The sequence below is a fragment of the Tachyglossus aculeatus genome, chromosome 22 (genome assembly GCF_015852505.1).
Source record: "Tachyglossus aculeatus isolate mTacAcu1 chromosome 22, mTacAcu1.pri, whole genome shotgun sequence".
In the NCBI taxonomy this organism is placed as follows: Eukaryota; Metazoa; Chordata; class Mammalia; order Monotremata; family Tachyglossidae; genus Tachyglossus; species Tachyglossus aculeatus.
Genome location: NC_052087.1, coordinates 32,553,975 through 32,625,118, shown reverse-complemented (window position 1 = coordinate 32,625,118; position 71,144 = coordinate 32,553,975). Strand labels below are relative to the sequence as shown.

The 71,144-nt window shown below is 52.4% G+C and overlaps 1 protein-coding gene and 1 long non-coding RNA gene across 2 annotated transcripts; one reads left to right on the top strand and one right to left on the bottom strand.

Annotated features, from left to right (window-relative positions):
* The first annotated feature begins 12,333 nt into the window (after positions 1-12,333).
* TNKS1BP1 (tankyrase 1 binding protein 1) lies at positions 12,334-26,952 on the top strand. The gene is given in 13 exon segments (XM_038765289.1): positions 12,334-12,441; positions 12,755-12,881; positions 13,131-13,252; positions 13,254-13,825; positions 15,278-15,347; positions 16,110-17,564; positions 19,167-21,811; positions 23,798-24,194; positions 24,727-24,871; positions 25,065-25,201; positions 25,396-25,553; positions 25,681-25,759; positions 26,511-26,952. Coding segments are annotated over 11 exon segments (5,877 nt in total). The 5' UTR covers positions 12,334-12,441; positions 12,755-12,769; the 3' UTR covers positions 25,745-25,759; positions 26,511-26,952.
* A 5,963-nt stretch (positions 26,953-32,915) lies between these two features.
* Positions 32,916-34,980, bottom strand: LOC119943268. The gene is made up of 2 exons (XR_005455657.1): positions 34,884-34,980; positions 32,916-33,078 (listed from the first exon to the last, which is right to left on the bottom strand). It is a non-coding gene; the product is annotated as an uncharacterized LOC119943268 (long non-coding RNA).
* Positions 34,981-71,144: the final 36,164 nt, after the last annotated feature.

Genomic DNA, 71,144 nt, shown 5'->3' with positions numbered 1-71,144 from the left:
GACTGAATAAGGGGTTAACTGCGCTTGGTACAGTGCTAAGCGCTTAGTCCAGCCCTCTGCATATAGTAAGTGCTCAATAAATACGACTGGCTGACTGAATAAGGGGGTTACTGCTCTTGGTACAGTGTGAAGCGCTTAGTCCAGCACTCTGCACACAGTAAGCGCTCAATAAATACGACTGACTGAATGAATAAGGGGGTAACTGCGCTTAGTCCAGTGCTCTGCACACAGTAAGCGCTCAATAAATACGACTGACAGACTGAATAAGGGGGGAACTGCACTTAGTCCAGCGCTCTGCACACAGTAAGCGCTCAATAAATACGACTGACTGAATAAGGGGGTAACTGCGCTTGGTACAGTGCTAAGCGCTTAGTCCAGTGCTCTGCACACAGTAAGCGCTCAATAAATGCGACTGACTGAATGACTAAGGGGTTAACTGCTCATGGTACAGTGCTAAGCGCTTAGTCCAGCGCTCTGCACACAGTAAGCGCTCAATAAATACGACTGACTGACTGAATAAGGGGGGGAACTGCGCTTGCTACAGTGCTAAGCGCTTAGTCCAGCGCTCTGCATACAGTAAGTACTCAATAAATACAACTGACTGAATGAATAAGGGGGTAATTGCGCTTAGTCCAGTGCTCTGCACACAGTAAGCACTCAATAAATACGACTGACTGAATGAATAAGGGGGTAACTGTGCCTGGCACGGTGCTAAGCGCTTAGTCCAGCGCTCTGCACACAGTAAGCGCTCAATAAATACGACTGACTGAATAAGGGGGTAACTGCGCTTGGTGCAGTGCTAAGCGCTTAGTCCAGCGCTCTGCACACAGTAAGCGCTCAATAAATACGACTGACTGAATAAGGGGGGAACTGTGCTTGGTACAGTGCTAAGCGCTTAGTACAGCGCTCTGCACACAGTAAGTGCTCAATAAATATGACAGACTGAATAAGAGCGTTAACTGCGCTTAGTCCAGTGCTCTGCACACAGTAGGCGCTCAATAAATAAGACTGACTGACCAAGGGGGTAACTGCGCTTGGCACAGTGCTAAGCGCTTAGTACGGCGCTCTGCACACAGTAAGCGTTCAATAAATACGACTGACTGAATGAATAAGGGAGAGCTGTGCTTTCTATCTGTTGCCGAATTGTAGTTTTCAAGCGCTTTTTCCAGCGCTCTGCACACAGTAAGCGCTCAATAAATACGACTGACTGACTGAATAAGGGGGTAACTGCGCTTGGTACAGTGCTAGGCGCTTAGTACAGCGCTCTGCACACAGTAAGCGCTCAATAAATACGACTGAATGAACTTGTACTTCCCAAGCGCTTAGTGCAGTGCTCTGCACGCAGTAAGCGCTCAATAAATACGATTGAATGAATGCATGAATGAACTTGTCCTTCCCAAGCGCTTAGTCCAGCGCTCTGCATACAGTAAGCGCTCAATAAATACGGCTGTATATATGTATATATGTTTGCACATATTTATTACTCTATTTTTTAATTTTACTGGTACATATTTATTCTATTTATTTTATTTTGTTAGTATGTTTGGTTTTGTTCACCGTCTCCCCCTTCCAGACTGTGAGCCCGCCGTTGGGTAGGGACTGTCTCTAGATGTTGCCGACTTGTACTTCCCAAGCGCTCAGTACAGTGCTCTGCACACAGTAAGCGCTCAATAAATACGAATGAATGAATGAACATGTACTTCCCAAGCGCTTAGTCCAGTGCTCCGCACACAGTAAGCGCTCAATAAACACGGCTGAATGAATGAATGAACTTGTACTTCCCAAGCACTTAGTCCAGTGCTCCGCACCCAGTAAGCGCTCAATAAGTACGCTTGAATGAATGAATGAATGAACTTGGACTTCCCAAGCGCTTAGTCCAGTGCTCTGCACACAATAAGCGCTCAATAAATACGACTGACAATGAATAAGGGGGTAACTGCGCTTAGTCCAGCGCTCTGCACACAGTAATCAATCAAGCAATCAATCGTATTTATTGAGCGCTTACTGTGTGCAGAGCACTGTACTAAGCGCTTGGGAAGTACAAGTTGGCAACATGTAGAGACGGTCCCTAGCGCTCAATAAATACAACTGACTGAATGAATAAGGGAGAGCTGTGCTTTCTATCTGGTGCCGAATTGTAGTTTCCAAGCGCTTAGTCCAGTGCTCCGCACACAGTAAGCGCTCAATAAATACGACTGACAGATTGAATAAGGGGGTAACTGCGCTTAGTCTAGTGCTCTGCACACAGTGAGCACTCAATAAATATGACTAAGGGGGTAACTGCAGTTGGTACAGTGCTAAGCGCTTAGTACAGCGCTCTGCACACAGTAAGCGCTCAATAAATACGCTTGAATGACTGAATGAACTTGGACTTCCCAAGCGCTTAGTCCAGTGCTCTGCACGCAGTAGGCGCTCAATAAATACGATAGAATGAATGAACTTGTGCTTCCCAAGCGCTTAGTCCAGTGCTCTGCACGCAGTAGGTGCTCAATAAATACGATTGACTGAATGAATGAATGAACTTGGACTTCCCAAGCGCCTGTCCAGCGCTCTGCACGCAGTAAGCGCTCAATACGACTGTATATGTTTGTACATATTTATTACTCCATTTTTTATTTTACTTGTACATATTTATCCTATTTATTTTATTTTGTTAGTATGCTTTGTTTTGTTCTCTGCCTCCTTAGTCCAGCGCTCTGCACACAATAAGCGCTCAATAAATACGATTGAATGAATGAACTTGTACTTCCCAAGCGCTCAGTACAGTGCTCTGCACGCACGCATGAATGAATGAATGTCTCCCCCTTCTAGACTATGAGCTGAGAAGGTCACTCCGGAAGTGCGGCCTGTCCCCTCTAGCCGCGGTCTCTATGGTTCGGGGGGGGCGCCCCCTCCCCTCTAGCCGTCGGGTCCGCCGGCCGTCTCGTCGGTCGGTCCTCCCGGGCTCATGAATAATGCAGCGCCGATTTGCCTGCCGCGCCGGTGATTGGCGGAGGCGAGCCGCCCCCCCTCATTTGCATGGGCTCATGCGTATGCAGATTGAGGGGGCACGGCGGCGGGCGCGGGCACGGCGGCGGGCGCGGGCGCGGGCACCGGAGCGGAGCCGCAGCCCCCGGGAGCGAGCGAGAGGGAGAGAGAGAGAGAGAGAGTGAGTGGGCGAGCGAGCGGACCGCGGGGGCGCGCGCCCCAACTTTGCAGAGGGCGGGGGGGGGGGGGTCCTGCCACCCCCCGGCCAGCCCTTCTGGGGGGCCCAGCCTGGCCTGATTAGCCGAGAGGTGGGCACCCAGAGGGCACAAATCATCATGGAGTTTGGGCTGGGGGAGAAAGGACCAGTTTGGAGGGGCATTCCCCAAGGAGGGCGCTCACCAGGTGGGCACCCAGGGGGCTGGGGGAGAAAGCACCAGTTTGGAGGGGCGTCCCCAAACCCCCAGGGCGCCTGCCAACCCCAAGGAGGGCGGTCACAAAGTGGGCAGTCAGAGGGCACGAATCATCATGGAGGTGGGCCTGGGGAGAAAGGACCAGTTTGGAGGGGCATCCCCAAACCCCCAGGGCCCTTGCCAACCCCAAGGAGGGCCGTCAGAAAGTGGGCACCCAGAGGGCACAAATCATCATGGAGTTCTGCTGGGGGAGAAAGGACCAGTTTGGAGGGGCATCCCCAAGGAGGGCAGTCATGAGATGGGCACCCAGAGGGCACGAATCATCATGTAGGTGGGCCTGGGGAGAAAGGACCAGTTTGGAGGGGCATCCCCAAACCCCCAGGGCCCTTGCCAACCCCAAGGAGGGCGGTCACAAAGTGGGCACCCAGAGGGCACGAATCATCATGGAATTGGGCTGGGGGAGAAAGGACCAGTTTGGAGGGTCATCCCCAAACCCCCAGGGCGCTTGCCAACCCCAAGGAGGGCAGGCACGAGGTGGGCACCCAGAGGGCACAAATCATCGTGGAGTTTGGGCTGGGGGAGAAAGGACCAGTTTGGAGGGGCATTCCCCAAGGAGGGCGCTCACCAGGTGGGCACCCAGGGGGCTGGGGGAGAAAGGACCAGTTTGGAGGGGCATCCCCAAACCCCCAGGGCGCTTGCCAACCCCAAGGAGGGCAGGCACGAGGTGGGCACCCAGAGGGCACGAGTCATCATGGAGTGGGGCTGGGGGAGAAAGGACTAGTTTGGAGGGGCATCCCCAAACCCCCAGGGCGCTTGCCAACCCCAAGGAGGGCAGTCAGAAAGTGGGCACCCAGAGGGCACGAGTCATCATGGAGTGGGGCTGGGGGAGAAAGGACTAGTTTGGAGGGGCATCCCCAAACCCCCAGGGCGCTTGCCAACCCCAAGGAGGGCAGTCAGAAAGTGGGCACCCAGAGGGCACGAATCATCATGGAGGTGGGCCTGGGGAGAAAGGACCAGTTTGGAGGGGCATCCCCAAACCCCCAGGGCCCTTGCCAACCCCAAGGAGGGCGGTCACAAAGTGGGCACCCAGAGGGCACGAATCATCATGGTATTGGACCAGGGGAGAAAGGACAAGTTTGGAGGGGCATCCCCAAAACCCCAGGGCGCTTGCCAATCCCAAGAAGGGCAGTCACAAGGTGGGCACCCAGAGGGCACGAATCATCATGGAGGTGGGCCTGGGGAGAAAGGACCAGTTTGGAGGGGCATCCCCAGGGAGGGCAGTCACGGGATGGGCAGTCAGAGGGCACGAATCTTCATGGAGTTGGACTGGGGGAGAAAGGACCAGTTTGGAGGGGCATCCCCAAACCCCCAGGGCGCTTGCCAAACCCAAGGAGGGCAGTCACAAAGTGGGCACCCAGGGGGCACGAATCATTATGGAGTTCTGCCGGGGGAGAAAGGACCAGTTTGGAGGGGCATCCCCAAGGAGGGCAGTCATGAGGTGCGCACCCAGAGGGCTGGGGGAGAAAGGACCAGTTTGGAGGGGCATCCCCAAACCCCCAGGGCGCTTGCCAACCCCAAGGAGGGCAGTCACAAAGTGGGCATCCAGAGGGCACAAATCATCATGGAGTGGGGCTGGGGGAGAAAGGACCACTTTGGAGGGGCATCCCCAAGGAGGGCAGTCACGAGGTGGGCACTCAGAGGGCACGAATCATCATGGAGTTGGGCTGGGGGAGAAAGGGCCAGTTTGGAGGGGCATCCCCAAGGAGGGCAGTCACCAGGTGGGCACTCGGAGGGCACGAATCATCATGGAGTTTGGGCCGGGGGAGAAAGGACCAGTTTGGAGGGGCATCCCCAAGGAGGGCAGTCACGAGATGGGCACCCAGAGGGCACGAATCATCATGGAGTTGGGCTGGGGGAGAAAGGGCCAGTTTGGAGGGGCATCCCCAAGCCACAGGGCACTTGCCAACCCCAAGGAGGGCAGTCACGAAGTGGGCACCCAGAGGCCATAAATCATCATGGAATTGGGCCGGGGGAGAAAGGACCAGTTTGGAGGGGCATCCCCAAACCCCCAGGGCGCTTGCCAACCCCAAGGAGGGCAGTCACAAAGTGGGCAGTCAGAGGGCACGAATCATCATGGAGTGGGGCTGGGGGAGAAAGGAGCAGTTTGGAGGGGCATCCCCCAAACCCCAGGGTGCTTGCCAACCCCAAGGAACCCGGGCAACAAAGGGGCGCGGGGCCCGGGCACACCCAGCTGCCCGCGCGGGCCCCCTCATTCATTCATTCCATTGTATTTATTGAGCGCTTACTGTGTGCAGAGCACTGGACTATATGTTGCCAGTTTGTACTTCCCAAGCGCTTAGTACAGTGCTCTGCACACAGTAAGTGCTCAATAAATATGAATGAATGAATGAATGGACTAAGCGCTTGGGAAGGACAGGTCGGCAACATAGATGGGCCCTGCCCAACAACGGGCTCACAGTCTAGAATTATAGAATTGACACAATGTAGAATTGCGTCAGAATAAATAATAACGATGGCATTTATTAAGCGCTTACTATGTGCAAAGCACTGTACTAAGCGCTGAATAGAATTATAGCTCTATGCACCCTCTGCCACCCCTTGGCAGTCTGGAATTGACACAATGTAGAATTGGGGTCTAAACCATCAGAATAAGCTGTTGGGCAGGGACCGTCTCTATATGTTGACGACTTGTACTTCCCAAGCGCTTAGTCCAGTGCTCTGCACACAGTAAGCACTCAATAAATACGATTGAATGAATGAATGAATGAATGAATGAATAAGCTGTTGGGTAGGGACCGTCTCTATGTGTTGCCAACTTGTACTTCCCAAGCGCTTAGTCCAGTGCTCTGCACACAGTAAGCGCTCAATAAATACGATTGAATGAATGAGCTGTTGGGTAGGGACCGTCTCTGTGTTGCCGACTTGTACTTCCCAAGCGCTTAGTCCAGTGCTCTGCACGCAGTAAGCGCTCAATAAATACGATTGAATGAATGAATTGTAGCTCTATGCCCCCTCTGCCACCCCTTGGCAGTCTAGAAGAATTGTAGAATTGACACAATGTAGAATTGGGTCTAAACCATCAGAATAAATCGAATTATAGCTCTGTGCCCCCTCTGCCACCCCTTGGCAGTCTTAGAAGAATTGTAGAATTGACACAGTGTAGAGTTGGGTCAAAACCATCAGAATAAATGGAATTATAGCTCCGTGCACCCTCTGCCAGCCCTTGGCTGTGCGCTGCCCTCTTGGGTGGATGGGTTCCCTCCCCCAGGCCCGACGCGCAGCTGTGCCAGGCTCCTCCGCCCCCACTCCCCTTCTCCCTCTCCACCCTGCTGCTCCGCCTCCAGCAGGGCACACGTTCTTCTCCGCCTCTGCCATCTCCTCCTCCTCCTCCTCCTCCTCCTACCAGGCTCCCCGGCTGTGCCCCTCACCGGGGACCAACAACCTCTCGCCCAGGCCCGTTGGGCCCCAGGTCCTTGCTCCCTGGGCCCTCTCATCCCACCCTCTCCCTCTTTTCCCAGCCGGATTACGTGACCCGTTGGGCCCCGGGTCCTCGCTCCCTGGGCCCTCTCATCCCACCCTCTCCCTCTTTTCCCAGCTGGATTACGTGACCCGTTGGGCCCCGGGTCCTCGCTCCCTGGGCCCTCTCATCCCACCCTCTCCCTCATTTCCCAGCCGGATTACCTGACCCGTTGGGCCCCGGGTCCTCGCTCCCTGGGCCCTCTCATCCCACCCTCTCCCTTTTTTCCCAGCCGGATTACCTGACCCGTTGGGCCCCGGGTCCTCCCTCCCTGGGCCCTCTCATCCCACCGTCTCCCTCTTTTCCCAGCCGGGTTACCTGACCCGTTGGGCCCCGGGTCCTCACTCCCTGGGCTCTCTCATCCCACCCTCTCCCTCTTTTCCCAGCCGGATTACGTGACCCGTTGAGCCCCGGGTCCTCCCTCCCTGGGCCCTCTCATCCTACCCTCTCCCTCTTTTCCCAGCCGGATTACGTGACCCGTTGGGCCCCGGGTCCTCGCTCCCTGGGCCCTCTCATCCCACCCTCTCCCTCTTTTCCCAGATGGATTACGTGACCCGTTGGGCCCCGGGTCCTCTCTCCCTGGGCCCTCTCATCCCACCCTCTCCCTCTTTTCCCAGCCGGATTACGTGACCCGTTGGGTCCCGGGTCCCCTTCCCTGGGCCCTCTAATCCCACCCTCTCCCTCTTTTCCCAGATGGATTACATGACCCGTTGGGCCCTGGGTCGTCCCTCCCTGGGCCCTCTCATCCCACCCTCTCCCTCTTTTCCCAGCCGGATTACGTGAATTCTGGTTGGACCGAGCCGTGACCCCGTCTGCCCTCTGCCACCCCTCTCCCCGAATTGAGCAAGGGAAGGGGGCCCGATCCCCCACCCCGCCTAGAGAAGCAGCGTGGCTCAGTGGAAAGAGCACAGGCTTGGGAGTCAGAGGTCATGAGTTCAAATCCTAGCTCCCCCGATTGTCAGCTGTGTGACTTTGGGAAAGTCAACTTCTCTGTGCCTCAGTTACCTCATCTGTAAAATGGGGATTAAGACTGTGAGCCCCACCGTGGGACAACCTGATCACCTTGTAACCTTCCCAGTGCTTAGAACATTGCTTTGCACATAGTAAGCGCTTAATAAATGCCATTATTATTATTATTATTATTATTATTGGCAGCCCTGGGCCCTTTCCAATCTGGTGAGGACTGGCAGCTGTTTTCCCTTAGATGGCCAGAGTCCTGTGGCCTTTCCTTCCCTCACTCTTAGGCCCCACGGAGGCCCTTCCTTTTCTTGGGGTTCAGTTCCCCTGTGAGCCCCCCCCAGGGCTTCTTTGCAGTCTTTTTCTTCTTTTCCCTCACTCTCGTTCTCTCTCTATCATCTCACTCTCTCCTCTTCCTCCCTTCAAAGCCCTACTGAGAGCTCACCTCCCCCAGGAGGCCTTCCCAGACTGAGCCCCATTTTTCCTCTCCTTCTCCCCATCCCCCCCACCCTACCTCCTTCCCCTCCCCACAGCAACTGTATATATGTTTGTACAGATTGATTACTCTATTTATTTTACTTGTACATATTGACTATTCTGTTTATTTTATTTTGTTAATAAGTGCTGTTTTGTTGTCCGTCTCCCCTGTCTAGACTGTGAGCCCGCTATTGGGTAGGGGCCATCTCTATATGTTACCAACTTGTACTTCCCAAGCGCTTAGTACAGTGCTCTGCACACAGTAAGCGCTCAATAAATACGGCTGAGTGAATGAATGAATCTCACCCATGATCCTTTGCCCCGGTGCTCCCCGGCCGCCCCTTTGGACACGTCCCGGGTTCCTCCCGTCGGCCACCAACCCCAACCCACTTAATAATAATGATGATGATGATGGCATTTATTAAGCGCTTACTATGTGCAAAGCACTGTTCTAAGCGCTGGGGGGATACAAGGCGATCAGGTTGTCCCACGGGGGGCTCACAGTCTTCATCCCCATTTTACAGGTGAGGTCACTGAGGCCCAGAGAAGTGTAGTGACTTGCCCAAAGTCACACAGCTAACAATTGGTGGAGCCCAGATTTGAACCCATGATCTCTGACTCCAAAGCCCGGGCTCTTTCCACTGTGCCACGCTGCTGCTGCTGCTTGGAGATCCCCCGGTCCTTGTCAGCCCCTCATTCGCTCCTCCCTGCCAATCCTTCCATCATCATCATCAATCATATTTATTGAGCGCTTACTGTGTGCAGAGCACTGTACTAAGCGCTTGGGAAGTACAAATTGGCAACATATAGAGACAGTCCCTACCCAACAGTGGGCTCACAGTCTAAAAGGGGGAGACAAAACCAAACATACTAACCATCCTTTTGGACCTGATTTCCTCCGCTTCCCCATCTGCCCCGTCATCCCTGTAGCCGTTTCTCCCAAGTGTCCTAGTGTGGCCACTTATGATGATACTTACGGTATTTATTGAGAGCTTACTAGGTGCCAAGCACTGCTCTAAGCCCTGGGTAGATACGAATCAATCAGGTCGGATTCAGTCCCTGTCTCACTTAGGGCTCACTAAGTAGGGTACTGAATCCCCATTTTGCAGATGAGAAAACATAATAATAACGATGTGACTGTGACTCCTAGACTGTGAGCCCGCTGTTGGGTAGGGACCGTCTCTATATGTTGCCAACTTGGACTTCCCAAGCGCTTAGTACAGGGCTCTGCACACAGTAAGCGCTCAATAAATACAGCATGGCTCAGTGGAAAGAGCCTGGGCTTTGGAGTCAGAGGTCATGGGTTCGAATCCCGGCTCCGCCAATCGTCAGCTGTGTGACTTTGGGCAAGTCACTTCACTTCTCTGGGCCTCCGTTACCTCATCTGTCAAATGGGGATGAAGACTGTGAGCCCCTGTGGGGCAACCTGATCACCTTGTAGCTTCCCCAGCGCTTAGAACAGTGCTTTGCACATAGCAAGCACTTAATAAATGCCATTATTATTATTATTATTATAATAAATACGATTGAATGAATGAATGAATGGTGGTATTTAAGCGCTTATGTTTTGCAAAGCACCGTTCTAAACCCTGAGCACTTTTCTAAGATAAAGCGACTTGCCCAAGGTCACACGGCAGGCCGACGGCAGGGCCAGGATGAGAACTGGGGTCCTCCACACTCTTTTTACGTGTGCCTGTGCTGTTTCAGGTCGTTCCCCTTCTCGTTTTTGACTTCTTCCCCCGTTCCCGCTGTGACTGGGTCTCCTGCCGGCCTTTTCTCCCACCCCACCCATCTGCTCCCTCTGCCAGGCTACAGTCAGGGAAGGCTGCCACGGGGGAAGGCGGGAGTGGTGCGGCGTCAAACTGACCGTATCCCCCCAATTGGAGTCTGAAGTGGATATCCAGGAGGGGTAGACTGTAATCTCATTGTGGGCCGGGAATATGTGTGCCGATTCTGTTGCGTTGTACTCTTTCAAGCGCTTAGTACAGCGCTCTGTACATAGTAAGCTCTCAGAAATGCCACTGATCGATCGGATAATCTCCTTGAGCCCCGGCATTGTACTCTCAAATACGGTGCGCCGCTCACAGTGCTCAATAAATACAGCTGGCCGACTGACCGGGTGGGAGCCGGGGGGCTTTGGAGAGGGATGCGGGGGCCGTCAGGGTGGGTGGGAGAGGGAGGTGGGGTGGACTGGCGAGGCGGGTGTTGTGTTAGAGAGTAATGGATGTAATAATAATAATAATAATGTTGGTATTTGTTAAGTGCTTACTATGTTGGGTAGGGACCGTCTCTCTATGTTGCCAACTTGTACTTCCCAAGCGCTTAGTACAGTGCTCTGCACACAGTAAGCGCTCAATAAATACGATTGAATATGTGCAAAGCACCGTTCCAAGCGCTGGGGTAGATAGAAGGTGATCAGGTTGTCCCACGAGGGGCTCACGGTCTTCATCCCCATTTTACAGATGAGGGAACTGAGGCCCAGAGAAGTGAAGTGACTCGCCCAAAGTCACACAGCTGACAGGTGGCGGGGCCGGGATTTGAACCCGCGGCCTCTGGCTCCAAAGCCCGGGCTCTTTCCACTGAGCCACGCTGCTTCCTCTGGATGGCTCCAGAGGCAGGGGGTTTTAAGGATGGGGCGATGGGTTAGAGATCTGTGGGGGCCATCAGGCGGGAAGCGTGGGCAGCAGAGCAGCCGAGGTCGGACCTGTGGTTCTGTGGGAGTGAGGTGGGTAGCTGAGCTGCGGCGGTTGAAAGTGGGTATGTGGGTGGATAATGATGTTGATTAATGATATTAATAGTACTGGTTAAGCGTTTCCTATGTGCCAAACGCTGTACTAAGAGCTGGGGCTGCTACAAGGTAGTCAGGTCAGACACAGTCCCCGTCCCACAGGGGACTCACGGTCTTAAAAGAGGCGGGAGAATAGGTATTGAGCCCCCGTTTTACCGATGAGGAAACTGAAGCCCGGGGAAGTCAGATGACTTACCAGACTGTGAGCCCACTGTTGGGTAGGGACCGTCTCTATATGTTGCCAACTTGTAATTCCCGAGCGCTCTGCACACAGTAAGCACTCAATCAATACGACTGATTGATTCCCCGGGGTCAGACGGCCGGAAAGTGGCAGAGCTGGGAACAGAACCCACGGCCCCCAACTCTCTTTGCACTAGGCCCCAATACCGGTCGATGGGGTGAAGGGGGGTGGAGAGAGATAGGACGCTTGCAATCTTTGGCAGGAAAGGAGAATAGGAAGAGTTAGGGGGACCGTGGGCCAGGAAGGGAGAGGCAGGGAGGGGCTGGGCCCTTGAGGTGCCTCCTCCTCGACCGACGTGCGGCTCACCCCGCCTCTCGCCGACTCTCCGCCCTGGGTTCCCATCCCATCGGGCATCTCCAGGGCCTGTCGATCAATCAATCAATCAATCAATCGTATTTATTGAGCGCTTACTGTGTGCAGAGCACTGTACTGAGCGCTTGGGAAGTACAAGTTGGCAACATATAGAGACAGTCCCTACCCAGCAGTGGGCTGTCCCCTCTCTGGGAGGTGGGACTCCGTGGCCCCGTCGTCCTTTCTCCTTCCTCGTCAGCTGACCTGGGCCGAGGGCTCTAGCCGCCCCTGGAGACTCCCGTCAGCCGGCCCCAGCCCGTTCTCTCGGCCTCGGATCCGGGCCTTCCCCTTCTTCCTCTTGGCGAGGATCCGGAAATCCAGTGGGAGGCCATTTCCATGGCAACGGGACCAGGCCCTGGCTTTACCTCATCAAATTCCAGTGCTACGCCAAAGCGATTGAGAAATTAAAAAAAAAAAAATGTATTCCAGATGTTTACTTTTCATTCCCTGTTTTTCCGTGTTTGGATGGGCCAGCTGGGATGGGGGCTCCGGGGAGGGGCGGCCAGTTCCAGCCACTCCCAGCCCGAGCGGGGAGGGAGGGCGGGCGGGGCGGACGGAGGGTGGAGCGGCGGGCTGGTGTGGAGCGGGTTTTTCCCGTCCCCACGAGGTGATTCACGACAGCTCCCCCAGACGCCGAGTCCCTCCCTGTCCTGCCCCGGACCGGGCGCTCTTGGCCTGGAAGTCGGGATATAAGGGGGTGGCCGTGGGAAAGGTAAGCAGAAACCCACCCTCGCCTCCCGGGATGGCGACAGGTGGGAAGGCCCCGTCCCGTGGCGGTTGAGTTGGTGCCGGCCCTGTGGGCAGGCACTCTGCCCGACGGGCCAGTGGGAGGTGATACCGCCCGTCCCCCCGACTCCGAAAGTCATCCCTCCCTCCCACCCCCCGATTTCCGAGCCCCCTCCCCTGCCCGGCCGCCGTCTGGGCTTCGGCCGCCCTCTCCCCGGCCCGTCGTCGTCGGCTGGGCTTTCTCCCGGGACGCCTCCCCCTTGACCTCTCCCTCCCGTCCCCCTCCCCCTCCGTTCCAGGATCCGCCGCATGTGATGAATTTGTCAACGCTCAGGGAAGGCTCAGCCATGGCTTCCCTGTCCCCGAGTTCTTCGCCCTCCCGGGAGAGCGAGGACGGGCCGCCGCTGCCAGGTGGAGCCGAGCCAGGTAAGCAGGGGAGGCGGGGCGGAGAGGTGGACGAGGGGGAAGACTTTCTTCCTGAGAGTGGGGCTTGGAGACCCCAGGGGCCTCAGACCGTGGGGAAAATCCGTCGGCGGGTTCCCGGCCCCTTTCCTCCCGTGAGAGAGAGCCTGGGAACAGGGCGGGCTGAGGCCTCGGGCCAAGCTCTTCAGGCCCAGAGGCCGTCTCTCCCCCCGGCTCTCTCCGCTCACTTCCCCTTCTTCTTCTCCTCCGCAGGTGACCCCCGTGCCAAGCCCCCAGTCAAGCCCAAACCCAGCCCTCGGGCCTGGGCCGCCAAACCAGCTCTGCCCGCCAAGCCCAGCCTGCTGGTGCCCCTCGGGCCTCGGCCTCCCCGCGGCCCCCCTGGCCGAGCTGCCCTCGGCCCGGAAGATGAACATGCTGGCGGGACCCCAGCCGTACGGAGGCAGCAGGCGCCCGTTACCCTTCGCCCCCCGCCCGGCCTCCGAGCCCCCGGCCGGGGGAGACCCCGCCAGGGCCCCCGGGACGCAGGCGGGAGGGCCGGGGAGGGAGGACGGGGTCCCGGCGGCCCCCGCCCCCAGGGGCCCAGCCTCGGGGGGCGTCCGGAAGGCCCCGGCCCCGTTCCGCCCGGCGTCGGAGCGCTTGGCCGCCGCCGCTGCCGTGGAAGACATCCTGGCCAAGATGGAGCGGGAGTCCCAGAGGGAGGGGCCTGCCAGCCCCGAGCGGCTCTGGGGCTCCCGCCTGACCTTCAACCACGACGGCAGCTCCCGCTACGGCCCCAGGGGCTACGGCGCCGTGCGGGGCCCGGCCGACGAGGAGCGGAGCGGCCCCCGGGCCGCGGGGCCGCCCCGGGGGGAGGCCCCGGGGGAGGAGAGCCGGCAGGAAGGAGGCTCCGGCCTGGGCTCAAGGTCGCCAGAGCCAGGCGGCGAGCCTGGCCAGCGGGCCCCGGAGAGGTGAGAGACCCCGGAGCGCTTCCTCCGGGAACGGGGCGAGGTACCTGGCGGGTCCGGGCCTAGCGGGACGAGGCCGGACACCGGGCCGGGGGGGAACCCGGGACGGCTGCAGTGCATCACGCGGGGTACTCTGGGGCACCTTCTATTCAGGGGGCGTCAGAAAGGCTGGCGGAGCCTTTTGGGTCGCTCCCCAGGCCGGATTGTGGAGCCGCGGCGCCTTGTGGGGGAGCATGGTGCCCCTAAGGGGTCAGAAGGATGGGGATCGGGACTCATTTCCCCCCTCCCCTCCAGCCTGAGGCCCAGAGCTCCAGCCTGGAGCGGAGCCTTCGTTGTCGTCGTCCCCCGGGGTTTTGGCTCCCGTCTAGGGACGTGCCCCGTGCGGCAGGACCCTCCCTCCCTCCCTCCACCCGCAGCTGAAGGGGAGGCGACGCTACCTGGGCAGCTAGCCCAGAACTGCCCTCACCTGCTTGGGGGAGGAGGGCGGGGAGGTTAACCATTCCGGGCCCTGAGACGCGGACGTCCTCAGGACCCGGTTTCATTCTCCGTGTCCTGCGCTTGGAAAAGAGGACGGTTCCGACCAGCCTCCGGCGAATGGACTCACGGCCCCCTCTCCTCCCTCCCGTGCTTCCCACCCTCCCGAATCGTAGCGTGGCAGCACGGTATAGCGGACAGAGCATAGGACTGGGAATCTGAAGGTCATGGGTTCTCTAATCTCCGCTCTACCGCTAGGCTTCTGGGTGACCTTGGGCAAGTCACTTCACTTCTCTGTGCCTCAGTTACCTTATCGGTAAAACGGGGATGTAGGTCGTGAGCCCCACGTGGGACAGGGACGGTGTCCAACCTGATTTGCTTGTATCCACCCCAGTGCTTAGTATAGTGCCTGGCACATAGTAAGTTCTTAGCAAATACCCTACTTGTTATTATCATTATTATTATTATACTTGGGCATTAGCGGAAGTGGATGTAGTTAATCCCTTGTGGGGTGGGGGGGACTGGGAGGTGAGGGAGAGTATGGAAGCTGAGAGATTGTGGGCGTTTGTACCTCAGGGCCACTCAGGGTTGCTCAGATCCCTTTGGTAGATTCAATCAGTGGTATTTATTGAGTGCTTACTGTGTGCGGAGCCCTCTAGACTGTGAGCCCGTTGTTGGGTCGGGACCGTCTCTATATGTTGCCAACTTGTACTTCCCAAGCACGTAGTACGGTGCTGTGCACACAGTAAGCGCTCAATAAATACGATTGAATGAATGAATGTAAGTAATCAGGAGAGCACAGTACGATAGGCACGATCCCTGCCCACCAGGAGCTATCAGTGGGTAATGTCTGACTCTTTAGCGTTCATGGGACGGAGAACCCTTCTCCCCACCCTGACCCTGTCAGCCTGCCCAAACCAGAGATGGGGTTTGTGTGGGCAAATCCAGTGGCTGTGACTTCCCTTCTTCTCTTTCCTTCAGTGAACTGGGGCTCCAGCCAGATCCCAGGGAGGACCCAGCCGGGCCGAAAAGTCCAGAAGCGCCCCTTGACGTGAGTTCTCCTTGCATCTTTTCCTCCGGGCCACTTTCTGGGTTCCACCGCCCGTTTCTTCTCCTCCCCGCAGGTTTCCCCCTTCTCTCACCGTCCTCCCCACCGTGAATCGGGGGCGGTGGAGGGTGGGCGGAGGTGACGGGCCTAGAATCGTCCAAACCTTGAGAATTTTCTCTCGCCCGTTCTATCTGTGCACCCTGTTCTCCTTCAGGCTCTGTGGCAATTGGCCGGGAAGGCTTGTGGAGCCCCTGACTCCCTGCTGGTTTCGGGCGATGAGTCCCAGCCAGGGTCGGCTGGGCCAGAGGGGCTGCCTCCTCCCTTGAGGGACCAGCCTTGCTCTCTTCAGGACAGAGAGAGAGAGCCCAGAACGGTCTGGGGAGAAGCTGCTCCTTTCTGGAAGGGACTTCCTCTTAGACTCCACCGTGCCCCCGGCTGGGGAGAGAATGCAGGCACCCAGATCCCGTCTGCCCCCGCAAGCCCCTGGCTTGGGCGCTGGGGTTTCTGCTGATTATTTAAGACTCAGATGCCACTCCTGACAGATGGGTTTCCGCCTCCATCCCTGCAGATGCCTCCTGGGGAGCTGCCGGGTGTCTAGCCACGGGGGTGTTCTGTCCTCCCGATTTGGGGGAGACTGTGGGAGAGGGAGAAGACTCCATTTTGCTCATCCCGGGGTGGAGAGCCTCTGCTTGTAGTAAGATCGGTGGTGATCTTCTTTCCTTCCCCTTCGCTCACCGTTCTCTCTCTCTTTCCTCTCTCTCACAGGCTTCTAAGTCCTGGACCCCCTCCCCTCCCAGCCCTTCTGACAAAGAATCTCCCCGCCTTTTGGAAAGCCCAGACTCTTCCAGTCCCCCCACGGAGGTCTCTCTCCGTCTCTCTGGCGTCTCGGACGGGCCAGAGCTCTTCTCCTCACACCCCGGTGATCAGCTCGTGGGGTCCAAGAGTCCGGATTCCCCGGGGGGCTCCGCCAGCCTCCCTCAGGTCCCGGGACCCCGTGGTCCGACCGTCTCTTCGGGAGACACCCCTCGTCCGGCCGAGACGCCGGCCGGGGCCGCTCCGAGCCCGCTCCCCGAGGCCGCGCCTCAACTCCCCGAGGCTCCTCCGTCCGGGAGTCTGGTTCGTCCTTCCCCGGGGTCCCCCAGCCTCTCCAGGCCTCCCCTATCCCTCGGCCCGGCTCGACCCCCCGAGGAGTCCCCGAGAGCCTGCGGTCCGGCCCTTCCCTCAGAGAGGCCCCCCAGCCTCTCCCAGCCCCCAGAACCTCCGAGTCCAGAGCGGCCCCGCGTCACCTCCCCCCGGTCTCCGCTCCTGGGGACCCCCTTTGGGGAGCACGTGCGGACGTTCCCGGCTGAAGAGGTGGGAGAGGAGGCGAGCCAGCGGCCTCCAAACCTGGAGCAGCGCCGCTTCTCCGAGGGTGGGCTGCGGCCCCCGGAGCGGGCCCGGGCAGAGCTCGGGGGGTCTCTGGCCGCCCTGTCCCAGCCCCCGGAGGGAGGCGGCTCCGCCCTGGACCGCCCCTTTGGGGACGGGACGGAGTCCAACTGGAGCCTGTCACAGTCGTTCGAGTGGACCTTCCCCACGCGGCCCTCCGGCCTGGGGGTCTGGCGCCTGGACTCGCCGCCGCCGTCACCCATCACGGAAGCGGACGACTCCGGCCTCTCCGAAGGGGAGGGAGGGGACTCGGACCTGGAGCCCGGGCCCGCCGCTTCACGGGCCGGCGGGGGACGCGATGGCGGCCGAGCCCCCGGAGGGGACAGAGGGTCTCCCGGCTCCGAGCCCCCAAAGCCTCCCGTGCATCCCCTGGAGCCTCGAGGTCAGAGGTCACCGGGGCCGGCTCTGCTGCAGGCTGAGGAGGCGGACGAGCCCGGGGAGCCCCCCGTCGGGCCGCAGGCCTCCACGCCCGCCACCGTGGCCCAGCCGCTGATGGAACCCGTGCGGGGACTGGAGCCCGCGGCCCTCCCTGCCCAGCCCTGCGTCTTGTTCGCCGATGCCGACCTCCCCGAGCGAGCCACGGCCACGTGGGAGGACGATACCGCCCGGGCCCAGACCACCGGCGCCCCTCGGGCCGAGGAAGGGGGCACTCAGGGAGTGTCCCCAGAACCCCCAGAAGGAGATGCTCGCTGGCTGGACGAGCTCCTGGCCTCCCCCCCGCCCGACGCCGCCGGCCCCGCGAAGGAGGTGGAACCAGAGCCGCGGGAGACCCCGGCGTCCGACGCCAGGCCCGAGGTGAGGGCAGGCCGGGGACAGGGATGCTGATGGTCGGATGTGGGGTACAGGGGGGTCGGTCCGGGATATTGGATGAGTTTGGACTAGGGAGCTGTGGAACCTTGCGGGGCTGGTTGGGGCCGGGGAGGGGGCAGATCTGGATTGAAATTGGGATTTCTTCCCTAACTGACGGTGGAGCGACGGAAGGGTGGCCCGTTTGGTGGGAGAGGGAAAGAGGGAGGTGGGGGTTAAGGGGCTGGGGCTCTGGGTGTGGCCAGGCGTTTTAGGGAGACGGCCCTGACCCAGGCCCAGGTTCATTCATCGTATTTATTGAGTGCTTACTGTCCCCAGAATGCTTGGGAATTACAAGTTGGCAACATAGAGAGACGGTTCCTACCCAACAACGGGCTCACAGTCTAGAGGGGAGAGACAGACAACAAAACAAAACACGTGGACAGGTGTCAAGTCATCGGAAGAAATAGAAATAAAGCTAGAAGCACATCATGAACAAAATTAATAGAATAGTAAATATGGACAAGTCAAATAAATAGAGTAATCAATCTGTACGGACATATATACTGGTGCTGTGGGGAGGGGAAGGAGGTAGGGCCGGGGGGATGGGGAGGAAGAGAGGAAAAAGGGGGCTCAGTCTGGGAAGGCCTTCTGGAGGAGGTGAGCTCTCAGTAGGGCTTTGTAACCTCTTCAGCGCTTTGAACAGTGATTTGCATATAGTAAGCACTTAATAAATAAATGCCATCATTATTATTATTAAGGGAGGAAGAGAGCTAGCTTGGCGGGTGTTTAGGGGGAGGGCATTCCGGGCCAGGGGGAGGACGTGGGCCGGGGGTCAACGGCGGGATAGGTGAGAATGAGGTGTGGGCGGAGAGCCTAGGCCCTGGGCTGGAAAGGGTTAAGGCCTGCCCCGTCGTTGTTATTGGCAGTGGCCACAGTAGGTGGGTCACAGGGAGTGTGTATGTGTGTGTGTGTGTGTGTCTGTGTGTGACTCAACTTGTTTCTGGGCGGGGCCGGCGCTGGTGGGGTTGGGCAGTCGGTCGGTCGGTAGGGCTGCAGTCGGAGCCGAGCCCGGCCCGTGTCCGTGTCTGACGGGTCGGGCGGAGGGCAAGAACTCGCCCCAGTCCCTCCGGCCGTCCCTCCCAGCCGGGGCCGGGGGACCATGGCCCGGGCCGGGGAAGCCGCGGGCAGCATGTCCGTCCTGGAGCGGCTGCTAGCCAACGCGGCCCTGAGGGACGAAGCCGGGCGGGCCCGCGGCCCAGAGGAGGGCCCAAGGGGCCCCAGCCCGCTCAGGCCGGTGAGTACCGGCCTCGCCGGAGAGTTGGGTGAGCTGCTGGGCACCTCCCCAACTTCCTGGGAGCGGAGGGGGCGGCGGGGCCTAGAGGGGGACCCCCACGCCCGGCGTCGTGACCCGAAGCCCGGCGCCCGCAGCCCAAAGAGGCCTCCCCCGCTCAGCCCGCAGAGGCTTTGGAGGCACCCGAGGGCCCAAGGGCGAGCCGGGGCCCATCCCCGATGCCGTAGCCTGTATTTCCCAACCCCCGTCCCGCGTTCTCATCCCCAGCCCCTAAGTGAATGACTCTCCTTCTCTTTCTCTCCTCTCTGTCTCTCCAGGGACTCCTTGGCTGGGCCCAGAAGGACCTGCGGACTGAATTTGGGATTGGAGGGGACTCCAGGGACTTCAGCCCCTCACCCTGGGCCAGAGAGTCCTCTGGGGGATACGGCCTCGGGGGCTCGGGGCCCGAGCGAGCCCCAGCCTCCGGGGAGAGGGACTGGGCCCGAGAGTACGGCAGCGGGGGCAGCCGGCGAGGACAGAAGGAGTGGGCCGGCACGTTCGGCCTCGGCCAGCCCGAAGCCGGCGGTGAGTTTGACCTCAGCTGCGGCGGTGGCGGAGACCGAGGGGAGAGGTTCATCCCAGGGGGTCCGGATCAGGCCCACGCCCGGGACGGGGAGTTCGGGAAGAGCCTGCAAGCGGGCACCTACGGCTCCGACGCGGCCGCCAGGCGGGACGGGGAGTTGGGGAAGACGGAGCCGAGCGGGGAGCACGGCTCCGGCGTTGCCGACCGCCGGGATGGAGAGTTCGGCAAGAGGGACTGGACGAAGGAGTTGAGCAGCAGCGATGCCCACCCGCAGGGCGGGGGCTTTGGCGAGAAAGACTCGAGCCTTGGGTTTGGCCGGGGGACTTCAGAACTGCAGGAAGAGCAGTTTGGGAAGACAAAGCCGAGCAGTGAATCCAGCACCAGAGATTCCGACAAGGAGGAAAAGGAGGACCCAGAGGGGTCCTATCATCCTGGCAGCCCCAGCCTGCAGGGGAAGGAGCTGGAGATGAGAGATTGGAGCAGCAGATTTGGCATCGGTGACACTGACCGCCAGAATGGAGAGTTTGAGACGAGGGACCAGGCCGGAGCGTTCCGCGCCAGGGATGCCAATTGGCAGGATAGAGAGTTTGAGAAGAGGGACCTGGCCAGGGTATACAGCGCCAATGATACCGACCTCCAGGATAGAGAGTTTGGGAAGAGGGACGAGACTGGGATATACAGCACTGGTGATGCCGACCTCCAGGTTAGAGAGTTTGGGAAGAGGGACCAGATGGGGACATTCAGCACTAGTGATGCCGACCTCCAGGATAGAGAGTTTGGGAAGAGGGACCAGGCTGGAATATACAGCACTAGTGATGCCGACCGCCAAGATAGAGAGTTCAGGAAGAGGGACCGGGCTGGGATATACAGCACCGGTGATGCCGACCTCCAGGATAGAGAGTTTGGGAAGAGTGACCAGATGGGGACATTCAGCACCAGCGATTCTGACCGCCAGGATAGAGAGTTCGGGAAGAGGGACCAGGCTGGGATATACAGCACCGGCGATGCTGACTGCCAGGATAGAGAGTTCGGGAAGAGGGACCAGGCCGGGATATACAGCACCGGCGATGCCGATCGCCAGGATAGAGAGTTCGGGAAGAGGGACCAGGCCGGGATATACAGCACCGACGATGCCGACCGCCAGGATAGAGAGTTCGGGAAGAAGGATTGGATGAGCGAATACAGCAGCAGCGATGCCGACCGGCAGAACAGGCCCTTCGGAAGGAGAGATGAGCTTGGGGCTTACAGTGGCAGGGAGGATGACCACCAGGACAGGGAGTTTGGGAAGACGGACTGGACCACTGAGTTCAGAAACTCCGAGATCCAGCGGCCAGAAAGGGAGTTCAGCTTGGACGGGCGGGACTGGAGCGGTGACTTCTGCATCGAGGGCAGCGATCGGGGAGACCAGTTCGGCATCATCGGGACGGACCGGGGCAGCTGCCCAGGAATGGCCACCCGGAGTCCAACCGGCAAGGTCGGAAACGCGGACTTCGTACCGTCCGGGCGAGTGCCGGTGGGAAAGACGGACTGGACCAGCGATCTGGGCCTCAGGAACCTGGACGTGTCCGTCGGCGAGGCCAGAGAGCAGGGAGTGGGACAGGTGGACTGGTCACACGACCTCGGCCTCAGAAGCCTGGACGTGGCCGGCGGCTTGGGGTCCGGAGGGGCCGGGGCAGCCGGCGAACTCGGGAGAGGACAGAGCGATTGGACCCGTGAGCTCGGCCTGAGTCACGTGGACGGGTCTGGCGGTCCCGGCGAGGCCAGGGACCGCGGAGCAGGGCAGATGGACTGGACCCCCGATCTCGGACTACGGAACATAAGTGTGTCCGGCGGAGACTCCGGAGGCTCTCTCAAGTCGAGAGGGCTTGGTGTCGGGCAGGCTGACTGGACCCCTGACCTTGGACTGAGAAACATGGATTTGACCGGCGGCTTGGGGTCAGGTGGCCCCACAGAGGCCAGGGAGCACGGGGTGGGATGTACAGACTGGACCCATGATCTCGGCCTGAGGAGAATGGATCTGCCCAGCGGCTCGGAGCTGGGAGACCTGCCCAGCGAGACCCGGCAGTGTGGAGTCGGACAGACGGACTGGTCGCCGGACCTGGGGCTCCGGAGCGCGGACCTACCGGGCGACTTGGGCTCCGACGGCCCGAGCGAAGTCAGAAGATGCGGGGTGGGACAGGTGGACTGGTCCCACGACCGCGGCCCCACGGACGTGGCATTGCCTAGCGGCTTGGGAACCGGCAGTCCCGGTGAGGCCAGAGAACTCGGAGTAGGAGAGACGGCCTGGTTGCGTGCCTCTGAGAGTCGACCTGGAGACCCCTCCGCCCAGCCCTCCGGCAGCGGGGCCTCGGGCGCGGAGCCGGAGCCGGACATCCGCGACCCCAGCGACCTGGGGACCAGGTGAGGGGAACGTTTTCTGGGGGAGGTCTTCCTTTGGGCCCAAAAGCATCACGGGTTCTCCCCAGAGCGGCGTCTTCAGCTGGGATTACAGGGGGAGAACGGACTGGGAATTGTGGTACGGCAGAGAGGGGATGGGGCGGGATTGGGGATAGGAGGAAAAGGAATTTGGTGGGTGGGGTAGAAGGAGGAGGAGAAAAGTCTGGTGTGTCGGGAGGGAGGGCTTCCGGGGAAAAGGGGCTGGTTATTTTGAGCGCTGGAGACTTGACTGGAGTCAGGAGGCCTGGGGATGGCAGGAGGAACAGCACAGGCTGAGAGGAAAGGAAAGGCGCAGGGCTGGGAGTTGGGGGTGAAGAGAGTGAATTGTGGGGGTATCCGAGAGTTGGTTGGGGAGCAGGGAACTCTGGTTGGCCAGGGTGTTGAGATTACCAGGGATGAGCTTCGTGCTGGGAGGAAGATTTTGAGGGGAGGAATGGAGAAGAGGAGAGGCCAGGGTTAGTTCAAGGTGTGAGAGAGACTAAGGCCTGAGCTATCGTTATAACAATCATGCCATAGATTTATATGGTGTCCTGCCACCTAGGTGTTCCACAGACTCTGTGTCTATTATATCATTTATCTTTACAACATTCCTGTGAAGCAGGTAAGGGCAGGTACTGTTAACCCCATTTTACAGCTGGTGAACTGTATAGCGAAATGACTTGTTAAGGTCACACCGTCAGTAGCAAATCAGGCCCATTAACTACCGGGCTGGGAGCTGCCTTAGTCATCTCTGCGCATGAGGAGCTTTGAGGTGACCCGATCAAGGCGAGGACCCAGGGGGCCACCCTGAGTGGGCACCCGGAGGTCCCCCGGGGTTTGTTCGTGTGTATGTGGGGCCACCGTTCTCTCAGGTGATGACTGTGGTTAGGTGACCAGGTGGAGCCACCCCCCCTGGGTCCCGGTGTTGGCGCTCCGCCTCTCCCCGGCCCTCTCCAGGCCTCTTCGGCCCCCATGGTGCAGCCCTTCCACACTCCTTGGGTTTTCCTCGGCCCGGAGCTTATTCAGGAATCTCTGCCTCCTGCCCCTTGGGAGCCTCTGTCCTGCCTCTCTCAAGCCTTGAGCGATGACCCAGCTGCTCCGCTTTTTTCTCGCAGTCAGTGAACGGCCTGGGAATCGGCAACGTCCCATCCCTTGGGACCGCCCCCCTTGGGAGACCTGTAGTTGCATCTGTGTCCCGCCACCGTCCCTGGCTTGGTTTGGGCCGCAGGCTCCGGGCAAGGTGATCTGTCTGTCGCCCGGTCATTTAGCTCTTCTGGGAAGGGCCCGTTCTCCCCCGTCTTCCCGCCTTAGCCTGCCCCAGGGGAACGTGGCCCCGTTCCCCTGGGTTGGGGGGCTAGCTTCGAGGCTTCAGACCCATCCCGAGGAATGCTCTGTCTTGGGAATCACTCCAGAGTTGTTTCTGATTCTTCTCCTTTTCCCCGCTGCAGCCGCCTCCTCTCCAGGGTTGAATTTCCATCTGTCAGTGGTTTGCAGCAGGACAGGCAAACGCACGTGGGCTCTCTCTCCTTTCCCGACTGCCTGTTGACTCATCTGCCACCTTCCTCCTCTTCCTCCCTCCTCCCACTCTCCCCACCCTCCCCTTCCGCTCCTCCCCTGCCCTCTGGGCCCCTGAGCTACCCAATTTCTGGGCCTTGTCCCGCTCTTTCCTCTTAGGACGCCCGTGAAGTCTGGAGGGAGGGAGAGAAGGAGTGGACCCACCAAAGACCTTGCTTCCACCCTAGGCTCTGAGCTCCACGTGCCCTCATCCAACTCCTGAGGGTTCGGAATCTGGTCCTTTCAGGGATCTGCTCCGGGCACCGAGGGCATCTCTCCTTCGAGATATGCGGAGGGAAGACAGGAAGGGAATTAGAGAACGGGCAATCGCCCGGAAGGGGAGGGAGGCGGGTTTGGGTAGAACGGCTCGGTCTAATCCCCTACTCTCCCCCTTTCTCCCTCCTCGCCCCGCTGCAGCCCAGGCAGACACCTCTCCCGCTCGTCACCCTCCGGCTCCAAGAGCCTGTTGGAGGAGATGCTGGCCAACAGCTCCTCCAAAGCGGCGGCCCGCAGGGAGAGGGCGGCTTCGGGCCTCAGTGGGCCACCCAAGGAGGAGGGGGAGGAGGAGGAAGACGAGGCGGCAGCTATGGCCGAGGCAGAAGGTGTGAAGGAGGCATCCTCCGAGCCGGGAGAGGACCCCCTTCTCCCCCGGCGAGCCCAGCCCGACGGCGAGGCCGGTCGGGGAGAGGAGCCGGACGGAAGCCAGACCCCCTCGGGGGACGGACGGGAGACGGCCCCGCCGGCCCCGGCTCCGAGGCGGCTTCTCCGCAGTTTCACCACCGGTTCTTCCAGCCAGGATTTCTCCTTCATAGAGGTCAGGCGGGGCTGGGCCTGGCGCAGGGGTTGGGGGGGCCGAGGACCGGTCTGTCTGCAGGAAGTCAGCTTCGTTCATTATTAATACTACCTATCGATGAACCTTCTGGGAGGCCTGCGGCAGGGTGGGTCGTGGTGGAGCGCTTGGGCGAAGCTGATCCCCGCCTGGGGAGGGCCTTGGGGGTCATCCATTCGTTCAGTCGTATTGATCGAACGCTTACTGTGTGCAGAGCACTGTACTAAGTGCTTGGAGAGTACGGTTGCAGTGAGAGTTAGGGACAGGAGACCCTCGGGTGGATCGGAGTGGAGTCCTCCAGGGCTCCAGCAGCCCAGAGGCCTTTGGTAGTCCACGGTGGGAGGGGCAGGTCCGGAGGGGAATGGGATGATTCGGGGAATGAAAGGGGAGCCCCCCAAAGCACCCTCCCTCGGGAGCCTAGACCAGTGGCCGTGCAGAGGGGGAGATTTCATCAGCCAGATGGACGGTGGGGCGAAACCTCAGGCGACCTCATCGAAGTCTGTCTCTCTCCCCTCAGGACACGGAGGTCCTGGACAGTGCCATGTATCGGAGCCGTGCCAACCTGGGGCGCAAACGTGGGCACCGGGCTCCGGCCCTCCGGCCGGGGGCCACCCTGGGGCTGGCTGAGTCCACCGACTCCTGGTTCTTTCAGGACTCCACAGGTAGGGGATTGAGGGCCCGGGGGGCTGGGCGGGGGCCGTGGCTTAGCTCGGCTCACCCGGCTGGGCCCGTTGAGGGTGGCAAGTTGAATAAGAGGATGTCGGGTGGGGGAGGCACCGGAGGCGCTGGGAGGTGGCGAGTCTGCCGTCCCGTGAGCCTGCTGTGCCCTGAGTCCCCTGCCCGCCGTGCCCGCAGAGCCCCGGCCAACACGGAGGGCGTCGTCGGACGAGGAAGTGGCGGAGGAGCCGCAGAGCCGCCGGACGCGGATGAGCCTGGGGTCCAAGAGCCTGAAAGTCAACCTCTTCCCTGGCCTCAGCCCGTCAGCCCTAAAGGTACCATGGCCCCTGGTCCCCAGCCCCTACCTCGGGATCCGATCAGACCCGCGGCCCCCCCCGGCTGAGGGGAGGGCCCTCCGGGCTCAGCCGGTCCCTCCGCCTCGCCCCCAAATGGGTGGTTCTTTCTACCTGCCTTTGCGCATCTGCACCACCTGTCTCCCTGTCTGTGACCTGGCCTTTGACCCCCCCAGGCCAAGCTGCGACCCCGGAACCGCTCAGCCGAGGAAGGGGAGCAGGTGGAGGCTAAACCCACGCAGAAAGAGTCCCTGGTTCAACGCTCCAAATCCTGCAAAGTTCCCGGCCTGGGGAAGCCCCTGGTCCTGCCCCCGAAGCCGGAGAAGTCCTCAGGGTAGGTGGAGCGGAGGAGCCCGCAGGCCGAGGGGGCGGTCCTTCCCCTCTTGGGCAGCCGCTCCTTGACCTCCTCCCCGCGTGCTCTGGGAGTCGCCCGCTGACCTCGGCCCTCTACCCGCCTTTAGGTCAGAAGGGTCGTCTTCTCCTACTTGGCTGCAGGCGCTGAAGCTGAAGAAGAAGAGGGTATGAGGAGGAGCTGTTGAGGTGAGGGTCTCCCGGCCCCGGACGGGGATGGGACTTGTGGTGTCTGAGGCCTGGGCTGGCCCGGTCCTACGCCGAGGAATTGCAGGGATCCTGGGATTTCCCTCCCCCTCCTCCTGCAGGCATCACTCCTCTGGATTCCTCTGGGTGTGTGCTGGATCGGCCCCAGGGGCCTCATTTATTGGTGGCCTCGGGGGGATTGGGGAGACTCCTACTTTCTCCCCTCCCAGCACCTAGATGGAAGCCGGCTTCGCGCTCTACCTGCTGGATTGAAACCCCGCTGTGGGCCTCACTCCCCTGAGTTAAACCATGGGGACGGGGACGGGCGGTCCCCCGCTTAGGGAAGGAGGGACCAGATGGCTGCCACTGTGCCCTCCATCCTCAGGGTCAGCCCCGTGCCCATTGTAGGCGGCACCACTGATGCCCCAAGCTCACCGGGCGGCTTTCCGGTGGCTGGGCCCAGTGAGCCTGGGGCATCCGTGGGGGTGCGGGAAGGAGTAAGAGGGGCCGAGACCTCTAGGAGAATTTGGAGTTTTTATTTCCCCAGCCACTAAATCCTCACGGTTCCTCATTCCCTCCCACCGTCTCCAACCTTGGGGTGGGTTGAGATGTGGAAGAAGAGGCCGCCGGACTCTTTTGCAGGGGGGTTGACGGGAGTCTCCTCTTGGTCAGGAGCAGAGGGAGGGAGGGAGCCTCCCACCTCTAACCTCTCCTCTCCCCTCTCCCGCTCATCCATTTTCCTCCCTCCTGACAGGTTGCTCCTGCTTGGAGTCTCGGGCAGCCCCCACCATGGGGGTCGGGGGAGGGACGAGGATTGGAGCCGGGCCTGCGCCCCCTTCCCACGTCCCGGAGCCCCGGCAGAGCATGGAGGAGGAGGAAGAGGAGGAGGAGGAGGACGGGAGGGGGAGGCCCAGGCACATTTATGCACTTTGTATCGTCCTCGCACCCTCTTTTTGGTTTCGGTCATTAGCGGTTGACGGTTTTCTGCCCCCTCCACCTCCCCACTGTCTGATTTTCTTTTGATACCACTTTATAGCATTTTTATAAAGTCTCTGGTTTTGTAATGAGCAGCAGAGCCCCCCTCCTCCTCCTCCTCCTCCTCTTTTCCCTCTTCCCTGCACTCCCCCGCCCTCCCCCCACCCCTCCCAGCACCCCATGGAGACCAATGAAATTTTGCCACTTGAAACAATAAAATTTGGGGGGATTGGTGGTCCTGGCTGTGGTGTGTGGTTTGGCCCCAGGGGATGGAACTGGTGGAGGCTGGGATGGGTTGGTGGGGGGGATGCTGTGGGGCTCCAGAGCCTCTTTCTGACTTGGGGTGGGAATGAAGGAGAGCCTGGGAGTCACCCCAAGGGCCGGGGGGAGCTGCGGGTTTCTCTCCCACCCTCCTTTCCTCCCTCTGCTCGCCTCCTGGCATCTGGAATGACCCTTCCACTGTTGCATTGCTTCAACGGCGAGTTCCCCGTGCCACTCTGCCCCCCCATCCTATCCACTCTCCAGTGGCCAAGAAGCGCAGTTCTTAGGATTCATTCATTCATTGTCATATTTATTGAGCGCTTACTGTGTGCAGAGCACTGTACTAAGCGCTTGGGAAGTACAAGTCAAGCTCTAGTTAAGTAGTGGCTAGAATACTGGGTCATCTCCTCTCCGGTCTCCAGTCTCCCTCTCACCACCTCCAATCTTTACTACCCACTATGGCATGGATGGCTTTCCTGAACCACAGCTCAACATGCATCTCTCCTCTCCTCCAGACCCTCCGTTGGTTCCCCATGCCTCTCCACAGCAAACAAAATCTCCTCCCCATTGGCTTTAAGGCTCTCTCCACCATCTTCTCTCCATTTTAGACATTAAGCTTGTTTTAGACAGGGAACTTGTCAACCCAGTTCCCAGTCATTTGCAGTCATTTAGAGGCCTGGAAGCACGGGAGAAGGGAGGAACGGGTGGGACTCAAGCCCCGAGGAGCAGGATTGCAAAGGGAGGTTCATCTCCAGCCTCTGTTCGTGCTGCCACAGTGGGTGTGACCTTGGGCAAGCTCCTCTCCTACTCTCTGTCCACCAGAAGGCTGTGGGTGAAAATGCCCATCCTCTGCTCCCTCTCTGAGGAATAAGCTTTGAATGTGGACAAGAAGTTCAGGACAATCAATAGGAAGACCATGGCACAAAAAAAGATTATTAGTGTCTAAGGGGCCCAGGGCGCAGGCAGCTGAGACCCGCAGTTCAAGCCGGGGCTCCGGTGGGATGGATGCAGGCTCCATCATCATCATCATCAATCGTATTTATTGAGCGCTTACTATGTGCAGAGCACTGTACTAAGCGCTTGGGAAGTACAAATTGGCAACATATAGAGACAGTCCCTACCCAACAGTGGGCTTATGGTCTAAAAGGGGGAGACAGAGAACAAAACCAAACATACTAACAAAATAAAATAAATAGAATAGATATGCACAAGTAAAATAGAGTAATAAATATGTACAAACATATATACATATATACAGGTGCTGTGGGGAAGGGAAGGAGGTAAGATGGGGGGGATGGAGAAGGGGCCGAGGGGGAGAGGAAGGAAGGGGCTCAGTCTGGGAAGGCCTCCTGGAGGAGGTGAGCTCGCAGCAGGGCCTTGAAGGACATCTGACATCAAGGCAGGCGACCCTGCAGCTTGCCACCCTGATGGCCGGGCTAGGCAGGAGTGTGGTGGGGGTGACCCCCTGGGGTTTGGGCCGGGGCCCATAGCCACCCTGAGGGGGACTTTCTTCATCCCAGCTCTGTGGGGGCTTCCTCCATCCCATCTCTCTGAGGGGCTTCCTCCATTCCACCTCCCTGAGGGGCTTTTTCCATCTACCTGTAGAAGCAGTGTGGCTCAGTGGAAAGAGCCCGGGCTTGGCAGTCAGAAGTCGCGGGTTCTAATCCCAGCTCCGCCACTTGCCTGCTGTGTGACTTTGGGCAAGTCGACTTCTCTGGGCCCCAGTTACCTCATCTGTAAAATGGGGATTAAGACTGTGAGCCCCCCCAGGACAACCTGATCACCTTGTATCCCCCCCAGCGCTTAAGACAGTGCTTCGCACATAGTAAGTGCTTAACAAATGACATTATTATTTTAGAGAAGCAGCGTGGCTCAGTGGAAGGAGCCCGGGCTTGGGAGTCAGAGGTCATGGGTTTGAATCCCTGCTCTGCCACATGTCTGCTGGGTGACCTTGGGCAAGTCACTTAACTTCTCTGAGCCTCAGTGACCTCATCTGTAAAATGGGGATGAAGACTGTGAACCCCACGTGGGACAACCTGATCACCTTGTATCCCCCCCAGCGCTTAAGACAGTGCTTCACACATAGTAAGTGCTTAACAAATGACATTATTATTTTAGAGAAGCAGCAAGGCTCAGTGGAAAGAGCTCAGGCTTGGGAATCAGAGGTTGTGGATTTGAATCCCTGCTCTGCCACATGTCTGCTGGGTGACCTTGGGCAAGTCACTTAACTTCTCTAGGCTTCAGTGACCTCATCTGTAAAATGGAGATGAAGACTGTGAGCCCCACGTGGGACAACCTGATCACCTTGTATCCCCCTCAGCACTTAGAACAGTGCTTTGCACATAGTAAGTGCTTAACAAATGTCATCATCATTATTACCTCTCTGGGGGATTTCTATGCTACCTCGCTGGAGAGCTTCCTCCGTCCCACCTCGCAGAGCAGATTCCTCAGTTCCACCTCCCATGGGTGCTTGGCTCAGGAGATTCTGCAGGCCCCATCCCTCCCAGCAGTTTTCTTCCTTGGGGACCAGGCTGGCCCAAAGGCCTCCTGCCACCCCTCTGCCTGGTTTCTGGGGGGGCCCCCAACATGAAGACTCTCGAGCTCCTGAGGACTGCAGCTGGCAGGGTGGGCTGCCAGTGGCCCCCGGCCTCCTGGCCCAGCTGAAGTCAGCCAGAAGCTGGCCAGCTCCTGGTTGGGATGAATCGCCTCACACTCTCTTTGGACCCTTGGGCATCTTAGCCTCCGTGCCCAGCTCCGCCCTATGGGGTCAAGGGCAATGGAGGAGCGGAGCTGTCGGGGACCCACAGGGTCGCGTAATCCATCCGACCGGGCAAGGACAGGAGCACAAGGATTCCACTCCGAGCTGATTTCACTCCATCTCCTCTCTCTCTTCCTCCCCCTTCTCCTCCCCTCCCAACCCCGCTTTGGCAGGGGCCCAGGCCGAACACTTAAGACTCATTAATGAAGCAAATGGAGCCCAGTTGGCTGGGCCCTGGTGGGCGGGGGAGAGCTGGACTTCTGAACTGGAAAAGGGGCAGAGAGCCGCCATCCCTCTAACAGGAAGCGGGTGGGCCCCGAGTGCCCCTCTCCCCCCCCAGGCTTCCTCGGGCTCCGGCCTTGCGGCTTTGCCAGGGATGATAAGTCCTGTTCTATATCTCAGGGAGGCCATGTTAGTAGTGAAGTTAGGGGCTGTCCCAATGGGATAAGCAGCGGACACCCAGAATTGGATGGGCCCATTAGAGACAAAATGCAGAAGAGAGAAAGAGAGAGCAAGCGTGCACACACTTCCTTCAGGTGGATGGCATTTGTTAAGCGCTTACTATGTGCAAAGCACTGTTCTAAGCGCTCGGGGGATACAAGGTGATGAGGTTGTCCCACGTGGGGCTCACAGTCTTCATCCCCTTTTTACAGAAGAGGTCACTGAGGCTCATCTTGCCCAAGGTCACACAGCTGACAATTGGTGGAGCTGGATTAGAACCCATGACCCTTGACTCCCAAGCCCTGTTTCTTTCCATTGAGCCACACTGCTTAGGTGGCAAGAGTCCGCATTTGACACTGGGGAAGCCAGAGACACTGGGCAGACCTGAGCCAGGGTGGGGATTGGGAAGAACAGATAACCGAGTCCAGCTTTCATGCCCCACAGCTGTTCCTTCGGTCATCACTAGACTGGATCCCCCCTCGCTGCCATGAAAGGTGTTTTCAGAACCCCCCACCCCAGCCCCCCAAGAAGGGGCCTGAACATTGCTAAGAATTGCTTGGCAAGTAAAAGCGAGAGGTAAAAAGGCCTATGGATGGAACTGGGAGCCCTCGAGCCCAGTGTCCTCTCTTTCCCCTGCCTCCTGCAACCGCAGTTCAGGATCAGAAAGGGAGTCGGGGCTGGGGGAAGGTTTCTCCGAGGTTCAGACCCTTCCCCAGGGAAAAGACAGAATGTTTTAACTAAGACCAAGTGGGAAAGGAAGACAGTGTTCAGCCTGATAAAATGGATTTTAATAGTCACCCAAGGAACAGACTTAAATTAAGGATTTATAGAGCACTTTTTGCCCCTCAAGTGGTGGGCTTGTAAAAAAAAAAACAAACTCCCCCACTCCATTCCCTGGGAGCTGGTTTGCAGATTTGGGAAACGCCTTCTGGATGGAGGCTGCCAGGCTGGAGGTCCGTCATGTAGCCCTGCGTTCGAGTTCCCTCGAGCCTCCTGCTTTGGTCCTGGCTGGGTGGCCCGGCCCCTTTGACGTGCTGCTGTTCATTCATTCACTCATTCTTTCAATGGTATTTATTGAGCGCTTACTGTGTGCAGAGCGCTGTACTAAGCGCTTGGGAAGTACAAGTTGGCAACATAGAGAGACGGTCCCTACCCAACAACGGGCTCACAGTCTAGAAGAGAAGCAGCGTGGCTCAGTGGAGAAGAGCCAGGGCTTTGGAGTCAGAGGTCATGGGTTCAAACCCCAGCTCTGCCAATTGTCAGCTGTGTGACTTCGGGCAAGTCACTTCACTTCTCTGGGCCTCAGTTACCTCATCTGTAAAATGGGGATTGAGACTGTGAGCCCCACGTGGGACAACCTGATCACCTTGTAACCTCCCCAGCGCTTAGAACAGTGCTTTGCACATAGTAAGCGCTTAATAAATGCCATCGTTATTATTATTATTTTTATTAGAAGGGGGTCCGCAGCCACCTGTGGGCTGAGGCTGGCCCAAGAAGCGATCCCTGATTGGCACCGCTGAGGGTGGCCAAGCCCACCATCTCTTCAGAGTTGGTCACCAGAGGATGGGGAAGCCTGAGGGTCGTGGGCTGAGCCCTCCATGAACAAGCAGCCCCAGAGCCCAGGCCTTCTTGCCTACGCAGGCCCCGGGCGCTGACCCGGCAGGGGCTGAGGCTGGGCTTTTCGAGAATGCCGGGCTTCGGCTACATTTCATTCATGCGGGTCAAATTTTAGTTTTGGGTTGTAGGTTAGGTTTGTGATGGGTTTTAGGGTTTGGTTTTAGGTTGTGGGTTAGGTTTTGGTATTTTCAAGGCATTATAGTTAGGCTTTAGTTTTGGTTGGGTGTTAGTTTTCATTTTAGCTAAGTTTTCGGTTTTGGTTTTAGTTGGGTTTTGGTTTGGGTGGTTTTGGGTTTTAAAGCTTCAGGGGTCTGGAACACACGAGCCCACTGTTGGGTAGGGACCGTCTCTATATGTTGCCAGCTTGTACTTCCCAAGCGCTTAGTCCAGTGCTCTGCACACAGTAAGCGCTCAATAAATGCCATTGAATGAATGAATGTGGCAATGATATTCCTTATCCTACACCTTATACCTGAGATATATTTTTTGTTTTGTTTTATTGTCTGTCTCCCCCTTCTAGACTGTGAGCCCGTTGTTGGGTAGGAACCGTCTCTATATGTTGCCAACTTGTACTCCCCAAGTGCTTAGTACAGTGCTCTCTCAATAAAGCACTCAATAAGTACGATTGAATGAATGAATGAATTTCAGAGCAGCCATCCGCCCTACCAGAGTTCTTCTAGACTGTGAGCCCACTGTTGGGTAGGGACCGTCTCTATATGTTGCCAACTTGTACTTCCCAAGCGCTTAGTCCAGTGCTCTGCACACAGGAAGCGCTCAATAAATACGATTGAATGAATGAATGAATGTGCACACAGTGAGCGCTCAATAAAAACGATTGAATGAATGAATGAATACCAGAGTCCCACCTGCTCCCTCCTTGAGCGGAGGGCAAGGAACTCTAAAGTCATCGATCGTTCCCAGGGGATCTCTGAGCCCGTTAACCGTCGGAAAGCCGCACAGAGCTCCGTCTCCTCTCGCCCTCCCATTCTGGAGACTCTTTATGACAGAAAAGGAGGGAAGGAGGGGCTCTGCTGCCCTTCCCCCTCATCTCCAGGCCCTTCTCCCTTTTCCCGTTCCCCTCCCCCTGCAGCTGAGGCCCAGTCGGGCTCATTGAAAAGTGTCTTTATTTCTACAGTGTGTGCCGAAGGCCGGCCCCATGGGATGGGGGATGACCAGTGTAATCAAGAAAGCCACAATTTCCTGTACTTCAGAAGTCCACAATCTGAGCTGGACACACAAAGGCCAGAGGCGGGTTTTGGCAATGCAGAACCTAAACAACAGCCATTAAAATGAACAAGAAATTGGGGTTTAGTTTCAGATGGTATTTAGCATTCTTTTTGGGCTGCTCTCTCTGCCTCCTTTATTCATTCAATCGTATTTATTGAGCGCTTACTGTGTGCAGAGCACTGGACTAAGCGCTTGGGAAGTACAAGTTGGCAACATAGATGGTCCCTACCCAACAGTGGGCTCACAGTCTAGAAGGGGGAGCTCATCCTTTAGTTTGTGGGGCAGGAAGGAATAGAAGAGGCGGGTAGGAAGACAGGATAAATTTTAAGGGGCTGAGGAGGGCAGAGGGCAGATTCCTTGTGGAGAAGTGACTCGAAACTTGTTGCTGACCTGACTTCAGGCCTGGCCTGAGTTTCCCCCGGAGTACGCTGGGAAGCAGCTTGGTTTGGTGGGAAGAGAATGGGACTGAGAGTCCGGACTCTAGGAATTGACTTCCAGCTCTGCCACTGTCCTGCTGGGTGATCTTAGACCAAGTCGCTTCATCTCACCTGGTTCAGGAAATTCTGACTCTCTTTGCTGTCCTCTCCTGGGGAGCTAGTTTAGTAGATACTGTGGGGAAAACCACAACATCCCGAGAACTCCTGGAGAGTCACCTTTTCTGGAGTAAGAGGAACTGTAATCGCTGCTTTGGACAGGGAAAAGGAGGGTCTTTGGTCTCCTTACTAACTCCGTCTGTTCCTATTTTCCCTCCCATCATGGAGCCTGGGCAATGTCCCCCTGATCCCCAATTCAGACTCTTCCGACTCTCCCACTCACGTACATGGTCTTGAATCTGCAGGTGCCGAATAGATCTAATAATGGAAGTGATATTTGATGTGCACTTCTGTGTGCTGACCACATATTCATTCATTCGATCGTATTTATTGAGTGCTTACTGGGTGCAAACCACTGTACTAACCGCTTGGGAGAGTACAATATAACAGTAAACGGAAACATTCCCTGCTCACAATGAGCTTATGGGCTAGAGGTCGAGCTAAGAGCTGGGGTACACAGAATCAGGTGGCGCCCTGTCCCATATGGGGCTCACAGTCTAATCAATCAATCGATCGTATTTATTGAGCGCTTACTGTGTGCAGAGCAAGATGAAGTGTGCAGAGCAAGTCTAAGATAAAGGGAGTCAGGTACATTAGTCCCATTTCATAGAAGCGACTTGCCCAAGGTCACACTGCAGGCGAGTGGCCCTCTAGACTGCAAGCTCATCATGGGCAGGGAATGTGTCTGTTATATTGTTATTTATTTATTTATTTATTTATTTATTTATTTATTTATTTTATTTGTACATATCTATTCTATTTATTTTATTTTGTTAGCATGTTTGGTTTTGTTCTCTGTCTCCCCCTTTTAGACTGTGAGCCCACTGTTGGGTAGGGACTGTCTCTAGATGTTGCCAATTTGTATTTCCCAAGCGCTTAGTACAGTGCTCTGCACATAGTAAGCGCTCAATAAATACGATTGATGATGATGATGATTGTTAAAGTGTAGTCTCGCAAGTGCTTAGTACAGTGCTCTGCACACAGTAAGAGCTCAATAAATACGACTGACCGAGTCGCGGTGCCGGGATCAGAAGTCTGGTTTCCCGCCTCCCAGTCCTGTGCTGGTTCCAGTTAAGTAGGCCATGCCGCGTCTCAGAAATGAGGAAATTTCACTGCCTAGCGGCTTCCCCGGGGGCAGAGAAGCCCAGGTGGGGAGAGACTTCCTTAACCTGATCCCTGCTCCCCTTTGGCCTTATCAACGAGGCAACTGGGTCATCGACTCCTGGTCACTTTGTCTCAGGACGGGAGGGCCTACCGGGGGTTTGTGCCCATCCGTTTCCCACTGGATCTGGAAGTGACCCCTCTGGAGCCGGCGGCTAGGCTTCTTCCTGGCGAGATAACGACAGGTCTTGGCCCGGAAACCATGGCTCATGGTGACCTCCCTCCCTGTTTGCCAAGCACACTCTCCGTCTCGACGAGGGGTGGGCCGTAGTGTGCGCCGGTTTCCGTGGACACCGGTGCCTTGGTTACCATCCGGTAAATAATCCAGGATTCTCCCACCTCCCAGAACAGTGCGTGTGTTTTCCCTGAGCTCGGCCCGGCTCCAGGGTTCAGTCTGGAGTTCTCACTCCACTTCTGGCCAACGTAAGTGGCCAGCCAGGACAGAAACAGGCTCCCACAGTTCATTCATTCATTCAATCGTATTTATTGAGCGCTTACTGTGTGCAGAGCACTGGACTAAGCGCTTGGGAAGTACAAGTCGGTAACATATAGAGACGGTCCCCATTCTTATCATTCTTTTTGGGCTGCTCTCTCTGCCTCCTTTAGGTTTGTGGGGCAGGAAGGAATAGAAGAGGTGGGTAGGAGGACAGGGTAAATTTTAAGGGGCATTCAGGACAGAGCCCCATTCGGGACAGAGACCTGATTAATCAACCCTGATTAAACTGTCTCTACCCAGTGCTTAGAACAGTGCTTGACACATAGTAAGCACATTACAAATACCATAAAAGAGGGGCTTTTCGGATCAGGGGTTCAATACATCTGTACTGTAAGTTCCTTGTGGGCAGGGAATCTATCTACCAACTCTGTTCATTCATTCATTCAATCGTAATTATTGAGCGCTTACTGTGTGCAGAGCACTGTACTAAGCGCTTGGGAAGTTCAAGTCTAGAAGGGGGAGATGTTCCGCATGGAGGATCCTGGAGAAGGTGCAGAGGGCTTGCATGGCTCAGTGGAAAGAGCCCGGGCTTGGGAGCCAGAGGTCACGGGTTCTAATCCCGCCTCCGCCACTTGTCAGCTGTGTGACTTTGGGCAAGTCACTTCTCTGGGCCTCAGTGAGCTCATCTGTAAAATGGGGATTAAAACAGTGAGCCCCATGTGGGACAACCTGATCACCTTGTATCCCCCCCCCCCCCAGTGCTTAGAACAGTGCTTTGCACATAGTAAGTGCTCAACAAATGCCATTATTATTATTATTATTGTTATTAATATTAAAGACCACTTCCTGGCTGCCCAGCAGTTCTCTACTCATCCAGAGAAGTAGGAGTTTTGTTTAGTAGTTGTGAAGGTATTTACTGGGTACAGTGCACTCTACTAGGTGCTTGGGGAAGGACAGACGCAGCAGGGCCTAGAGGAAAGAGCAAGGGCCTGGGAATCAGAGGACCTGGGTTCTAATCCTGCTGTGCCACTTACCTGCTGTGGGATTCGATTTCTCTATGCCTCAATTTCCTCATCTGTGAAGTGGGGATTCAATGCCCGTTCTCCCTCAGACTGTGAGCCCCATTCGGGACAGAGACCTGATTAATCAACCCTGATTAAACTGTCTCTACCCAGTGCTTAGAACAGTGCTTGACACATAGTAAGCACGTTACAAATACCATAAAAGAGGGGCTTTTCAGATCAGGGGTTCAATACATCTGTACTGTAAGCTCCTTGTGGGCAGGGAATCTATCCATTCATTCATTCAATCATATTTATTGAGCGCTTACTGTGTGCAGAGCACTGTACTAAGCGCTTGGGAAGTACAAGTTGGCAACATACAGAGACGGTCCCTACCCAACAGTGGGCTCACAGTCTAGAAGGGGGAGACAGAGAACAAAATAAAACATATTAACAAAATAAAATAAATATAATTTGTACAAGTAAAATAAATAGAGTAATAAATACGTACAAACATATATACATATATACAGGTGCTGTGGGGAAGGGAAGGAGGTAAGGCAGAGGGGATGGAGAGGGGGACTCTGTTCATTCATTCATTCATTCAATCGTATTTATTGAGCGCTTACTGTGTGCAGAGCACTATATTAAGCGCTCGGGAAGTACAAGTTGGCAACATTCTATTGTACTCTTCCAAGCACTTAGTACAGTGCTCTGCACACAGTCGGCGCTCAGTAAATACAATCGATTGATCAATCTGGGCAGCTTCACCAAACTGTTGGATTCAAATGAAAAGTGGCAGGCTCACTCAGAGACACCAGAGCGGGGGCCTTTGGGAGAGGACGGAATTGGTTGGATTTTCTGGTCATTCTATTTTCTCTTCCTCGGGAAAAGGTAGTGGGAAGAAATCTGTTGCACATCACAGGTGAACGAACAAGTGCCCAACTGCCAGGCTGGGTTTTTTTTTTTTTAATGGTATTTATTATATGCTTACTATGTGCCAGGCACTGTACTAAGCGCTGGGTAGATACAAGCTAATCAGGTTGGACACAGTCCATGTCCCACATGGGGCTCACACTCTTAATCCCCATTTTACAGATGAGGGAACTGAGGCCCAGCAACTTAAGTGACTTGCCCAAGGTCATACAGCAGACAAGTAATGGAGATAATAATAATAGTAATAATAATAATGGCATTTATTAAGCACTTACTATGTGCAAAGCACTGTTCTAAGCGCTGGGGAGGTTACAAGGTGATCAGGTTGTCCCACGTGGGGCTCACAGTCTTCATTCCCATTTTACAGATGAGATAACTGAGGCCCAGAGAAGTGAAGTGACTTGCCCAAAGTCACACAGCTGACAGTTGGCGGAGCCGGGATTTGAACCCATGATCTCTGACTCCAAAGCCCACGCTCTTTTCCACTGAGCCACGCTGCTCAGTGGGGATGGAATTAGAACCCAGGTCCTTCTGACTCCCAAGCCTGTGCTCTATCCATTAGGCCACATTGTTTCTCCAGTTCTCTCTGGTTTAAAAGACTTCTGTCTCCTTCACTAGATTGTAAGATTCAAAAGGGCAGGGCCATGCCTTACTAATTTTGGAATGTTCTGTTAATAATAGTAATAATAATAATGACATTTATTAAGCACTTACTATGTGCAAAGCACTGTACTAAGCGCTGGGGAGGTTACAAGATGATCGGGTTGTCCCACGTGGGGCTCACAGTCTTAATCCCCATCGTACAGATGAGGGAACTGAGGCACAGAGAAGTTAAGTGACTTGCCCAAAGTCACACAGTTGATAAGTGGCAGAGCCGAGATTCGAACCCATGACCTCTGACTCCAAAGCCCGCACTCTTTCCGATGAGCCACGCTGCTTCTCTATCAAGCATCTAGTACAGTGCTCTGCACAGAATAAGTGCTCAATAAATGCCATTAATTGATCGATTGTTGTTTAACAATGTCTCCTTATTATCTTCCTCACTGTCATCATAAACATTGGTATCCATTACCAATGGAAGGAAGGGAGCCCCTTCCTTCCTCTCCCCCTCGTCCCCCTCTCCATCCCCCACATCTTACCTCCTTCCCTTCCCCACAGCACCTGTATATATGTATATATGTTTGTACATATTTATTACTCTATTCATTTATTTATTTATTTATTTTACTTGTACATATCTATTCTATTTATTTTATTTTGTTAGTATGTTTGGTTTTGTTCTCTGTCTCCCCCTTTTAGACTGGGAGCCCACTGTTGGGTAGGGACTGTCTCTAGATGTTGCCAATTTGTACTTCCCAAGCGCTTAGTACAGTGCTCTGCACATAGTAAGCGCTCAATAAATACGATTGATGATGATGATCCATTAGCAGAGCCCTGAACTAGGCATTTGGAAGCACGATGTAAGTAAAGCCAGTAAACTCTCATGGGGGAGACTGGACCAAAAACTCCTTGAGGGCAGATATTGTGTCTCCTAACCATAATAATTACAGTATTTGTTAAGCACTTACTATGTGCCAGACACTGTACTAAGCACTGGGGCAGATACAAGCTAATCTGGTTAGACACGGCCCCTGTCCCACAAAGGGCTCCCTGTCTCAATCCCCATTTTACAATTGAGGTAACTGAGCCACAGAGAAATGAAGCGACTTGCCCAAGGTCACACAGCAGACAAGTGGCAGAGACAGGATTAGAACCCAGGTCCTTCTGACGCCCAGACTTGTGCTCTAGTTACACCGTTTCAGGTTTACGGTCCATCATTCCGGACTTTACCACACTAATCCCCTCTATAGTGTGGGAGCCGTGGGAATCAGTCGTATTTACTGAGCACTCCGTGCCGAGCACTGTACTAAGCGCTTGGGGGAGTTCAATATAACAGATACACTCCCCGCCCCCGGCCGGTTTATAGTCTAGAGAAGGGGGAACTATTTTTGGATCGGGAAGACGTTGGGAGTGGGAGGCGTTTAAAGAGGGAGATGGAGGAAAGGGGTTACCTGATGTGCAGGTGAGTATATTTTACTTAAAATGAAGTGGGGGCCAGTTGCCCTCTTGTGAGATCTTTCTGACACAATATCAATTTCTCCATCCCCCCCCATCTTACCTCCTTCCCTTCCCCACTGCACCTGTATATATGTATATATGTTTGTACATATTTGTTACTCTATTTATTTATTTATTTATTTATTTATTTATTTTACTTGTACATATCTATTCTATTTATTTTATTTTGTTAGTATGTTTGGTTTTGTTCTCTGTCTCCCCCTTTTAGACTGTGAGCCCACTGTTGGGTAGGGACCGTCTCTATATGTTGCCAACTTGGACTTCCCAAGCGCTTAGTACGGTGCTCTGCACACACTAAGCGCTCAATAAATACGATTGATGATGATGATGATGATGATTAATGTTCCTGCACGCGATTCTGGATAATTGTCCGTTTGCTTCAGTTCAGGAAGCTCGTTCAGATGGCTCCCCTAATAATACTACTAATAATAGTAATAATAATAATGGGGGTATTTGTTCAGTGCTTACTACATGTAGGTACAAGATAACCACGTCCCACATGGAATTGTACTTTCCAAGCGCTTAGTACAGCGCTCTGCTCACAGTAAGCGCTTGATAAATGCGATTGGATGAATGAATGACTCACAGTCTAAGGAGGAGGAAGAACAGTTATTGAATCACCATTTTGCAGTTGAGGGAACTGAGGCCCGGAGAAGCTAAGTGACTTGCCCAGAGTCACACAGCAGACAAGTGGTAGATCTGGGATTAGAACCCCGGGCCCGCGCTCTTTCCGCTAGGCCAATTCCCCCAACCCATAATTAATAATAATAACAATAATAATGGCATTTATTAAGCGCGTACTATGTGCAAAGCACTGTTCTAAGCGCTGGACTCAAAGCTCAAGCCTCACCTCCCAGAAGCCTTCTGGGGCGGGATGTTAGAAATGGGATTTCTGGAGAAACACATGTGGGAAAGATGGGATCTGACTGTTCTATGTGGGCAGCCATTGGTAGCAGCGTGGCTCAGTGGAAAAAGCCCGGGCTTTGGAGTCAGAGGTCACGGGTTCAAATTCCGGCTCTTCCAGCTGTCGCTGTGTGACTATGGGCAAGTCACTTCACTTCTCTGGGCCTCAGTTACCTCATCTGTAAAATGTGGATTAAGACTGTGAGCCCCCCGTGGGACAACCTGATGACCTTGTAACCTCCCCAGCGCTTAGAACAGTGCTTTGCACATGGTAAGCGCTTAATAAATGCCGTTATTATTATTACTATTATTATTAGGAGTAGTAGTAATAGTAGTAGTAGTAATATTTAGTAGGCTTTGCAAATAACAGAGATAAGTCAATCAATTCATCAATTGTATTGAGCAGTTACTATGTTTAGAGCACTGGACTAAGCACCGCGGAAGTACAATACAACAGAGTTGGTAGACATGATCCCTGCCCACAAGGAATTCCCAGTTCTTTGGAATCAGGTACCAAAAAGAAGTGAAAGCACCTTAATAATAGTGATGATAATAATAATGACATTTGTTAAGCGCTTACTATGTGTCAAGCACTGTTCAAAAAGCCGGGGGAGATACAAGCTAATGAGGTTAGACACTGTTCCAGTCCCATGTTATTAGAACAGTGATTTGCACAAAGTGCTTAATAAATGCCATTATTATTATTATTATTATTAATAATGGAGAGGCTTTGGGGGCGAGGGGCAGGCTGATCTTCAGAGAGAAGTCAAAGTATTCCCCGCTCAGCAGCTTCCAGGACATGGACTCAGAGAAACTGTCAGTTCTGCAGGCTTGCTACAAAAAGTGCCCACCGTCTGGATTTTAAAAAAATAAGGAAAGCAAGATTCATTCATTCAATAGTATTTATTGAGCACTTATTGTGTACAGAGCACTAATCGCTTGGGAGAGTGCAATACAACGATAAGCAGACACATTCCCTGCCCATTTAAATGTATTTTTGCATGTTATCTGCATATTGCTCATTTAATGGCAATAGCCTCTTTGCTTCTAAATACAGCCTGTCATAACTGCAGGAGAAGGCTGGAAGTGGGAATTAGGAGCTCTCAGAGACCTGAATCCAAAGGGGGAAAATGTAGACCCGAGCAAGTCCTGGGATGGTGGGGGCCCGAGGGGAGCAGAAGTTTTACAAGTGCCTAATTAAGACTGAAAGATTAATTGGAATTTAGATTAATTAGAGCTGCACAGGCACCTGCAGCAGAGATGCTGGGAACCTGATTGAGTTCCTGCCAGATCCATCTTGGCGGAGGAAATTCCCACCACTTCCTGCTTTCCGGGCGGCTCATCCCCTCTGTCTGCGTCTAGCCAGGTGAGTATTAATAATGATAATAATGATGGCATTTATTAAGCACTTACTGTGTGCAGAGCACTGTTCTAAGCGCTGGGGAGGTTACAAGGTGATCAGGTTGTCCCACGGGGGGGCTCACAGTTTTAATCCCCATTTTACAGATGAGGGAACTGAGGCACAGAGAAGTCAAGTGACTTGCCCAAAGTCACACAGCTGACAATTGGTGGATACACAATAAAAATAATAATAATGGCATTTGCGAAACACTTACTACGAACCAGGCTCTGTACTAAGCGCTGGGGTGGATGCAAGCAAATCGGGTTGGACACAGTCCCTTGTTCCATGTGGGGCTCACAGTCTCAATCCCTGTTTTACAGATGTGAGGTAACTGAGGCCCAGAGGATTTAAGTGCCTTGCCCAAGGTCACACAGCAGTCAAGTGACAGAGTGGGGATTAGAACCCATGACCTTCTGATTCCAAGGCCCATGTTCTTGCCACTTATGCTGACCCATCTCAAGCCCAAGGGGGACCTTAGACGATCATCTCGACTCAGTTCTAATCCCTGAATCCCCGTTCAGGGAAATTTGTCCCTGCTGTGTGGCCTTGGGCAAGGCACTTGTCATCTCTGGGCCTCAGTTTCCTCATCTGTAAAATGGGGATTCAATATCTATTCTCCCTCCTACTTAGACTGCGAGTCCCATGTGACCCAGGGACTGTGTCTCATGTGATTGTCTCGTATTTACCTCAGCACTTAGTGCAGTGATTGATATTCATTCATTCAATCGTATTTATTGAGCGCTTACTGTGTGCAGAGCACTGTACTAAGCGCTTGGGAAGTCCAAGTTGGCAACATCTAGAGACGGTCCCTACCCAACAGCGGGCTCACAGGCTAGAAGAGGGAGACAGACAACAAAATGAAACAGGTAGACAGGTGTCAAGTCATCAGAACAAATCGAATTAAAGCTAATTCATCATCAATTGTATTTATTGAGCGCTTACTGTGTGCAGAGCACTGTACTAAGCGCTTAGCACTGTACTAAATGCACATCATTAACAAAATAAATAGAATAGTAAATATGGACAGGTAAAATAGAGTGATAAATCTGTACAAACATATATACAGGTGCTGTGGAGAGGGGAAGGAGGTAGGGAGGAGGAGAGGAAAAAGGGGGCTCAGTCTGGGAAGGCCTCTTGGAGGAGGTGAGCTCTCAGTAGGGCTTTGAAGGGAGGCTATATAGTAAGCACCTTATAAACACGATTATTATTAGTAGTACCCCAACCCAACCCACCTTTGATGCAGAACAAAGTCAGCCTGTTGACACAGCCCCCACTTCAGTCCAGGTTTGAGCCACTCTTCTGATAATAATAATTGTGGTATTTGTTAAGTGCTTACTATATGCCAGGCACTGTACTAAATGCTGGCGTCTCAAGATAATTAGGTTGGTCACAGTCCCTGTCTCACAGAGGGCTCACAGTCTTAACCCCCATTTTACAGATAGGGTAACTGAGGCACAGAGAAGTGACTTGCCCAAGGTCACACAGCAGACAAATGACGGAGCCGGGATTAGAACCCAGGTCCTTCTAACTCCCAGGACCAGGTTCTATCCAGTAAGTTTGCCTAAATATAGCCCCTTTTGCTCTAGTTCAATTGAGTTCTAGCCCATTTAATAAGAATAACTGTGGCATTTGTTAATAATAATAATAATGATGGCACTTATTAAGCGCTTACTATATACAAAGCACTGTTCTAAGCGCTGGGGAATTTACAAAGTGATCAGGTTGTCCCTTGTGGGGCTCACAGTCTTTATCCCCATTTTACAGATGAGGGAACTGAGGCCCAGAGAATAATAATAATAATAATGATGATGGTACTTATTAAGTGCTTAATATGTGCAAATCAGTCAATCAATCAATCATATTTATTGAGCGCTTACTATGTGCAGAGCACTGTACTAAGCGCTTGGGAAATACAAATTGGCAACACATAGAGACAGTCCCTACCCAACAGTGGGCTCACAGTCTAAAAGGGGGAGACAGAGAACAAAACCAAACATACCAACAAAATAAAATAAATAGGATAGAAATGTACAAGTAAAATAAATAAATAAATAAATAGAGTAATAAATATGTACAGTGCAAAGCACTGTTCTAAGCACTGGGGAGGTTACTAGGTGATCAGGTTGTCCCACGGGGGGCTCACAGTCTTCATCCCCATTTTACAGATGAGGTAACTGAGGCACAGAGAAGTTCAGTGACTTGCCCAAAGTCACACAGCTGACAGTTGGTGGAGCCGGGATTTGAAGCAGGATGGCTCAGTGGAAAGAGCATGGGCTTTGGAGTCAGAGGTCATGGGTTCAAATTCCGACTCCACCACATGTCTGCTGTGTGACCTGGGGCAAGTCACTTCACTTCTCTGAGCCTCAGTTACCTCATCTGCAAAATGGGGATTAAGACTGTGAGCCCCACGTGGGACAACTTGATCACCTTGTATCCCCCCCAGCGCTTAGAACAGTGCTCTTCACATAGTAAACGCTTAACAAATGCCATTATTATTATTATTATTATTATTTGAACCCACGACTTCCGACTCCAAAGCCCGGGCTCTTTCCACCGAGCCACGCTGCTTCTCAAGTGCCTACTATGGGCCAAAGACTGTGGTTGATTGCCAACTTGTACTTCCCAAGCGCTTAGTACGGTGCTCTGCACACAGTAAGCGCTCAATAAATACGACTGCTTGATTGATTGATTGGTAGATAAAAGAGATTAGGCCAATTCCTGTTCCACATGAGGCTCCCAATCCAAGGGGGAGGTGGGAACATGGAGAACAGATATTCAATCCCTACTTTTCAGATGAGGAAAGAGAGGCCCAGGGGAGGTGAGAGAATTGTCCAAGGTCGCTTGGAAGGCCGGCAGCGGAGCCGGGAAGAGATCCCAAGTCCTCCAACTCCCAGCCCCTTTCCATTAGGCTCCCCCTTTTAGACTGTGAACCCAATGTTGGGTAGGGACTGTCTCTATGTGTTGCCAATTTGTACTTCCCAAGCGCTTAGTACAGTGCTCTGCACATAGTAAGCGCTCAATAAATACGATTGATTGATTGATTGATTAGGCTGCTCTCTCATCTCTATTTCCAACTGGGCAGCCCCCAGTTTTGCAAACTGAGGGGGTCAGGGACTCCCCTGGAGTTGAGGGCTGCTGTGTCGGCGGCCAAAAAGCTACCCTCCTCCACTCAATCAATCAATCAATCTATCAATCAATCAATCAATCAATCGTATTTATTGAGCGCTTACCGTGTGCAGAGCACACAGTACACTGAACAGCACTCCACAGCTCTCCAGGCCCCCGTCCCTCCTCAGAACACCGCCCTTCCTCCCCGCGCAGGAAATTATTAATATTCTGGCCAACTGCCTTGTTTTGTGTTTTTTTTTTTTAAATACAGGCAAGCAAATGAATTGCAGCAAAGTGAAAAGTTAAATCTGGGCGGCGGCGTTGCTTGGATACGGGCTTCTGTTTCCAGTCCTGGTTTTTTTCCCAAGGATTTGACCAGCCCCGGCGCCAATGGGAGAGGGGCAGAACGGTCTCCGGATCGCTAATTTATTCCCTTTCAGGATCGTCCCTGGAAGCAGCCCGGATTTTCCCCATAATGACATTTAGAGAAAACAAAGAAAATGAGGTGGAGCTACGGAAATAGCAGTTCTAGGAAAAAAGAGTAACAATAATAATGAGGATAATAATAATAATAATAATGGCATTTATTAAGCGCTTGCTGTGTGCAAAGCACTGTTCTAAGCGCTGGGGAGGTTACAAGGTGATCAGGTTGTCCCACTAGGGGCTCGCAGTCTTCATCCCCATTTTACAGATGAGGGAACTGAGGTCCAGAGAAGTGAAGTGACTTGCCCAAAGTCACACAGCAGACGAGTGGCGGAGCCGGGATTTGAACCCGTGACCTCTGACTCCAAAGCCCGGGCTCTTTCCACTGAGCCACGCTGCTTCTCTGGTGTGGTATTTGTTGGTATTTGTTAAGCGCTTACTATGTGCTAAACGCTGGGGTAGCTACAAGGTAAGCAGGTTGTCCCGCGTGGGGCTCACAGCCTTTAATGCCCATTTTACAGATGAGGTAACTGAGGCACAGAGGTGTTAAGTGGCTTGCCCAAAGTCACACAGCTAATCAATCCATCGGCGATATTTACTGAGCACCTTCTGTGTGCAGAGCACTGTACCAAGCGCTTAGAAGAGTACAATTCTAATTACTTCTTCCAAGGCTGGGGGCTGCTCACCTGGTGCTTGGGATTTGAATTTTGGCCCAAAAGGCAGCTTTGTGGAGTGACCTCAGGTGACTTTTATTCTCCTACTGGAGGTTTACTGGACCTCTAGGCCATTGGAGTGTGCACAGTACTCAACCTGACATCACCTTCTATTTTTATCAGACATGCGATTCACTCAGTGTTGGTTTTTAACTAGAATATCCTTAATTTTTGTGAGTAATAGTGGGGAGATTGATAGCCCACTTTACTTAAACGACTAGCCATTTAGGTGTGGGGTAATAATAATGGCATTTATTAAGCGCTTACTAAGTGCAAAGCACTGTTCTAAGCTCTGGGGAGGTTACAAGGTGATCGGGTTGTCTCACGTGGGGATCACAGTCTTCATCGCCATTTTACAGATGAGGGAACTGAGGCCCGGAGAAGTGAAGTGACTTGCCCAAAGTCACACCGTCGACAAGTGGCCGAGCCGGGATTTGAACCCACGACCTCTGACTCCAAAGCCCGGGCTCTTTCCACTGAGCCACGCTGGGGTCTGTTAGAGAGGTGTAGCCTAGTGGAAAGACCGTGGGCTTGGGAGCCGGAAGACCTGGGTTCTAATCCCAGCTCTGCCACTTGCTTGCTGTGCGACCTTATGTGAGTCATTTCACTTCTCTGTGCCTATTTCCTCAACTGTAAAAATGGGGATTCCATACCTGTTCTCCCTCTCCTACGAACCCCTCGTAGGACAGGGGCTACGTCTGCTCTGCTAGGGAAGCAGAGCAGTGGAAAGAGCCTGGGCTTTGGAGTCAGAGGTCATGGGTTCAAATCCCGACTCCACCACTTGTAAGCTGTGTGACCTTGGGCAAGTCACTTCACTTCTCTGGGCCTCAGTTCCCTCATATAGAAAATGGGGGTGAAGACTGTGAGCCCCATGTGGGACAACCTGATTATCTTGTATCTATCCAGAGCTTAGAACAGTGCTTGGCTCATAGTAAGCGCTTAACAAATACCAACATTATTATTATTAGTCTCGTATCTGTCCCGGTGCTTACTACAGCCCTTGGCACATTGTAAATGCTTAAGAGGAAGAGGAGGGGCCAAGGCAGGCTTGGCAGGAGGCCTACTCCGAGGGAAATAATAATAATAATGGCATTTATTAAGCGCTTACTATGTGCACAACACTGTTCTAAGTGCTGGGGAGTTACAAGGTGATCAGGTTGTCCCACGTGGGGCTCACAGTCTTAATCCCCATTTTACAGATGAGGGAATTGAGGCCCAGAGAAGTGAAGTGACTTGCCCAAAGTCACACAGCTGACAAGTGGCGGAGTCAGGATTTGAACCCATGACCTCTGACTCCAAAGCCCGGGCTCTTTCCACTGAGCCATGGAAAGGGCCTGTGACCCTGGGGAGCCGTGTGTGGCCTCAAAGTCCCTGGAGGTGCTGCTCAGGGGAAGTCAGTTTAGGCTGACTGGGGGACAGTCAAGGTCTGGCATGACTGGGAACTTCGGGAGAGCCCCACTGTTGGGTAGGGACCGTCTCTATATGTTGCCAACTTGGACTTCCCAAGCGCTTAGTACAGTGCTCTGCACACAGTAAGCGCTCAATAAATACGATTGATTGATTCGGTGCTGGGTGGGAATGAATCTGAACTTCTGGGAGGTCTTTGTTGGTGTAGGGATGACTGAGGAGGCGGGAGGCCCAGTGGTTAGAGGGAGGGAGCGATGGCTACTGGGAGAGTGTGGTTCTCCGGTGGAGGCCAGGGGAGGGACAGGCAGAGCCCCTGGTGGGAAGCGGCGTGGCTCAGTGGAAAGAGCCCGGGCTTTGGAGTCAGAGGTCATGGGTTCGAATCCCGGCTCCGCCAACTGTCAGCTGGGTGACTTTGGGCAAGCCACTTCACTTCTCTGGGCCTCAGTGACCTCATCTGGAAAATGGGGATGAAGACTGGGAGCCCCCCGTGGGACAACCTGATCACCTTGTAACCTCCTCAGTGCTTAGAACAGTGCTTTGCACAGAGTAAGCGCTTAATAAATGCCATTATAAAAAAAAGGAGCCAGAGATGAGCACGTCCGTGGCTAGCAACCCAAAGCCATCATGCCCTTCTAGACTGTGAGCCCGCTGTTGGGTAGGGACCGTCTCTGTATGTTGCCAACTTGTACTTCCCAAGCGCTTAGTACAGTGCTCTGCACACAGTAAGCACTCAATAAATACAATTGAATGAATGAATGAATGACTGGCCGGAGCCTCCCGGCCCCTCTAACCAGGATGACTCATTTTCCCATTCCTCTTAACCTCCTCTGCCAGGGGGAAATAATAATAATAATGATGATGATGATGACATTTATTAAGCGCTTACAATGTGCCAAGCACTGTTCTAAGCCCTGGGGTGGTTGCAAGGTGATCAGGTTGTTCCACAGGGGGCTCACAGTCTTCATCCCCATTTTACAGATGAGGGAACTGAAGCCCAGAGAAGTGAAGTGACTTGCCCAAAGTTACACAGCTGAAAAGTGTCAGAGCCGGGATTTGAACCCATGACCTCTGACGCCAAAGCCCGGACTCTTTCCACTGAGCCACGCTGCTTCCCTTCCCTAGGGGCAGGGCATCCTCCATTTTAGCAGTTTCTGCCTCACAGTCCCTTAAGGCCTGTAAAATGCCTTGAGAGAACAGTGTTGGCAGTGAGGATATTCTGAGCCATTAACAATTACCGTTATTACTATTATTATCTCCTCAAAGGAGGCTTATTATTATCTCCTCAAAGGAGGCTTGGCCAAGACCAAGGAGACTCTGATTCCCTGACACAGGTTCCTTGTGGTATTGAATAAACAGTAGGAGAAGCAGCGTGGCTCAGTGGAAAGAGCCCGGGCTTTGGAGTCAGAGGTCATGGGTTCAAATCTCGGCTCCACCACTTGTCAGCTGTGTGACCTTGGGCAAGCCACTTAGCTTCTCTGTGTCTCAGTTGCCTCATCTGTAAAATGGGGATTAAGACTGTGAGCCCCCCTTGGGACAACCTGATGAATCTCCCTGGCTCTTAGAACAGTGCTTTGCACTTAGTAAGCGCTTAATAAAATGCCATCATCATTATTATTATTAATGGTAATGGTATTTGTTAAGGGCTTACTATGTGCCAGGCACTGTACTAAGTGCTGGGGGAGATACGAGATAATTAGGTTGGACAAAATCCATGTTCCAAATGGGGATCACAGTTTTAATTCCCAGTTTTCAGAGAAGTGACTTGCCCAAAGTCACCCAATAGACAAGTGGCAGAGCAGGGATTAGAACTCAGGCCCTTCTTACTCCCAGGCCCATGATCTATCCATTAGGCCATGCTATACTATTGATTAAGTGCCACATCTCTCTGAGAAACTCATGACACTTCATCGGCATCATCCCCTTCAGCTTCATCCCCACTTCAGGGAGACAGAGGGGAAGCGGGGAGCATTGGCTTCCCACTGTTGGGTAGGGACTGTCTCTGTATGTTGCCAACTTGTACTTCCCAAGCGTTTAGTACAGTGCTCTGCACACAGTAAGCGCTCTATAAACACGATTGATTGATTGGCCCCATTTTCCTGATGATAAAGTTGAGGCCCACACTTGGGAACAGGTTTGCCTGGCCAGCAGGCAGTAAGGAGGAGGCTGGATAGCCCCAGCTGCTCTCCTGGCCCATCTTGGTGGCTTGAACGGTGGTGTTGACAGCCTGTGGAAAATGGCACCGGTGGAATGGGAGTATCCACTATCCCTCTCGCTGCCTCTCTCTCTCTCTGTGCCAACCTGCCTGTTTCACTGAAGATGGATCTCTTCCCCTGGCCGGCAGGTTGGCAGGCGGGCCAGGCCCTGACTTTCCACCGTTGGACAGGATTCTCTCAGGAGGAGGAGGGTTAAAGAAGGCCATGAAGCTGCCTGGGGAGCCATTCCGAGGGAGGCGATCCCTGGGCAGGATGACTGCAGTCAATCACTTTCCACAGAAATACTTCCTTGGGAGGGGCCGTTGGCATCCTGTCCCCCCACAGCCTCCGGCCCTGCTCCTTCTTCTCCCACTCCCCGCTTCTTTTCTCCTTTTGCCCCTCCCCTCTCCATCCCCCCATCTTACCTCCTTCCCTTCCCCACACCACCTGTATATATGTATATATGTTTGTACATATTTATTACTCTATTTATTTATTTATTTTACTTGTACATATCTATTCTATTTATTTTATTTTGTTAGTATGTTTGGTTTTGTTCTCTGTCTCCCCCTTTTAGACTGTGAGTCCACTGTTGGGTAGGGACTGTCTCTATGTGTTGCCAATTTGTACTTCCCAAGTGCTTAGTACAGTGCTCTGCACATAATAAGCACTCAATAAATACGATTGATGATGATGATGATGTAATGGGTTGGAAGGCTCTGGCTGAGATATTGGTGGGCCAAGGCTCTCCTCCCTCAGGCTGCCATGAAGGCTTAGTCCAGGGAAACATCCCTTCAGCTTCCCTTCTCCTTCTCAGACCAGTCCAAGAGGAGTGGGGGCCATCCCCGAGGCCGGAGAAATAATAATGACAATAACATTTATTAAGCACTTACTATGTGCAAAACACTATTCTAAGCGCTGGGGAGGTTACAAGGTGGTCAGGTTGTCCCACGGGGGGCTCCCAGTCTTCATCCCCATTTGACAGATGAGGTAACTGAGGCCCAGAGAAGTGAAGTGACTTGCCCAAAGTCACACAGCTGACAGTTGGCGGAGCCGGGATTTGAACCCGTGACCTCTGACTCCAAAGCCCGGGTTCTTTCCACTGAGCCACGCTGCTTCTCTAGAGAAAGAGGAGAAAGAGGGCTCAGCCTCAAGTCAGGGCCCAGATGGGGAGAGAGAGGCTCCCCCTCCCCCCAACCGCAACACCCCTTCCTTCTGCTTTCCCCCACCCTCAATCTGTAGAAACCAAGGTCTAAGCAGAAACCAGCAAAACATAGACACTGATTCCTTTCCCGGGAAGAGCTCAGCCAAAAGTCCACTTCCCCTCTTCCCCTTTCTCTCCTCCGCCCACTTCCTCCACCCTCCGTCCTTCTGCTTGGGACAGCCTTTTACTACCCACTCATCAGAGCACCTCTCTCCTTCTTTCCAATTCCTCCTTGACAGTCACTCCTCCCAAGAAACCTTCCCTGAATCATCTCCAGACCCTCGAAGAAATGGGAGGAGGGGGTCGATCGTGAGGTTTGGTGTTCCGCCCTGCCGCCTGGGAAAGAGGAAAAGGGGTGGGGTACATCAGCTGCGGCAGGTTTGGTGGCATCCAGCAGCAGGGAGGAAGAGGAAAGCCTCTCCCTTTTCCTCCCCCTTTCCCCCCTCCCCCTTTTCCCTCCTCTTCCCCCTTTTCATTCCTCCTCCTCCTCCTTCCTCTCCTCCCCTCCACTCTCCTCTTCCTCACTCTCCTCTTCCTCACTGCAGATCACTGATGCTGTGGCTGTTTTGGCCTGTGACGGCAGTGACTGGGCAACCCCGTGGCCCAGCCCAAACCGTGGTCCAGTGCCTGAGGCCAAAGCCGCCCCATCCTCCACTCCCCATCCCCACCTCCCACCTCTCCGGCCCCTCCTGGGCCAGGGCCACTTGGGCGATGATGACAGTGGCCAAAGATGGCAGAGAGGATGAATACCATTTACCCTCTCTCTCATTTTCTGTTCTCTTCCCTCTCCCCCCTCATTTTTCTCCCTTCTCCCCTTCTTGCCATGTCCCCCTTCTTCCATTCCTTTTCTTCCTCCCTTTCCCCTTCTGTTTTCTCTCCATTTCCTTCTCTCCCTCTGGCAGTCACGCTGCCCCTTCTTGGCCTCACCCCATTTTTGGTCCCATCTCCGTCCTGCCTAATGACCTTCTAGAAGATTCCCAATATGAGCGTGACCGCAGCCCCTTACCCGGCTTCGGAGCCCGCCCCAAGTTCTGACGTTATCCTGTCTGCCCAGCTGGTAGAGAGCTTAGTCTTCTGCCAACCCATCGCAACAGTCCTGTCTTTTGAGCTTGAGCCCATCTGGGCACTATCCAACTGGGCACTATCCAACTGTCCTCTGCTAAATTGCAACAAAAAGTCCTATTCACCAAGTCCCCTTTAGCTATCTTGAAAACAAGGCTGCTGACCTTAGTATAACCTCACTGTGGGCAAGGAATGTGTCTGTTATACTGTCCTCTCCCAAGGGCTTAGTAGAGTGCTCCACACACAGTAATAATAATAATGATTCATTCATTCATTCAATCGTATTTATTGAGCGCTTACTGTGTGCAGAGCACTGTACTAAGCGCTTGGGAAGTACAAGTTGGCAACGTCTAGAGACGGTCCCTACCCAACAGTGGGCTCACAGTCTAGAAGGGGGAGACAGATGCCAAATGCCAAATGATGGCATTTGTTAAGCGCTTACTATGTACAAAGCACTGTTCTAAGCCCTGGGGGGATACAAGGTAATCAGGTTGTCCCACATGGGGCTCACAGTCTTAATCCCCCTTTTACAGATGAGGTCACTGAGGCCCAGAGAAGTGAAGTGACTTGCCCAAAGTCACACAGCTGATAAGTGGCGGAGCTGGGATTTGAACCCATGACCTCTGACTCCCAAGCCCGGGCTCTTTCACTGAGCCACGCTGCTTCTTGCGGCGCTCAATAAATACGATTGATTGGTTGATGAGTACCATTCATTCATTCAATTATATTTATTGAGCGCTTATTGTGTGCACTGTACTAAACGCTTGGAAAGTACAATTCAGCAACGAATAGAGACAATCCCTACCCAACGATGGGCTCAAGGTCCAGGAAACTTTCTAATTTTCCAACTGGCCGTCAGATTCACCCTCTACTGGCGTGAGAATTATTGTGGATATTTGGGCAAATTGCTGAACTTTCTGGGTCTCAGTCCCTTCATCAGAGAAATGGGAACGAAAACCCACTCCTCATAGAAACATCCAGGCAGAAAATGACAAGCTATTTGGTAGAGTAGCTTGGAGGAAAGGTGCTATCTTCTCAACGCTAAGCTCCCCATCTAGACTGTAAGCTCTTTGCGAGCAGGGAGTGTACCAACTCTGTTATATTGTCTTCTCTCATCATCATCATCATCATCAATTGTATTTATTGAGCGCTTACTATGTGCAGAGCACTGTACTAAGCGCTTGGGAAGTACAAATTGGCAACATATAGAGACAGTCCCTACCCAACAGTGGGCTCACAGTCTAAAAGTGGGTGACAGAGAACAAAACCAAAAATACTAATAAAATAAAATAAATAGAATAGATATGTACAAGTAAAATAAATAAATAAATAGAGTAATAAATATGTACAAACATTTATACATATATACAGGTGCTGTGGGGAAGGAGGTAGGATGGGGGGGATTTCCCAAGCGCCGAGTACAGTGTTGTGCACACAGTAAACGTTCATTAAATAGGATTGTTGGATCGGCTTGGGAATCAGAGGTTGTGGGTTCTAATTCCGGCTCGGTCACTTATCAGCTATGTGACTTTGGGCAAGTCACTTAACTTCTCTGTGCCTCCGTTACCTCATCTGTAAGGTGGGGATTAAGACTGATGCTGTTGATGCCATTTACTTGTTTTGATGTCTGTCTCCCCCCTTCTAAACTGTGAGCCCCTTATGGGCAGGGATTGTCTCTATTGGTTGCTGAATTGTACTTTCCAAGCGCTTAGTACAGTGCCCTACTGAAAGCTCACCTCCTCCAGGAGGCCTTCCCAGACCGAGCTCCCCTTTTTCTCTGCTCCTCCTCCCCTCCTCGTCGCCCCGTCTCCCCCCTCTGCTTTACCACCCTCCCCACCCCACAGCACTGGTGTATATATGTACATATTTATTAGCCTATTTATTTTATTAATGATGTGTATATATCCAACTTGTACTTGTACAGTGCTCTGCACGCAGTAAGCCCTCAATAAATACGATTGAATGAATGAATCTATAATTCTATTTATATTGATGCTATTGATGCCTGTCTACTTGTTTTGTTTTGTTGTCTGTCTCCCCCCTTCTAGACTGTGAGCCCGTTGTTGGGTAGGGACCGTCTCTATCTGTTTCCGAATTGTACTTTCCAAGCGCTTGGTACAGTGCTCTGCACACAGTAAGCGCTCAATAAATACAATTGAATGAATGAATGCTCTGCACACAGTAAGCGCTCAGTAAATATGACTGAATGAATGAACGCATGTGGGGCCACCTGATTGCCTTGTATGTACCCCAGCGCTTAGGAGAGTGTTTGGCACATAGTAAGCACTTAACAAATACTATTATTATTAGAGAAGCAGCGTGGCTCAGTGGAAAAGAGCCCGGGCTTTGGAGTCAGAGGTCATGGGTTCTAATCCCAGCTCCAATTGTCAGCAGTGTGACTTTGGGCAAATCACTTCTCTGGGCCTCAGTTACCTCATCTGTAAAATGGGGATTGAGACTGTGAGCCCCCCATTGGGACAACCTGATCACCTTGTAACCTCCCCAGCGCTTAGAACAGTGCTTTGCACATAGTAAGTGCTTAATAAATGCCATTATTATTATTATTATTGTTATTAGCAGCGTGTGAGGGTCCCTGTGGGCTGGATGAAGCAGCGTTAGAGCCACCAGATGTCACTGTGGGTTTGGGAATACAGGAGCGGCTCCTTATTACTACACTGCTTAGATCCTTCTTCCCAAATTGGGATTTTCCCAGTTTCCCAAGGCCTACCTCCCCACCTGGCCCGAATGCACTGGAGGCCTCCACTCGCTTCCCTCTTATCCCTGCAGCGGACTCCAGATCAGTGTCTCCTTTTTAAATGGTTCTTTCTAAGAGTTTATTCATTCATTCAATCATATTTATTGAGCGCTTACCGTGTGCACAGCACTGTACTAAGCGCTTGGGAAGCACAAGTTGGCAACATATAGAGACGGTCCCTACCCAACAGCGGGCTCACAGTCTGGACGTTTACTACGTGTTAGGCACTAAAGTGCCCGTGTAGAAACAAGATAATCAGGTTGGACACAGTCCCACATGAAGCTCCCAATCTGAGTCGGAGGGACCCCATTTTACAGACGAGGATACAGAGGCAAAGGAAATAATAATAATAATAATGGTATATTTTTTAATGACATTTATTAAGCGCTTACTATGTGCAAAGCAGTGTTCTAAGTGCTGAGGTGGTGACAATAATAATAATAATAATGTTGGTATTTGTTAAGCGCTTACTATGTGCAAAACACTGTTCTACGCGCTGGGGTGGTGACAATAATAATAATAATAATGTTGGTATTTGTTAAGCGCTTACTATGTGCAAAGCACTGTTCTAAGCGCTGGGGTGGTGACAATAATAATAATAATAATGTTGGCATTTGTTAAGCACTTACTTACTATGTGCCAAGCACTGTTCTAAGCACTGGGGTGGGGGGGGATACAAGGTAATCAAGGTTGTCCAACATGGGGCTCACAGTCTTCACCCCCATTTTACAGATGAGGGAACTGAGGCCCAGAGAAGTTAAGTGAGCCAGGATTCAAACCCGTGACCTCTGACTCAGATGAGGATACAGAGGTAAAGGAAATAATAATAATAATGGTATATTTTTAATGACATTTATTAAGTGCTTACTATGTGCAAAGCAGTGTTCTAGGTGCTGAGGTGGTAATAATAATAATAATAATAATGTTGGTATTTGTTAAGCGCTTACTGTTGTGCAAAGCACTGTTCTAAGTGCTGGGGTGGTGACAATAATGATAATAATAATGTTGGTATTTGTTAAGCGCTTACTATGTGCCAAGCACTGTTCAAAGCGCTGGGGGGGATACAAGGTAATCAAGGTTGTCCTACATGGGGCTCCCAGTCTTCACCCCCATTTTACAGATGAGGGAACTGAGGCCCAGAGAAGTGAAGTGACTTGCCCAAAGTCACACAGCTGACAAGTGGTGAGCCGGGATTCGAACCCATGACCTCTGACTCTCAAGCCCGGGCTCTTTCCACTGAGCCATGCTGCTTCTCATAATAGTGATCAGATTGTCCAATGGAGGGCTCACAGTCTTAATCCCCATTTTCCAGATGAGGTCACTGAGGCCCAGAGAAGTGAAGTGACTTGCCCAAAGTCACACAGCTGACAATTGGCAGAGCCGGGATTTGAACCCATGACCTCTGACTCCAAAGCCCGGGCTCTTTCCACATTTAAGTGCTTAGTATGTGCCAAGCACTGTTCTAAGTTATGGGGTAAATACAAGCAAATTAGGTTGGATGCAGTTCCTGTCCCACATGGGGCTCACGCTCTTAAACCCCATTTTACAGAAGAGGGAACGGAGGCCCAGAGAGGTTGTGACTTGGCCAGGGTCACACAGCAGACATGTGGCGGAGCTGGGATTAGAACCCAGGTCCTTCGGACTCCCAGCCCCTTGCTTTATCCACTAAGCCACACTGCTTAAGTGATTTGCCTCAGGTCACACAGTAGACGAGTGGCCGAGTTGGGATAATAATAATAATAATAATTGTGGTATTTCTTTAGCACTTACTATGTGCCAGGCACTGTACTAAGTGCTGGGGTAGCTAATCAAGATAATCGGGTTGGAATTAATTCATCTCCCACGTGGGGCTCACAGTCTTAATCCCCATTTTATAGATGAAATAATAATAATTCTGGTATTTGTTCAGCACTTACTCTGTGCCAGGCACTGTACTAAGTAACCGAGGCCCAGAGAAGTTAAGAGACTTGCCCAAGATCAATCAATCAATCAATCAGTCAATCGTATTTATTGAGCGCTTACTGTGTGCAGAGCACTGGACTAAGCGCTTGGGAAGCCCAAGTTGGCAACATCTAGAGACGGTCCCTACCCAACAGTGGGCTCACAGTCTAGAAGGGGGAGACAGAGAACAAAGCCAAACATATTAACAAAATAAAATAAATAGAATAGATATGTACAAGTAAAATAAATAAATAATAATAAATAAATAAATAAATAATAAATGAATGAATGAATAAGCTGTTGGGTAGGGACCGTCTCTCTATGTTACCGACTTGTACTTCCCAAGCGCTTAGTCCAGTGCTCTGCACCCAGTAAGCGCTCAATAAATGCGATTGAATGAATGAATGAATAAGCTGTTGGGTAGGGACCGTCTCTATATGTTGCCGACTTGTACTTCCCAAGCGCTTAGTCCAGTGCTGTGCACACAGTAAGCGCTCAATAAATACGATTGAATGAATGAATGAATAAGCTGTTGGGTAGGGACCGTCTCTATATGTTGCCGACTTGTACTTCCCGAGCGCTTAGTCCAGTGCTCTGCTCTCAGCGCTCAATAAATACGATTGAATGAATGAATGAATGCAGAACACTGTACTAAGCAGTTGGAAAGTACAATTCGGCAACAGAGGGAGACGGTCCCTACCCCACAGCGGGCTCACGGCCTAGAAGTGGGGAGACAGACAACAGAAGAAGTAGACAGGCATCAATGCCATCAAAATAGATAAATAGAATTATAGATACATGCACATCATTGGAGAGAATCAATCAATCAATCATATTTATTGAGCGCTTACTGTGTGCAGAGCACTGTACTAAGCGCTTGGGAAGTACAAGTTGGCAACATATAGAGACAGTCCCTACCCAACAGTGGGCTCACAGTCTAAAAGAGAAGCAGAGTGGCTCAATGGAAAGAGCCCGGGCTTTGGAGTCAGAGGTCATGGGTTCAAATCCCCGCTCTGCCAATTGTCAGCTGTGTGACTTTGGGTAAGTCGCTTCACTTCTCTGTGCCTCAGTTACCTCATCTGTAAAATGGGGATGAAGACTGTGGGCCCCATGTGGGCCAACCTGATCACCTTGTAACCTCCCCAGTTAGAACAGTGCTTTGCACATAGAAAGCGCTCAATAAATGCCATTATTATGATGATGATGATGATGATGAAGAATGAGTAGCCCTGGAGAAAATATCCCCCCGGCTGCCACCAGAGGGCAGCATTGCCCAATTTTCCCGTCAGCCCCCTCGCCGTGGGATGCTCGGCCTGGGGTTGCTGAGGCCTATGGTGATGATGATCAATCAATCAATCAATCAATCGTATTTATTGAGCGCTTACCGTGTGCAGAGCACTGTACTAAGCGCTTGGGAAGTACAAGTTGGCAACATATAGAGACAGTCCCTACCCAACAGTGGGCTCATGATGATGATGATGGCATTTATTAAGCGCTTACTATGTTCAAAACACTGTTCTAAGCGCTGGGGTAGAGACCAGCTAATCAAGTTGTCCCACGTGGGGCTCACAGACTTAATCCCCAGTTTCCAGATGAGGTAACTGAGGCCCAGAGAATCAATCAATCAATCAGTCAATCAATTAATCAATCAATCGTATTTATTGAGCGCTTACTGTGTGCAAAGCACTGTACTAAGCGCTTGGGAAGTACAAGTTGGCAACATATAGAGACAGTCCCTACCCAACAGGGGGCTCACAGTCTTCATCCCCATTTTCCAGATGAGGGAACTGAGGCACAGAGAAGTGAAGTGACTTGCCCAAAGTCACACCGCTGACAAGTGGCGGAGCCGGGATTTGAACCCATGACCTCTGACTCCAAAGCCCGGGCTCTTTCCACTGAGCCACACTGCTTCTCTAATGGGTTTTGGCAGCCTATGGGTGATGGCAGCCCAACCTACCCATCTGGGGCTACTTCAGGCCCTCTTTCACCCACCCTGCCTTTTCTCCTGGGCTGCTGGGCAAGGCCCCTGTGACCCGGGGCAAGCCCTGTGATTAATTAATTAATTAATGATGGCATTTGTGAAGCGCCTACTATGCGCCAAGCACCGTTCTAAGCGCTGGCGGGGGATACAAGGTGATCGGGTTGTCCCACGTGGGGCTCACAGCGTGGCTCAGTAGAAATAATAATAATAATAATGATAGCGTTTATTAAGCACTCACTATGTGCAAAGCACTGTTCTAAGCGCTTGGGAGGTTACAGGGTGATCAGGTTGTCCCACGTGGGGTTCACAGTCTTAATCCCCATTTTCCAGATGAGGGAACTGAGGCCCAGAGAAGTGAAGTGACTTGCCCAAAGTCACACAGCTAAGTGACAGAGCTGGGATTAGAACCCACGACCTCTGACTCCCAAGCCCGAGCTCTTTCCCCTGAGCCACGCTGCTTCTCTGGAAAGAGCATGGGCCTGGGAATCAGAAGATATGGGTTCTAATTCCCACTCTGCCAACTGCCTGCTGTGAGACCTTGGGCAAGTCATTTAGCTTCCCTAGGCCTCAGTTTCCATACCTGTCTTCTCTCTCCCTTAGATTGTGAGCCCTGTGTGGGAGTGTGCCCATTCTGATAATCTTGTATCTACCCCAGAACTTAGTTCAGTGCTGGCCCATAGTCAGCACTTAACAAATACCACATTTCTATTGAATGGTATTTGTTAAAAACGTACTGTGGGCCAGGCACTGTACTAAGTGCTGGGGGAGTGCTTAGTACAGTGCCTTGCCCATAGAATGTGTTTAACAAATACCATAATTATTATTATTATTATTATTAAGATAATTAGGTTGGACACGTCCCTGTCCCACATAGGGCTCACAGTCTTAACCCCCATTTTATTCATTCAATCGTATTTATTGAGCGCTTACTGTGTGCAGAGCACCGTACTAAGCGCTTACAGATGAGGTAACTGAGGCACAGAGAAGCGAAGTGACCTGGCCAAGATCACCCAGCAGACAAGTAGCGGAGCCGGGATTAGAAACCAGGTCCTCGGCCTCCCAGGGCCGGGCTCTTTCCATTCTTTCACGCTGCGTCTCACGTGGTTGGAATTTCATCTGATGTCCCATCCTCTTGTCTCTCCCCACTTCAGTCTAGACTTCACGCTGCTGCCCGGATCATCTTTGTGCAGAAACGCTCTGGGCATGTTACTCCCCTCCTCAAAAATCTCCAGTGGCTACCAATCAACCTACACATCAGGCAAAAACTCCTCACTCTCGGCTTCCAGGCTGTCCATCCCCTCGCCTCCTCCTACCTCACCTCCCTTCTGTCCTTCTCCAGCCCAGCCCGCACCCTCCTCTCCTCTGCCGCCGCTAACCTCCTCACTGTGCCTCGTTCTCGCCCGTCCCGCCGTCGACCCCCGGCCCCCGTCCTCCCCCTGGCCCGGAATGCCCTCCCTCCGCACATCTGCCAAGCTAGCTCTCTTCCTCCCTTCAAAGCCCTACTGAGAGCTCACCTCCTCCAAAAGGCCTTCCCAGCCTGAGCCCCCTTTTTCCTCTCCTCCTTCCCATCCCCTCTGCCCTACCTCCTTCCCCTCCCCTCCGCACCCTTGTACAGATTGATTACTCCATCTATTTTACTGGTCCATATTTACTATTCTATTTATTTTGTTAACGATGTGCATTTAGCTTCAATTCTGTTTGTCCTGACGGCTTGACGCCTGTCCACATGTTTTGTTTTCTGTCTCCCCCTTCTAGACTGTGAGCCCGTCGTTGGGTAGGGACCATCTATATGTTGCCAACTTGTACCTCATTCACTCAATCGTATTTATTGAGCGCTTACTGTGTGCAGAGCACTGTACTTCCCGAGGGCCGAGTCCAGTGCTCTGCACACAGTAAGCGCTCAATAAATACGATTGAGTGAATGACTGACTGACAGTGGGGCTGCTCTTGAGCTGGTTTTCAGCATCCTTTGCCTGCGGTTCTTCAGGCTCTGCATCCCCAGGGATCAGGGCTGGGATGTCCCTCCCTCTCCTGTTCCTCCCCGCCATTGTCAGACAGATCCACAGTAAGCCATTGGTCAATATTTTGGGAATTTCTGCACAGCCATATTGAACATGGAGCTGTCCCGGTGTGAGCTGTTTGGCCCTCTCCTCTTCCTGCCTCCCCTTCCTGTCTCCTCTCTGTTTCCTGCCCTAAGTGACGGCAGTCAAGAGCCTCCTCTTGTGCTAAACAAAGACCCGTCGGAAGGGAGAGGAAAGGAGAAGATAAACCAGACTATGAATAGGGCATCTTCTAAATTATCCCTGCCCTAGGGAGCTGGGCCTACTACTGCTAATTGTAATAATTATGCTGTTTGTTCAGTTCTTACTCTGTTAGTCAATTGTATTGAGCGCTTCTGTGGGCAGAGCACTGTACTAAGTTGTTGGAAGGGTACAGTGTAGTAATAATTATAATAATGATGGCATTTGTTAAGCGCTTACTATGTGCAGAGCACTGTTCTAAGCGCTGGGGAGGATACAAGGTGGTCAGGTCGACCCACGGGGGGGGCTCTCAGTCTTCATCCCCATTTTACAGATGAGGTCACTGAGGTGAGCCCGTTGTTGGGTATGGACCGTCACTATATGTTGCCAACTTGTACTTCCCAAGCGCTTAGTGCTTTGCACATGGTAAGTGCTTAATAAATGCCATCGTATTATTCCCAAGCGCTTAGTGCAGTGCTTTGCACATAGTAAGTGCTTAATAAATGCCATCGTATTATTCCCAAGCGATTAGTGCAGTGCTCTGCACACAGTAAGCACTCAGTAGGGACCGTCTCTATATGTTGCCAACTTGTACTTCCCAAGCGCTTAGTCCAGTGCTCTGCACATAGTAAGCGCTCAATAAATATGATTGAATGAATAAATACGATTGAAAGAATGAGGCCCAGAGAAGTGAAGTGACTTGCCCAAGGTCACACAGCTGACAATTGGCGGAGCCGGGATTTGAACCCATGACCTCAGACTCCCAAGCCCGGGCTCTTTCCATTGAGCCACACTGCTTATATGTGAGCCACACTGCTTCTCTTTGACAATATAACAGACACATCCCCTGCCCACAAGGAGCCTACAATCTAGAGAAGCAGCGTGGCTCGGCAGAAAGAGCCCGGGCTTTGGAGTCCGAGGTCATGGGATCGAATCCCGGCTCTGCCAATTGTCAGCTGTGTGTCTTTGGGCAAGTCACTTCACTTCTCTGGGCCTCAGTTCCCTTATCTGGAAAAGGGGGATGAAGACTGGGAGCCCCCCGTGGGACAATCTGATCACCTTGTAACCTCCCCAGTGCTTAGAACAGTGCTTGGCACATAGTAAGCGCTTAATAAATGTCATCATTATTATTATTAGAGGGGGAGACAGACATTAACGTAAATAAATAAAATTATAGATTTGTACCTTAGTGCCGTGGGGTTGGGAGAGGGGATGAATAAAGGGAACAAATCAGGGTGATGCAGAAGGGAATGGGAGGAGAGGAAAGGAGGGCTTAGTCAGGGAAGGCCTCTTGGAGGAGATGGGCCTTCAGCAAGGCTTTGAATGTGGGGAGAAAAATCATCTGTCGGATATGAAGAGAGTGGGCATTCCAGGCCAGAGGCCGGATGTGGGTGAGAGGGTGGTAATAATAATAATAATAATAATAATAATAATAATAATAATAATAATAATAATAATAATAATAATAATAATATCAGTCATCAGCTGTGTGACTTTGGGCAAGTCACTTCACTTCTCTGCACCTCAATACCTCATCTGTAAAATGGGGATGAAGACTGTGGTCCCCATATGCCCACTGTTGGGTAGGGACTGTCTCTATATGTTGCCAACTTGTACTTTCCAGGCGCTTAGTACAGTGCTCTACACACACTAAGTGCTCAATAAATACGATTGATGATGAAGATGATGACAACCTGATTACCTTGTATCTACCCCAAGGAATAGAACGTGTTTTGTTTGGTTGTCTGTCTCCCCCTTCTAGGCTGTGAGCCTGTTGTTGGGTAGGGACTGTCTCCATATGTTTCCGATTTGTACTTCCCAAGCACTTAGTCCAGTGCTCTGCACATAGTAAGCGCTCAATGAATACGATTGAATGAGTGAATGAATGCTTGGTACATAGTAGGCGCTTAACAAATACCATCATCATCATCATCATATTGTACTCTCCCAAGCACTTAGTACAGTGCTTTGCACACAGTAAGCGCTCAATAAATACGATTGAATGAGTGAATGAATGCTTGGTACATAGTAGGCGCTTAACAAATACCATCGTCATTATCATCATCATATTGTACTCTCCCAAGCACTTAGTACAGTGCTTTGCACACAGTAAGCGCTCAATAAATACGATTGAATGAGTGAATGAATGCTTGTTACATAGCAGGTGCTTAACAAATACCATCGTCATCATCATCATCATATTGCACTCTCCCAAGCACTTAGTACAGTGCTTTGCACACAGTAAGCGCTCAATAAATACGATTGAATGAGTGAATGAATGCTTGGTACATAGTAGGCGCTTAACAAATACCATCGTCGTCATCATCATCATATTGTACTCTCCCAAACGCTTAGTACGGTGCTTTGCACACAGTAAGCGCTCAATAAATACAATTGAATGAGTGAATGAATGCTTGTTACATAGCGGGCGCTTAACAAATACCATCGTCATCATCATCATATTGTACTCTCCCAAGCACTTAGTACAGTGCTCTGCACATAGTAAGCGCTCAATAAATACGATTGAATGAGTGAATGAATGCTTGGTACATAGCAGGTGCTTAACAAATACCATCGTCATCATCATCATCATATTGTACTCTCCCAAGCACTTAGTACGGTGCTTTGCACACAGTAAGCGCTCAATAAATACAATTGAATGAATGAATGCAGACCACTGTACTAAGCGCTTGGGGAAATATGATGGAGTTAGTAGACAGGCTCTCGGCCTTCAAGCGGTTTTCAATCTAGCAGGAAAGACTGACAATCAGACAGACAGGTTTCTGGCTTTCCCTGTGCTTTCCTTTGAATCTTGCTGCCCCTCTCCCCCTTCCCTCTCCACCCCTCACTTCCCTGCGAGTTCCTGTTCCACCCACACAACACTACGTCCAGTACAGTGCTCCGCACACAGTAAGCGCTCAATAAATACGATTGAATGAATGAATGAATGAATATTCTTGTGCTCTGCATCCAGTGAGCGCTCAGTAAATAGGACTGACTGACTGACTTCCCCTCACTATGGTTTGTTTTAGCATCTGTTTTCTCTGTGAGATTATTAATTGATTAATTAAAAATGGCATTTGTTAAGCCCTTACTATGTGCCAGTATATGTATATATATACTGTATATATACAGTATATGTCCTGTATATATGTATATATGGTTGCACATATTTATTACTCTATTTATTTATTTATTTATTTTACTTGTACATTTCTATCCTATTTATTTTATTTTGTTGGTATGTTTGGTTTTGTTCTCTGTCTCCCCCTTTTAGACTGTGAGCCCACTGTTGGGTAGGGACTGTCTCTATGTGTTGCCAATTTGTACTTCCCAAGCGCTTAGTACAGTGCTCTGCACATAGTAAGCGCTCAATAAATACGATTGATTGATTGACTGATTGCCAGGCACTGTACTAAGCGCCGGGGTGGGTCCCAGCAAATCCGGCTGGACACAGTCCCCTGTCCCAGGTGGGGCTCACGGTCTCAATCCCCATTTTACCGATGAGGTCACTGAGGCACAGAGAAGTGAAGCCCGTTTGTTGGGTGGGGACCGTCTCTATATGTTGCCAACTTGTCCTTCCCAAGCGCTTAGTACAGTGCTCTTCACACAGAAAGCCCTCAATAAATACAATTGAATGAATGAATGAAAGTGTAGTGAAGCTCTCTTGCTCCCATCAAAGCCCTACTGAGAGCTCACCTCCTCCAGGAGGCCTTCCCAGATTGAGCCCCCTTTTTCTTCTCCTCCTCCCCGTCCCCTCCACCCTCCCTCCTTCCCCTCCCCACAGCACTTGTATATATATTTGTACAGATTTATTACTCTATTTATTTTGCTTGTATATAGAGAAGCAGCGTGGCTCACTGGAAGGAGCCTGGGCTTTGGAGTCAGCGGTCATAGGTTCAAATCCCGGCTCCGCCAATTGTCAGCTGGGTGGCCTTGGGCAAGTCACCTAACTTCTCTGTGCCTCAGTTCCCTCATCTGTAAAATGGGGATTAGGACTGTGAGCCCCCCCATGGGACAACTTGATCACCTTGTAACCTCCCCAGCGCTTAGAACAGTGCTTTGCACATAGTAAGCGCTTAACAAATACCATCATTATTCTTCTAGACTGTGAGCCCACTGTTGGGTAGAGACCGTCTCTATATGTTGCCAACTTGTACTTCCCAAGCGCTTAGTCCAGTGCTCTGCACACAGTAAGCGCTCAATAAATACGCTTGAATGAATGAATATTTACTATTCTATTTATTTTGTTAATGATGTACACATAGCTTTAATTCTATTTGTTCTGACAATTTTGACACCCGTCTCCATGTTTTGTTTTGTTGTCTGTCTCCTCTTCTAGACTGTGAGCCCACTGTTGGGTAGGGACCGTCTCTAGATGTTGCCGACTTGTACTTCCCAAGCGCTTAGTACAGCGCTCTGCACACAGTAAGCGCTCAATAAATACGATTGAATGAATGAATGAATGAAAAGTGACTTTTCCAGGGTCACACAGCAGATTATAACAGACTGTAAACTCCTTGCTGTCAGGGGTCCGTATACCGACTGTATTATATCAATCAATCAATCAATCAATTGTATTTATTGAGCGCTTACTGTGTGCAGAGCACTGTACTAAGCGCTTGGGAAGTCCAAGTTGGCAACATATAGAGACGGTCCCTACCCAACAGTGGGCTCACAGTCTCCCCAGAGCTTAGTGCAGTGCTCTGCACACACAGCAAGCGCTCAATAAATACCATTGATTGACTGAGTGATTGAGTTGTGGGCAGGGACGTGTCTACCAACTCTGTTATATTGAACTCTCCCAAGAGCTCAATGGGTACGATGGATTGATTGATTGATTGATTGATTGATTCATTCATTCATTCAATTGTATTTATTCAGAGAACTGGGCCGCTTCAGGCATGTCCCTGACACATCTCCGTCTGCCTGGAGGGGGACTGGGTGCTTAGTACAGTGCTCTGCACACAGTAAGCGCTCAATAAATACGATTGAATGAATGGTGGTGGGGGTGGGGTGGGGGGGAGCATTCTGGTTGGAGAGGTAGAGCAGCGTGGCTTAGCGGAAAGAGCCCGGGCTTGGGACTCAGAGGACGTGGGTTCGAATCCCAACTCTGCCACTTAGCAGCTGTGTGACTTTGGACAAGTCGCTTCACTTCTCTGGGCCTCAGTCACCTCATCTGTAAAATGGGGATTAAGACTGATTACCTTGTGTCTACCCCAGTGTTTAGAACAGTGCTTGGCACATAATTAATAATAATAATAATTCATTCATTCATTCACTCAATCATATTTATTGAGCGCTTACTGTGTGCACAGCACTGTACTAAGCGCTTGGGAAGTACAAGCTGGCAACATATAGAGGCAGTCCCTACCCAACAGTGGGCTCACAGTCTAGAAGGGGGGAGACAGAGAACAAAACAAAACATATTAACAAAATAAAATAAATAGAATAATAATAATAATAATAGCATTTATTAAGCACTTACTATGTGCCCAGCACTGTTCTTAGTGCTGGGGAGGTTACAAGGTGATGAGGTTGTCCCACGGGGGGGCTCCCAGTCTTCATCCCCATTTTCCAGATGAGGGAACTGAGGCCCAGAGAAGGGAAGTGACTTGCCCAAAGTCACACAGCAGACAATTGGTGGGGCCGGAATTTGAACCTATGACCTCTGACTTCAAAGCCCCCGCGAGGCTCTTTTCCCCTGAGCCATGCTGCTTCTCTAATAAGCGTAGTAAGCACTTAACAAATACCATCATTATTATTCTAATCCCGGCTCAGCCATTTGTCTGCTGTGTGACCTTGGGCAAGTCACTTCCCTTCTCCGTGCCTCAGTCACCTCATCTTTAAAATGGGGTTAAGCCCGTGAACCCCATGTGGGACAACCTGATTAGCTTGTATCTCCCCAGCGCTTAGAACAGTGCTTGGCACGTAGTAAGCACTTAACAAATACCATAATTCTTCTTCTTCTTAACAAAACAGCAGAGAGTTCAGGTCTACCCCAGATCTGAGAAGCAGCGTGGCTCAGTGGAAAGAGCCCGGGCTTCGGAGTCAGAGGTCATGGGTTCGAATCCCGCTCCGCCACATGTCTGCTGTGTGACCTTGGGCAAGTCACTTCACTTCTCTGAGCCTCAGTTACCTCATCTGTAAAATGGGGATTAAGACTGTGAACCCCACATGGGACAACCTGATCACTCTGTATTCCCCCCAGCGCTTAGAACAGTGCTTTGCACATAGTAAGCGCTTAACAAATGCCAACATTATTATTATTATTATTATCTGGGTGCTTCCCTTTGTCCTCAGCATTCAGCTCTCAGATATCTGGGCTTCCTGGTTTTTTTTCTCATTTCTCAGCTATGGGGTATTTGACGGTATCACCCGGGGGTGTGTGGTGGGGGTGAGAGGGCGCGATAATAATAATAATAATAATAATAATAATAATCCATTCATTCAATCGAGCTTACAGTCCTACACAGGGCTCATAGTCTAAGTAGGAGGGAGAACAGGAGGAAACTGAGGCAAGTTTTGTGACTTGCCTAAGATCACACAGCGGAAAAGCAGCAGAGCCAGGATTAGAAGACTCCCAGCCCTGTGCTCTTTCCACTAGGCCAAACTAGTTCCCCTGGCGATCAGTTTCTCCTTTACCTGAGAAGCAGCGTGGCTCAGTGGAAAGAGCCCGGGCTTTGGAGTCAGAGGTCATGGGTTCAAATCCGGGCTCCGCCAATTGCCAGCTGTGTGACTTTGGGCAAGTCACTTCACTTCTCTGGGCCTCAGTGACCTCATCTGTCAAATGGGGATGAAGACTGTGAGGCCCCCATGGGACAACCTGATCACCTTGTAACCTCCCCAGCGCTTAGAACAGTGCTTTGCACATAGTAAGCGCTTAATAAATGCCATTATTATTATTATTATTACCTGGATTCCTCAGGACAGACTCAGAGCCTGATGCCTGTCACTCACTCAATCGTATTTATTGAATTCTTACTGTGTGCGGAGCACTGCACTAAGCACTTGGGTGAGTATAATGGAGTTGCATACAGTGAGCTTACAGTCCTTAAGGGAATACAGACATCAATATAAATAAATAAATTACAGGCACTCCCCCTTCTAGACTGTGAGCCCACTGTTGGGTAGGGACCGTCTCTCTATAATAATAATAATAATAATGGCATTTATTAAGCGCTTACTATGTGCAAAGCACTGTTCTAAGCGCTGGGGAGGTTACGAGGCTAGAAGCAGCGTGGCTCAGTGGAAAGAGCACAGGCTTTGGCGTCAGAGGTCATGGGTTCAAATCAAATGATGATATTTATTAAGCGCTCACTATGTGCCAAGCACTGTTCTAAGCTCTGGAGAGGTTACAAGGTGATCAGGTTGTCCCACGTGGGGCTCACAGTCTTAATCCTCATTTTCCAGATGAGGGAATTGAGGCACAGAGAAGTGAAGTGACTTGCCCAGAGTCACACAGCTGACAAGTGGCGGAGCCGGGATTTGAACCCATGACCTCTGACTCCAAAGCCTGGGCTCTTTCCACTGAGCCACACTGCTTCCCATATATGTTGCCAACTTGAACTTCCCAAGCGCTTAGTACAGTGCTCTGCACACAGTAAGCGCTCAATAAATACGATTGATTGATTGATTGATTGATAAGTGCTGTGGGACTGGGGGAGGTGTGAATAAGAGAAGCAGCGTGGCTCAGTGGAAAGAGCCCGGGCTTCGGAGTCAGAGGTCATGGGTTCAAATCCTGGCTCCGCCAATTAATAAAAATAATAATGGTGGTGTTTGTTAAGCGCTTACTATGTGCAGAGGGAGGTCACAAGGTGATCAGGTTGTCCCACGGGGGGGGCTCACAGTCTTCATCCCCATTTTACAGATGAGGGAACTGAGGCACAGAGGAGTGAAGTGACTTAAGCGATGGCGGGGGTCCCCCCCGGGAGCCAGGGTCAGCCACCGGGGTGTGGTCGCCCGCCCGGCCCATTTGGCTTCAGCCTGATAAGCCACTGGGGTGAGACTTCTGCCCCAGAGCTTCAAAGGAGCAATGGCGTTGGGCGGTAGGGCCCTCTTCTCTGCCCGCCTTCGCTCCCCCTCCTTGGTCTGCTGGGGGATAACAGCCCCAATCAATCAATCAATCAATCAATCAATCGTATTTATTGAGCGCTTACTGTGTGCAGAGCACTGTACTAAGCGCTTGGGAAGTACAAGTTGGCAACATCTAGAGACAGTCCCTACCCAACAGTGGGCTCACAGTCTAAAAGGGGGGAGACAGAGAACAAAACCACACATACTAACAAAATAAAATAAATAGAATAGATATGTACAAGTAAAATAAATAAATCAATAAATAGAGTAATAAATATGTACAAACATATATACACATACTGTGGAAGGAGGTAAGATAGGGGGGATGGAGGGGGGGCAAGGGGGAGAGGAGGGAAGGGGCTCAGTCTGGGAAGACCTCCTGGAGGAGGTGAGCTCTCAGTAGGGCCTTGAAGGGAGGAAGGTCATGGGTTCAAATCCCAGCTCTGCCAATTGGTAGCTGTGTGACTTTGGGCAAGTCACTTAATTTCTCCGGGCCTCAGTTCCCTCATCTGTAAAATGGGGATGAAGACCGTGAGCCCCCTGTGGGACAACCTGATCACCTTGTAACCGCCCCAGCGTTTAGCACAGTCCTTTGTACATAGAGGAAGAGCTTAATAGATGCCATCGTTATTATTCCCTCTTATTAAAACATTTGCCCCATCTTCTTCCCTCCTTGACTGCCATCTTCAACCGTTCGGTCTCCAACAGCTCCTTCCCCACTTACGAACACAGCCACGTAGCCCCTCTCCTGGTAAGGAGCAGTGTGGCTCAGTGGAAACAGCCCGGGATTGGGAGTCAGCGGTGGACGCAGCCCGGGAGGGAGATGGGGGGCCTCTCCACATGTGGACAAGAAGCAGATGGCCAGCTGACTTCAAAGGGAAGGAAGGGATGGCCAGCTGACATGGCAAGGGGGTGAGAGTCCGAGAGGGGACAGCCCGGCCACCAAACTTCCCACCCTCATCACAGAAAACTAAATACGGCCGCGGATTCGCCGCAGAGATGCTTCTTTGATTCCCTACTCTGCTCTTCCCATCTCCCCACCTCTGGACTACTCTTATTGCTTCGGCACTCACCGATCTAACGCGCTAAATGCTCTCCCTCTCTTCCCCCTGCCAGTAAATTGCTTTCATGCCTGCCTCCCCACCACATGGCACTGTAAGCTCTTTGATCAATCAATCAGTCAATCAATCAATCGTATTTATTGAGCGCTGACTGTGTGCAGAGCATTGTACTAAGCGCTTGGGAAGTACAAGTTGGCAACACATGGAGATGGTCCCTACCCAACAGTGGGCTCACAGTCTAGAAGGGGGAGACAGAGAGCAAAACCAAATATACTAACAAAATAAAATAAATAGAATAGATATGTACAAGTAAAATAGAGTAATAAATATGCACAAACATATATACATATGTACAGATGCTGTGGGGAAGGGAAGGAGGTAAGATGGGGGGGATGGAGAGGGGGACGTAAAAGTATGGGTGTCATATTAGCAAACCAAGAGATTATTATTTCATTCAACCGTATTTATTGAGCACTTACTGTCAAAGCCCTACTAAGAGCTCACTTCCTCCAGGAGGCCTTCCCAGACTGAGGCCCCACCTTACCTCCTTCCCCTCCCCACAGCACCTCTATATATGTATATATGTTTTTACAGATTTATTACTCTATTTTACTTGTACTTATTTATTCTATTTATTTTATTTTGTTAATATGTTTTGTTTTGTTGTCTGTCTCCCCCTTCTAGACTGTGAGCCTGCTGTTGGGTAGGGACCGTCTCTATATGTTGCCAACTTGGACTCCTCAAGCGCTTAGTACAGTGCTCTGCACACAGTAAGCAAGCGCTCAATAAATACAATTGAATGAATGAATGAATGAATGCATGGTGTTCATTGAGTGCTTACTCTGTGCAGAGCACTGTACTAAGCACCTGGGAAAGCAATAATAATAGTAGTAATAATAATTACAGTACTTAATAATAATAATAATAATTTTGGTATTTGTTAAGCACTTACTATGTGCAAAGCACTGTTCTAAGCATTAGGGAAGCAGCATGGCTCAGTGGAAACAGCTTGGGCTTAGGAGTCAGAGGTCATGAGTTCAAATCCCAGCTCTGCCCCTTGTCAGCTGTGTGACCTTGGTCAAGCCACTTAACTTCTCTGTGCCTCAGTTACCTCATCTGTAAAATGGGGATGAAGACTGTGAGCCCCACGTGGGACAACCTGATCACTTGGTATCCCCCCCCAGTGCTTACATAGTAAGCACTTAACAAATGCCATTATAATTATTATTATTATACAAAGTGATCAAGTTGTCCCATGTGAGGCTCACAATCTTAATCCCCACTTTGCAGATGAGGTAACTGAGGCACAGAGAAGTGAAGTGATTTGCCCAAAGTCACACAGGTGACAAGCGGCGGAGCTGGGATTGGAACCCATGACCTCTGATTCCCAAGCCCG